General features: G+C 29.0%; 4 protein-coding genes across 5 annotated transcripts in view; 3 read left to right on the plus strand and 1 right to left on the minus strand.

Annotated features, from left to right (window-relative positions):
• Window positions 1-17,299: 17,299 nt before the first annotated feature.
• LOC126840395 (uncharacterized) lies at window positions 17,300-20,313 on the minus strand. Its single transcript, XM_050576088.1, has 5 exons — window positions 20,205-20,313; window positions 19,956-20,126; window positions 19,272-19,427; window positions 17,433-17,449; window positions 17,300-17,354 (listed from the first exon to the last, which is right to left on the minus strand). The coding sequence occupies exons 1-5, from the start codon at window positions 20,268-20,270 to the stop codon at window positions 17,300-17,302; spliced, it is 465 nt and encodes a 154-aa protein (XP_050432045.1). The 5' UTR covers window positions 20,271-20,313.
• An 820-nt stretch (window positions 20,314-21,133) lies between these two features.
• LOC126845575 (cytochrome c oxidase copper chaperone) lies at window positions 21,134-21,424 on the plus strand. Its single transcript, XM_050584296.1, has one exon. It carries the CDS (start codon window positions 21,136-21,138, stop codon window positions 21,334-21,336), a length of 201 nt encoding a protein of 66 aa, XP_050440253.1. The 5' UTR covers window positions 21,134-21,135; the 3' UTR covers window positions 21,337-21,424.
• A 5,903-nt stretch (window positions 21,425-27,327) lies between these two features.
• On the plus strand, window positions 27,328-41,849 carry LOC126845017 (fringe glycosyltransferase). Of its 2 annotated transcripts, XM_050583599.1 has the most exons (12): window positions 27,328-27,696; window positions 28,171-28,359; window positions 31,565-31,613; window positions 33,515-33,557; window positions 33,636-33,695; window positions 33,819-33,960; window positions 34,036-34,118; window positions 38,481-38,551; window positions 39,620-39,714; window positions 39,882-39,961; window positions 40,512-40,593; window positions 40,661-41,849. In XM_050583599.1, the coding sequence occupies exons 1-11, from the start codon at window positions 27,550-27,552 to the stop codon at window positions 40,567-40,569; spliced, it is 1,017 nt and encodes a 338-aa protein (XP_050439556.1). In that variant the 5' UTR covers window positions 27,328-27,549; the 3' UTR covers window positions 40,570-40,593; window positions 40,661-41,849. The 2 variants fall into 2 exon arrangements, with proteins under 2 accessions (XP_050439556.1, XP_050439548.1); XM_050583591.1 differs by having other exon boundaries at window positions 40,512-41,848.
• Window positions 41,850-68,096: 26,247 nt separating this feature from the next.
• Window positions 68,097-72,089, plus strand: part of LOC126840402 (uncharacterized) — an 11,981-nt gene continuing 7,988 nt past the window's right edge. Inside the window, exons 1-4 of the mRNA XM_050576102.1 lie at window positions 68,097-68,292; window positions 69,682-69,752; window positions 69,831-69,998; window positions 70,493-70,580. Coding sequence (XP_050432059.1) covers window positions 68,097-68,292; window positions 69,682-69,752; window positions 69,831-69,998; window positions 70,493-70,580 — 523 coding nt within the window. The remainder of the gene's footprint in view (window positions 68,293-69,681; window positions 69,753-69,830; window positions 69,999-70,492; window positions 70,581-72,089) is intronic.

Raw genomic sequence — 72,089 nt, forward strand, 5'->3', positions numbered from 1 at the left:
GAAAAAGAGTCGGATCGAGTTGAAATGTATAAGAAATAATTATTTGGTATGCCCGCACACGTCAGTTGTGTCAAACTTAAACTATACCCATTTCCCACCCCCTAGGGGGGGTACAAGTTTTTTTGTTTTTCGGGGTTTTTAGCGGTAATTTTAAAACTTTTGTGTTGAAAATTTGCCAGTAGTTGGAACTCATATGTACCCATAACATATTAAACGGGAAAAAAATTCGGCACTACAGTTTTTTTTTTAATTGCCGGGAAACTGTGTTTTCGCAGATTTCGTATATTTTAACAAAAACACCTAAAATCTTTAAAAAAAATTGATCAAATCATTAAAACAATTTTATGTATATCTATGCAGAATGATACTATTAGGTTTTGTGCTCAAGTACCACTTTTGACTTTAAGTTTACACAAATTCAATTTTTTTTTTTTTTTTTTAACTAAAAACCCGGTGTACCAGATGTGAGAAACGAACAGACACTAAAAACTATCAGTTGGTAACGTCTATCCGTGTTATGATAGGTTAGGGCCCAACGGTCGGTATCATTATATTGTGTTTATTACATGATATCACAGACGACTAAATCGTGTAACTGATTATAGTAGACACACGATTTATTGGGAAAAAAACCTATCCGTGAACTTATTAAGACACTTAATGATTCTGATACGACAAAACCGCTGTTGTTATCTCGTAATTTTATCGCCTGCGTTATATTACCGTACCGAAGGTCAACTATGAGTATAAAAGGTCACTACCTGCTAGTAATGAAGAGGACTGTTGTTTTTTGGATTCAGATTAAGTGTTGGTTTTTATGCAGTATACCGCCTCAAAATGTATTTTTTATTACACAACTTTTTTAAAGGAAAACTAATGTTCTGTATATTGTTATACTGTTATTCATTTAAAGAGATTCACGCTTGATTGTTTAAATTGTCTAATATTAGTTAATCTGCTTCGTGCTAATTTTAATTTTTTAGTTTATCAACTTGTAGCTCTAATTTTGTGTAAAATATTTCATTATTTTATTACTATGTACTATTACTATTAAGATAAATTTTAATAATAATTAAGTCATAAATGATAATACTTTATTTTATGACTAGATCAAATCTCGTGAACGTTTAACATCATGATACTGCTCTTATGATATTATTAAAAAAACACAATTTTTAAAATCTCCATAAAAGGTTATTGTTAAATAACAGGCAACAGCCGACCGCTAGTGGTTATACACGTTAGTAATATTTAACTAATAAGTAATATATGTAGGTAAAATTTATTGTTTTCTCCATCACAGTACCAGTATACGATTTATTTTAATTTAAATGTTAGAAACTCAATTTTTCTTTAGAAAATAACAAGAAATTAATATACAGGATGAGGCAGTAAAACGGCGATTTTCTAATGTATTTAAATGGTAAAACCCGTTTCACTATCCCACCCTTTACATTTTAAGGATCTATGAAAAGGTTTTTTTAGTTGCATTTTATTTTGTACATTGTCAATCTAGTAAAATAGAAGTATAATATAGCTTTGAAATAATATAATCTATGAAGTATAAATAGTTTGTGTGAGATTGCTTTAATGGAAGTATATAATACATAAATATTAATTTTATTGAGAATAAGCGATTATAATTTAAACTATGGAGTACAAACGATTGGAACATGAATCGTCGACCATTCCAACAAAATATAACAAGACATTGTATATGTGTTATTTGGTCCACTAAGTTTTTGCAAAAAAAAAAAAAACCAGTACAGTGGGGTCGGTGCATAGTGGGGACGGAACATAGTTGGGTCGGGGCATATTGGGGACGGGGAGGTCAATTTTATTCAATTTTATCACTTTTATTTATAATAATTCTTGTAGACCTGTGACCTCTCCGTTTCCTCATTGCTTTGATTACATTATGCCAATACTCTACTGTACTAGTCCTCTTGGATAAAATCGCTTTCAAATAAACGCTTTGATGCTCATTTGTAAATACAGAACCTTCATTTAAGACTTTCTAACTTTGCTGGTTTATACTGTGCTTGGTTTGGACTGTACTGGCTTGAAAATACTAACTACCGATTTGCATCGAAGCGTTTTTTCGAAAGTGATTTTATCACTTTCAGATTTAAAAATTCCTGTAAACCTGTGACCTCCCCGTCCCCAATATGCCCCGACCCAACTGTGTTCCGTCCCCACTATGCACCGACCCCACTGTACTGGTTTTTTTTAATTTCTTACAGACTACATTATACTGTTTCTGTTTATTTTCTATTATCTGATTTACTCTACTTATGACAAAATAAAATAAGGAAATCCAAATAAATCATTAAGTTAACACTAAAATCAACTGTGAAATTTGCTTAGTACTTAAATAAATTGTGAAAATTCCTTATAGTTCAACACGTAATATCCAAGTTGAAAAAAGCAAAGAAAGTGTTTATATTTAGCTGCCTTTATATTAGAAATCGAACAACAGCTTGCCATTTGGTTCATTACTAGGAATCATGTCAATGTTTTCATTTCTATATAAATGAACTGTTCCAACTTCTGACAATTCCAATGATTTTTGTTATGTTGCATACACTACTCTTTTATACATATATACTAAGCTTTTTTCTCAATATTACAAATGTCCATATTGTTAGGTTGCGTTGATGAAACAATACATCAATGTCGGAAATTATTCAAATGATTTCATTGGTATAGCTCTTTTATTCGCATTTTAAAGATACTAAAATATTGAATTATTTTTTTTTTCGAAAAAAATATCCCAATACTGGTTAGCAGTCGATACATGATAATACTGAGTATTGAATAGCATGTTTGTCAAATGAAAGAATCCCTAGTAACCCTAGTAACTCAATCAATATCAACATAATATTATACTAAAAAAAAAAATAAGAAATCCAAACAAATAACTTAGTTAAGTTTAAAATCAACTGTGAAAATCATTGTTAGTTCATCAGGTAATGCTCAAGTTGAAAAATACAATGAATATAATACCATTTAGACCACGTTAATGTTTTTAATTCTATATAAATTAACAGATCCAAATTCCAATGATTTATTTTATGTTGTATACAACAATCTATTCTATATTTAACATTTAGATTTATTTTTAATAACTTAAATGTTCATTAGGATGCGTTATTGGAACAATACATCAATGTCGGAAATTATTCAAACGATTTCATTGAACTGCTGAACACTTACAACACGTTCAAGGACCCTCCCATCATCTTTACTGAAGATGAAAAAAGAATATTAACTACCAGCAACACAGAAGATTCACTAAACGATAAAGTACTCGCTCAATTGAAATACTATCGCAAGATTCAAGAAATTCAGTGCGCCGACTATTTGATACTGCAGTACATCTTATATAGTACTGAACCGAATATAGAAGAAATTGCTAAGTATGTATACAATATGATAGCGATGGCTTACAAAGGTAAAGTCGTTGCATTCAAATGGCTTTGGGAATTGTATATCAACCTTTTGTCACCGACCACGGACGACGGCGAACAACCATTAAATATGATGATGCAAGATTTTGAAAACTTTCAAAAACCTTTAGCCGATTTGGTAGAAATGTGTGTGGGACATAAATATATAACAGTCAAATATAATGATCAACAAAACCCTGATCGTAGAAAAAGTAGGCCACATTTAGTAAATAAGTGTATGGGATGTTTTTTTTTCAGAAGTAAGAAATATAGAAATAATAAACATAATAAACTTGTGTGGAAGGAATTAAGTAGGCCATATTTCTGCAATAAAATTGAGGAATTTTATAAATTGAACTACGAAAAACATGAACTCTTTAAAAAAAATCACCTGCATTGCCTCTCAGTTTCGATCATTTATCCTTAAAATGTGTATGGTGGTATACGCCGTTTTTGATTAAACCAATACCGAACGTAGCTATTGACTGGACTGCGATAGAGAAGGCGTACGCATTTGATCGTCAAACGGTTCAAACGTGTGGTTTCACTAACTGGAAAAAGTATCCGTTTGAATATATTCGTTTTCAAAAATCGTTTAGAGATATCATAATGATAAAACTATATTGTTATATTTATGTGCTTATATCTGTATACGACCCGTCTGATTATATATTTAATGGTTATCTTAAGTCCCTGATTATGAACGTGCTTAAGTTCAGTTACATCGAAGACAAAACATTAAACAATGTCATAACGTTGTATGATAAATTCGGTAAATTAGCTGATTCTAATGAATCTGATGAATCTAAAGAAATCAATGAATCTAATAAAAAAGAGATTAGAGTCAAAATAATTAACGAAGAGCAGATTGATGAAGTTTTGAAAATAATAACTGATGAAGTAAATAAGATTTTGTCAAATTTAATTATAGGGTATACTAATAAAACTAAATTGGCCGACCTTTCAGACATTGAAACACCATCAAGTTCTCATTTTGAAGTCCTACTTAATAGACAATCTGATGATTCAAAATATTTTCTAATGAAAATTGATACTCACCTAACAGAATTTTATCGACGGTTCGAAAGAGGTTTAGACGGATTAACATTGGATGTTTTATCGTTCTTTATTGACGCAAGTAAAAATACATACCTTAGTGTATTCCCTGAAAATTGATTCAAATGCATCTAATACGAATATAAAAAATAATAGTTATACAAACGATTGTTACTAATATTATAATAATTACTATAAAAAAACCCGTTTGTCCTTTATATTATGATAAATAAATAAACACATATTTCCTTTAACCGTGTCCAAAAACATTTAATTTTTACTATGGTATTTAAACTTAAGGTTAAACTATGGAAAAAAGGATTAATCGAATACAACAGAATTATAGCATTGTCTATAGACTATATAATAACTTGTTATTACAGAAAAAATTAAACAATGTTTTCCTCGTTTTAGGGAAAAAAATAAGGGAATAAAATCATTATAAAAAAGTTGGGGAAGGTTTAGCTGGCTTGTTTTTTATTATTAATGTATAAATAAAGTTGTTCCTCTCTAACGACAAAAAGACGTTGAGACAATATTAGTTTAAAATATATCTGGAGCAAGAAAGGTTTCTTGTTCTTTTGGCGGTTGCTACAATTATAGTTACTACTACTACGATGTTTGTTTTTCAGTCACCAGTGTGACTCAAAATAAATTACACTTTAATATATATTATATAGGTACAACGAGAGTCACCAGGGCTTCTTAATAAAAAAAAATTACATAATCGTTACCTACATTTTATTATAAGGATAATTTATATCTGGAAATCGGTTTTGTAAACATTATTTTAAAGATTTTAATTAGGTACACAGATAAAGTTATTTGAAGTTGCTCTTCGTACGCTAACAATGTTCATGTAAGAGACACTCGTGTCTATCATGGTATATAAAATGAGTTTTTTAAAATGAGTTAGGTAGCTAACGTATTATAGGTTGTTTTTTGTTCCCCTTGAGTGGTAACTGGATGAAATTGGTTGAGAATCGAGCATGTAGTTTTGCAATTTCTTTATAAATTAATTGTTCTAACTTCTAAACACTCTACTGATTTAATTTATGTTACATAATAATCCATTCTAAATTACACATTTAGCATTATTTTTAATATTATGAATGTCTATTAGGATGCGTTATTGGAACAATACATCAATGTCGGAAGTTATTCAAACGATTTCATTGAACTGCTGAACACTTACAACACGTTCAAGGACCCTCCCATCATCTTTACTGAAGATGAAAAAAGAATATTGACTACCAGCAACACAGAAGATTCACTAAACGATAAAGTACTCGCTCAATTGAAATACTATCGCAAGATTCAAGAAATTCAGTGCGCCGACTATTTGATACTGCAGTACATCTTATATGGTACTAAACCGAATACAGACGATATTGCTAAGCATGTATACAATATGATAGCGATGGCATACAAAGGGAAATCCGTTGTATTTAAATGGCTTTGGGAATTACATATCAACATTTGGTCACCGACCATGGACGACGCGGTACAACCGTTGAATTGGATCGTGCGTGATCCCGATGAGTTAAATTTGATTGTGCACGACTTAGAAAACTTTCAAAAACCTTTAGCCGATTTGGTAGAAATGTGTGTCGGACATAAATATATAACTGTCATAGATAAAGATGAACAAAACCCTGATCATACAGTAAGTAGGCCAAGTTTGTTAAATAAATGTTTGGAATGTTTTTATTTAAAACATAAACACAATAAACCTGTGTTGGAGGAATCAAGTAGTAGGCCAAATTGGATCGTTAATATTAAAGAATTGTATAAGTTGAACCACGAAAAATATGAGCTATATAACAAAAATACACCTGCATTGCCCCTTACTGTCAATCATTTATCTTTGAGATATGTATGGGACGAAACATCGTTTTTGATTAAACCAACACCGAACGTTACTATTGACTGGATTGGGATAGAGTATCTGTACACATCAAATCGTCAAAAGGTCTATGATCAGTTTATAGTCACACACAAATGGAAGTTGAATCCGTTTGAACATATTCGTTTTCAGCAATCGTTTTTTGATATCATGAAGGTAAAACTATATTGTTATATTGGTTTGCATTTATCTGATTATCCAATGTTTTTATACTTTATGATGAAGTCCAGCATTATCGACATGCTTAAGTTCAGTTACGTCGAAGATAAAACATTAAACAAAGTAATATCGTTGTATGATAAATTAAATAAAAAACCTAATCAAGAGCAGGTTGAAGAAGTTTTGAAAATAGTTATACATGAGGTAAATACGATTTTGACAAATTTAATTGGGCGTACTAACAAAACCGAATTGGCCGACTTCTCCAAAATTAAGACGTCATTAGCACGTTCTAATTTTCGAATCAAAGTTGAAAATCAATTTGAAGAATTCGTACGACAGTTTAACAGAAGATTAAATGGATTATCAATGGATGTTTTATCATTCTTTATCGACGGAAGTAAAAATACACATCTTGCGGTTTTCCCTGAAAATTGATTTAAATACATCATACCTAATACTAATATAATAATTCTAAATTCAGTTGTTACAATAAGTTATAATAATTTATACAAAAAATGCCGTTTTTCGTTTGTATTATGATGATGAATAAATAAACACATAAATATTTTAACCGTGTCCTAGGAGAACATTTTCTTTTTGTTTAAGGTAGATGTTGAAGTTAAACTAAGTAAAGAATTTTGGTCACAGACTATGTGATATCGCAATAGCTATGATCTACAAAATCCTAATCATATAACAAGTAGGCTATTTTTCGTCCCATAGAGTTGAGAAGTCTAATAATTTTAACGTCAAAAAACATGAAAACTATAAAATCAATAAACCTGCGTTACATATCTCCATCACACATTTAAATTTGATTAACTTATGACATCAAGAAACCTCTGTGATTGAAACAATACCTAATGTTTCTTTTGACTGGACTGTGATAGTGCGTGTATTCCAATAGCATTCTTGAAAATTTCTCTGATCTATTTAAAATTAGTTTAAACTGATCAAAGATATTCTTCAGGCCAGGGTTGGCCGGTTGATAAGCAAATAGTATCTCACTATCATCCAAATGAAACAATACAGTTCTACCCTGAAATTGAATATGTTTAAACGGATCCTTCGTCCAGTTTTGCTTAAATATAAATTGACCATAGACCTTGTTAAAATCATAATTGTACGCCCCCCCTATCACATTCCAGTCAATAGCAACAAAAGGCATTAGTTGAATAAAAAACTCTTCTTCACTCCGTGGGTCTGTCAAGAATAAATGAGTCGGAGATAGGCAACGCAGGTTCATTGTTTTTATAATTTGTATGTTCTCGGTTCTATTGTCTACCTACTGTTTATTGTTCAGGGTAACTTTAGTCCTTGATGAAACAAAGACATGGCTGTGCAAATATTAACATACAAAATATTAACACTAACAAACTATTTTATACGATTTTATCACTGATTTAAGTATTAATTTAATACCGTTCTTTGAATAATAATTTTGGTTACATTATAATAGCAGTCGGTCCACTGTTCTATGTACTACATACATACTTTGTTGCACATTGTGATTAGGATAGGAGATGGAATCAGTGATAAGGGGAAATCGATAATCTCTGGTCAAGCAATACCACAAAATGAATAATATTTAAGTTTAATAGTTTTGTAAATGTGATACTACAATTTACTTCATTTTGATGTGATAAATATTATGAAAACAAATAATATGCGTGTGTGGACGCAAGTAGATTTTTAATATCTCGATTTTCTATTTCTAAATGTCAAAAAATAAAAATGAACGTGAGCATCCGATACTTCTACGTTAAAATTATCGCAATAAATGACGTTCAACTTAAAAGTGTATTCCCACCATTTCTCCGTCGGTCCAAAAAACATTGGAATAGTTTTATCCGGCTGAACTGTTACATTCTTGAAAATGTATTCTCCCTGTGGAAATATTACAAATACAGATTACAGAGCAATCAACGTTTTATTTTACAGACATTTTTTCTCTGGTATTATTATTATATTAGCTAAAAAAGTGTCATATGAAATCGTCATTATGTATTTATTTGTCTTTAATTGTTATGGTTAATATCCACAGCAAACCTCACCTTCGATATATGGTACCAATATCCAGGATATATCAGGTGATCCATTTAAATTAAGAATATTTTACTAAAATAATTGACTAGTCGATAACCAGTTTTGATTAAATATTTACAAAGTTATTTGAGTTTAAAATTTAGGATGGGAGAAAGGGTGGAGAGTAGAGTTATTTTTATTTGCGCGCATTCCTCAACCGCACTCCAACCACCCGAATTTAAACCTAAACAACTTTAAAAATAACCATTCAAATCTGGCCGTCGACTAGTCAATTTTTTTCTGTAAATTATTTTTAATTTGAAAGTTAATAAAAGTTATATTTTACAGTAGCTTAAACATTATGAACTAATAATGGTAATGTAATATAAATAATAAAGATATTACTTGAAACTCTTTTAGTTTATAAATAATGTTTTCATTAAATAATATACTGTTAATGATAACATTGATTAACCTGAATTTAAAATAAAAATTTTAAAAATCTTTAAATATATTATGTAAATATTTATGCGACTAACTTGAAGTGGACATGACGTAACTTCACGATTCTTATATCCTATAGATAAAAAGTAACTGGCCACCGGAAAGTTTTCACAGATATTCGTGAGATCAAACGTTCTAAGATTAGAGCAATCAATAAAATATTCTTTGCACATTATTATTTCAACATTAATCTAAAACGATAAACACAACAAACATGTTAAGACTTTCATGGATTGAACTAGGATTTTGCTTGATCACTTTCTGATCTATCCAAATGGTTGTCATTAGTTAACATTTCTTCCTACTGTAGAGCCAATCTTCTAAGACATACGTGTTGTGTGTGTAGACAAGGTCAATGTCTCTGAAGATGTTGTGTGTAAATCCTGCAATTGGTAGAAACATAAGGTAACTAATGGCAACACGGATACGGATAGATCCGAAAATGATCAAGCTAAACGATTATAGAGCGATGAGAACCAAAATGATTAGTTTTTCGTTTGACAATAATATTAATTGTCAATATAACCCATTGATATTTAGTGTTGAATAAAATCAATAAATATCACTCGCAAGCACACATAAAAGATATTCACCAGATTTTTTATTTTGCTCTTTTGTTAAATTGTATAAAAGCCACTTATCCCCTTTGGGTACTCGCAATTTCATTTATTATTCATTAGGATTTAACACTATAAAGTATTGCAAATTAAACTCAACTTACTCGACCTAAATACAAATAATCATTTATTATATAATGGAAGTTTGTGTACTGGACGTCGTTATATTGATTATAACTGATTTTTGCGTCTCCAAAAGAACGGTTAGTATTCGCTTCTACGTGGCTAAAACGATGTTCGTGCCTTATAGGCTGAAGTAATGACGTAAGGATACCCTGTATACAATTAATTATTATTACCTACATTTCAATATTAATTACTTATACTAAATAATAAACGTGATGCGATAAATGTAGTTGGACGTACCTTTGATTTGGCAAGTGCTAAAAACATAGTTATTAGACAAATTAACATTACTGTCTTGTAGTACATGACGACTGTGAAACAAAACGTATTACTCTATACAATGTTGAAAGTTACAATAAAACCATTTTTTAATAGCGCCAATGTAAATAAAAAATAATTTCAAAAAAGCAACATGGTCTAACTTAAATAGTGAGGTAAATAATAACAATAACAATTTTCATCCGTTGATAAAAATCGTTCGTCTAGTTTAATTGTCGTTCAATTGTGTTTTTTTTTTATTTGACTTCCATTGTTTGCATCATAAAATGTATTATTAATATTTAACTATACATTCATATATTAGGTACAAAAAAAAAAATAAAGCCTTAAGCCAGGATTTATATTTTTTTATCTATTTTAAAAACCACCATAATATATAGAGTGGTTAAATCTATCCCTAATCAAAATTTGATTAAAAATCCCAAAAAAATTACACAATCGAATCTAAAAATTTAGATTGCCTTACACTTATTTATTTTTTTTATTTGTTTATTTTAACAAAAATGGTTTGATGATCGACAACCATTAGTTTAATTATTAGGTATCTACATACATATCTCTTCGTATGTATGTATATATGCAATGCTTAGACAGACCTACGACAAGTAAAAAGATGAACATATTTTGAGCCTGCCGAAGATTTGGGTAACTGTACTGCACCAAGGGATTATTACATAACGCTTTTTTAAAATGCCATTGTGATAAGGAGGTAAAAGGGAGGGGTAGGAGATGAGAATAGTCATAAGGAAAAATCGATAATTTCTGGTAGAGTAAAACAAAACAAATTTTATTTTATTTAGGTTTTATAATCTTGCAAATGTGCTACTACTATTTACTTCATTTTAATGTGTTAAATATCATGGAATCAAATACTACATGCGTATGTGGACGCAAGTAGATTTTTAATATCTCGATTTTCTATTTCTAAATGTCAAAAAATAAAAATGAACGTGAGCATCCGATACTTTGACGTTAAAATTATTGTAATAAATGACGTTCAACTTAAAAGTGTACTCCCACCATTTTTCTGTCGGTCCGAGAAACATTGGAACTGTTTTATCCGGGCGAACTGTTACATTCTTGAAAATGTATTCTCCCTGTTGAAATAATACAAATACAGAGCGGTCAACGTTTTACTTTACAGACATTTTTTCTTTGGTATTATTATTTTAGCTAAAAAAAAATTTCTAATGAAATCGTTACTGTTATGTATTTATTTTTCTTTAATTGTTATAATAATATCCACAACAAACCTCACCTTCAATATATACCGATATCCAGAATATACCGGGTGATTCTTTTAAATTAAGAATAATTTACCGAACAAATTGACTGGTCGATAACCAGTTTTGAGTAATCAATTATTAAGTTATTTAAGTTTAAAATTTTAGGACGGGAGGAAGGGTTGAAAGTAGAGTTATTTCTCAACCGCATTCCAACCACCCTACCTGAATTTTTAACTTAAGCAACTTTGAGAATAATTATTTAAATCTGGCTATCGACCAGTCATTTATTTCAGTAAATTATTTTTCATTTAAAAAGGTATTTAAATGTACACGTTGGCATTTAAGTTTGATAAGTTGATTGGGCTCTAGCTCCTTAACTGTAACTTAAACATTATGAACTAATAATGATCATATAAGATATTATAATGAAGTTATTACTTGAAACTTTAATTAAACTAGATATTTGATTACCTCTAATTAAAAATAATAATTTTAAAATCTTTAAATATATTATATAAATATGTATACAATAACATTTTAACAAAAATCGGTAAAATAATATTCATAAGCCATTTAATATCTGGCCAAGATATGGCTCTCAATAAACTATTTTTACAACATTTAAATTACTGTGCTGTCTACTTTATGAACACTGTAAAAGCGGACGTAAAATTCTAGAAGGTAGGAGAGAGACTTGTTTTATTTTTGAATAATTGTCAAGATTGTTTTTAATTTAATACGGTTCTCTAAGTTAACGGGTTGCATGTAAGTTGAGTTTTGAAAACGAATGAGTAACAACATTTAATTTATTTTGTCGGAAAAAGGCGAGTTAGAATTCAGAGTTGGTCATTATTTAGACAATTTTTTATCTAGATAATTATCTAAATAATTTTGTTTGTTCGAATGACCGTCGAATAATATTTTTTATTCGAATGACCATCATAAATTTTGTTCATTTGATTACAAGAAACTGAAAATTTTAAATGAAAATCGTTTTCCTACATAACATAATTAAGTAGCCAAAAAACTCGAATCTCTTTACAGAATTTAAATTGGGCTATCCTAAGTAATTGATATTTTGTCTTTCTTTTTGGCCTAAAATAAGCCGAAATTACTTTGACTCATAGGAAAAATTATATAAATTAAAAACAGTACCTTGAAGCTTATACAAATTAACCGGAAAATTAATAAACATGGCGACATGTTTTAACCTTTTGTTGCCCGAACAAAGAAAATACCAAATGTCACCACATTTTTTTCATAAATTCGTTTAAGTACATATTTTAAACCATAATAAATTTGAAAAATAAAAGAATTAACATTAGTTTTTTAAATATAGTGATGGAACTAGAGAGTACCGTCGGTTACAGCAGTATTTTTTATGGGGTACTTATTTGTACCGACGGTCTCATACGTACAATTTTTTTAACATAAAGGTATAAGAAATACTTTTTTTAAAAAATTATCATATTATCTTGAAATAAATCATCTTGGATTTGATCGAATAATAAAAATTATTCGAATTAATCATCTTAGATTTAGTCGAATAACAAAATAATTCCCATAAATTATTTGTTATTCGTTATTCGAATAAAAATTTCCCAATTCTGGTTATAATATATCATAAAAAAAAATGTATATTTTTAGAAGCATTAAACATACTAAATACATATGAACAAGTTTAAAATAACGGTTTAAGTAAAATAATGACAAAAAAAATGCATATAGTTACCTACTATGTGTGTGTTACACAATAATATATTAAAGAGTTCAACTTACATGGAGTGGACATGACGTATCTTCACGATTCTTATATCCTACTGATAAAAAGTAATTGAACGCCGGGAAGTTCTCACAGATGTTCGTGAGATCAAAGGTTCTAAGATTAGAGCAATCAATAAAATATTCTTTGCACATTATTATTTCGATATTAATCTAAAACAATAAACACAACAAACATGTTAAAACTTCATGGATTGAACTAGGTATTTGCTTGATCATTTTCTGATCTATCCAAACTGTTGTCATTAGCTAGCTAACTTTTCAATCCCACTGTAGAGTCCATCCTCAAAGACATACTGTTTAGAGTTTATAGTCAAGAACAATGTCTCTGTAGGTGTTGTGTGTACACCCTGCAATAGGTAGAAACATTAGCTAACTAATGGCAACCCAGATAGATCCGAAAATGATCAAGCTAAACGATTATAGAGCGATGAGAACCAAAATGATTAGTTTTTCATTTGACAATAATATTAATTGTCAATATAACCCATTGATATTTAGTGTTGAAAAAAATCAATGAATATCACTCGCAAGCACACATAAAAGATATTCACCAGATTTTTTTATTTTGCTCTTTTGTTAAATTGTATAAAAGCCACTTATCCCCTCCAGGTGCTCGCAATTTCATTTATTATTTATTAGGATTTTAACACTTAAAAGTATTGCAAATCAACTTCAACTTACTCGACCTAAATACAACGTATCATTAATTATATAATGGAAGTCTGTGTACTGCACGTCGTTATATTGATTATAGCTGATTTTTGCTTCTCCAAATGAACGGTTAATATTTACTTCTACGTAGCTAAAACGATGTTCATGCCGTATAGGCTGAAGTAATGTAAGGATACCCTGTATACAATAAATTGTTATTACCTATATTTTAATATTAGTTACTTACACTACAGTGATAAATGTAGTTGGACTTACCTTTGATTTAGCAAGTGCTAAAAATATAGCTATTAGACAAATTAACATTACTGTCTTGTAATACATGACGATTGTGAAACAAAACGTATTACTCAATACTCTGATGAAAGTTACAATAAATCTAATGTTGAGTAGCGCCAATGATTATGAAAAATATTTTTAAAAAAAGTAACATAGTCAACTTAAATAGTAAGGTAAATAATAACAATAACAATTTTCATCCGTTGATGACAATCAGTCACCTGGTTTTATTGTAGTTCAATTGCATTGTTTTTTATTTGACTACCGTTGTTTACATCATAAAATGTATTATTAAAATTTAACTATACAATTATAATTTAGTTACAATAAAATATCATTATTTTTTTTTTACACAACAAAGACTTACGGCAGAATGTATATTTTTTGATCGATTTTAATTTTAAAAACCACCATACTATAAAAAGTGGCTAAATCTATCTTTGATCAAAATTTGATTAAAAATCCCAAACGAATTACACAATCGAATCTAAGAATAGATTTCCTTACATTTATTTATTTATTTTCTTTATCTTACAAAATTGTTTGATGATTGACAATGATTAGTTTAATTATTATTTACATACATATCTCTTCGTATGTATGTTTATATGCGATGCCTAAACGTCTTTATAACACATTGTGATAAGAAGGGATAGGAGAAGAGATTAGTGATAAGGGAAAATCGATAATCTCTGGTAAAGCAAAACAAAAAAATTAATTTTATTTAGGTTTTATAGATTTGTAAATGTGCTACTACTATTTATTTCATTTTTATGTGATAAATATTATGAAAACAAATAATATGCGTGTGTGGACGCAAGTAGATTTTTAATATCTCGATTTTCTATTTCTAAATGTCAAAAAATAAAAATGAAAGTGAGTATCCGATACTTTGACGTTAAAATTATTGTAATAAATGACGTTCAACTTAAAAGTGTACTCCCACCATTTTTCTGTCGGTCCGAGAAACATTGGAACTGTTTTATCCGGGTGAACTGTTACATTCTTGAAAATGTATTCTCCCTGTGGAAATATTACAAATACAGAGCGATCAGAGTTTTATTTTAAAGACATTTTTTCTTTGGTATTATTATTATTATCTAAGGCACAAAAGTGTCATATGAAATCGTCATTATGTATTTATTTTTCTTCAATTGTTATAATTAATATCCACAACAAACCTCTTCATCGATATATACCAATTTCTAGGATATACCGGGTGATTCATTTTAATTAAGAATATTTTACTGAAAAATTGACTGGTCGATAACCAGTTTCGAATAAGTTTTTACAAAGTTATTTAAGTTTTAAATTTAGGACGTGAGAAAGGGTGGAGAGTAGAGTTATTTATATTTCCGTGCATTTCACAACCCAACTCCAACCCCCCGAATTTTAAATCTGAACAACTTTAAAAATAACCATGCAAAACTGGCTATCGACCAGTCAAGTTTTAGTAAATTATTTTTAATTTAAAAAGCTTGTAAAATTTATATTTTACAGTAACTTGTGTACGTGTTATTGCATGTTATGCAATAATATTTTAACAAAAATCAATAAAATAATATTCATAAATCATAAGACATTGCATATCTGTCTAGAAAATGACTACCAATAAAGTATTTTTAAATCATTTAAATTACTGTGCTGTCTGCTTTATCAACACTATGCACGCTGACGTTAATTACTAGAAGGAAACAGATAGACTTGTTTGATTTTTAAATAATTTTATCTACTGTCACTATTTATCTACCTATCTAATATTAAAAAACAACATGAGCAATTATGTTTTTCACACAATGGTGAGACCAATAAAGAAAAAAATACATGATTTAAATGTTTAGTATTAATCTCTTAAAAACATATACCCTCCTAATTTAAAATGTTGAACTATTTCATGACACAATATTAGCGACATGTATACCTACAATGTCAAATTTTAAGTTATATTTTATCCTATAAAAATGTGTTTAAAAAAGCATTAAAAATACTTAATACACACAAACAAGTGCAAAATAATGACTTAAGTAATGTGATGACAAAAAAAATGTCATATACTCGTAGTTACTTACTATGTGTGTATTATACAATAATATAGTAAAGAGTTCAACTAACTTGGAGTGGACATGACAAAACTTCACGATTCTTATATCCTATAGTTAAAAAGTAACTGACCACCGGGAAGTTTTCACAGATATTCGTGAGATCAAACGTTCTAAGGTTAGAGCAATCAATAAAATATTCTTTGCACATTATTATTTCGATATTAATCTAAAACGATAAACACAACAAACATGTTAAAACTTTATGGATTGAACATATTCGCTTAATCACATTCTGATCTTTAATATTATTTTTGTCATTAGTTAGCTAACTTTTCAATCACACTATAGAGCCCATCTTCAAAGATATATTGTATAATATAGTCAATGACAATATCCGTTTCGGCGATAAATAAAAAAAACAAATTAATATATACTTTGATATAAAGTCAATGTATCAAATATTCTAGTTGAGTCGGTCAAGTGTTACCAGTTTAAATTAAGGAAATTAATGTTCCTACTCGTCGTGCCTTTATCGGTTGAAACATTTTTGTTGGCCGATAGTGGGCCTAATTATGATAGGTTTATTATATTTGATCGTCTTCTCGGCCTTAGTTTTTAAAAGATTCGACAGTATGGTATACGGATGAGACATTCAAAGTTGCACCTTCTCTATTTTGTCAAGCTTATGTAATATTATCCGAATTTTTAGAGGAATGCATTCTGCAATTTATGCATTGCTACCCAAAAAAAAAACGTACGAAAAATTATTTAGTATTATTAATGTATTACAACCTAATTTCCAGCCAACATCAGATGTTTGTGATTGGAACTTAGAGTAATAACAGCATTAAAAAATTCATTTAAATATGTAAATATATTCGTATGGAATTTTCATTTATGGCAAAATTTTCTTTAAAAAGAATATATTCATCAGATTTTTATTTTTGCTCTTTTGTTAAATTGTATAAAAGCCATTTATTCCCCTTCTGGTGCACGCAATTCCATTTATTAAGCATTAGGATTTTATCACTGTTAAGTATTGCAAATCAAACTCAACTTACTCGACCTAAATACAACGAATCATTAATTATATAATGGAAGTCTGTGTACTGCACGTCGTTATATTGTTTATAACTGACTTTTGCTTCTCCAAAAGAATGGTTAGTGTTCACTTCTATGTAGCTAAAACGATGTTCATGCCGTATAGGCTGAAGTAATGTAAGGATATCCTGTATACAATAAATTGTTATTACCTATATTTTAATATTAGTTACTTACACTACAGTGATAAATGTAGTTGGACTTACCTTTGATTTAGCAAGTGCTAAAAACATTAGACAAATTAACATTACTGTCTTGTAGTACATGACGATTGTGAAACGAAACGTATTACTCAATACAATGTTGTAAGTTACAATTAAACTATTTTTGAGTAGCACCAATGTTAATGGAAAATATTTTCAAAAAAGCAACACGGTCTAACTTAAATAGTAAGGTAAATAATAACATAAACAATTTTCATCCGTTGATAATAATCAGTCGTCTAGTTTAATTACCATCCAATTGTGTTTTCTTTTATTTGAGTACCGTTGATTGCACCATAAAATATATTATTACTATTTTACTATATATTCATATATAAGGTACAAAAACAATTCATTATTTTTTTTATACACAATCAAGCCTTACGCCAGGATGTAAAATTTTTTATCGTTTTTAAATTTAAATACCACCATTATATAAAAAGTGACTCAATCTATCCCTGATCAAAATTTTATTGAAAATTCCAGACAAATAGCATGTTCAAATCTAAAATCTAGATTGCCTTACATTTATTTATTTGTTTTCATTTGTTTATTTTAACATAATTGGTTGATAACTGACAACCATTAGGTTAATTATTATCTACATACATATCTCTTCGTATGTAGGGTAAAGGAAGGTATTTTCGTGGCATAAGCAATTTCGTGATATATGTAGTTTGTTGATCGTATCGCGTAATTCCATATTAGAAAATCGCTTGAAAATTACACTGATTGTTAAAATAACTGTGTTTTAACAATCAGTGTGATTTTCAAGACAATTTTCTAATAGGGAATTACGCGATACGATCAACAAACTATATCACGAAATTGCTTATGCCACGAAAATACCTTCCTTCACCCTATGTTTATACGCGATGCTTAGACCACCTACCACAAGTGAAAACATGAACAAATTTCGGGTAAACCGAAGATTTGGGTAAGGTAAGTATAAAGGGGAAAGGGGGGGTAAGAAATGAGATTAGTGATAAGGTGAAATCGATAATCTCTGTTTAGGCGGAACCACAAAATTAATTGTATTTATGTCGATAGTTTTGTAAATGTGCTACTACTATTTACTTAATTTTAATGTGTTAAATATTATGAAAACAAATAACATGCGTATGTGGACGCAAGTCGATTTTTAATATCTTGATTTTCTATTTCTAAATGTCAAAAAATAAAAATGAACGTGAGTATCCGATACTTTCAAGTTAAAATTATTGTAATAAACGATGTTCAACTTAAAAGTGTATTCCCACCATTTCTCTGTCGGTCCGAGAAACATTGGAACTGTTTTATCCGGGTGAACTGTTACATTCTTGAAAATGTATTCTCCCTGTTGAAATAATACCAATACAGAGCGATCAACGTTTTATTTTACAGACATTTTTTCTTTTGTATTATTATTTTAGCTAAAAAAATGTCATATGAAATTGTCATTATCTATTTATTTTTCTTTAATTGTTTTTATTAAACACACAAACCTCACCTTTGATATATACCGATATCGATGATATACCAGGTGATTCGTTTAAATTAAGAATATTTTACTAAAATAATTATTGACTGGTCGATAACCAATTTTAAATAATTATCTACAAAGTTATTTAAGTTTTAAAATTAGAACGGGAGAAAGGGTGGATAGTAGAGTTATTTTTATTTTCTCGCATTTCTCAACCGCGCTCTAAATACCTAATTTTAATCCCGAACACTTTAAAAATAACTATTTAAAACTGGCCATCGACCAGTCAATTTTTTTAGTAAAATGAAGACAAAAAAAATGTCATATAGTTACTTGGTATGTGTGTATTATACAATAATATATTAAAGAGTTCAACTTACATGGAGTGGACATGACGTAATTTCACGATTCTGATATCCTATCGATAAAAAGTAATTTATCGCCGGTAAGTTTTCACAGATATTCATGAGATCGAACGTTCTAAGATTAGAGCAATCAATAAAATATTCTTTGCACATTATTATTTCGATATTAACCTAAAACGATAAACACAACAAACATGTAAAAACTTTCATGGATTGAACTAGGTTTTTGCTTGATCACTTTCTGATCTATCCAAACTGTTGTCATTAGCTAGCTAACTTTTCAATCCCACTGCAGAGTCCATCTTCAAAGACATTCTGTGTAGAGTTTATAGTCAAGAACAATGTCTCTGTAGGTGTTGTGTGTACACCCTGCAATAGGTAGAAACATTAGCTAACTAATGGCAACCCAGGTAGATTCGAAAATAATCAAGCTAAACGATAAATTGATGAGAACCAAAATGATTAGTTTTTCATTTGACAATAATATTAATTGTCAATATAACCTATTGATATTTATTGTTGAATAAAACCGATGAACATCACTCGCAAGCACACATAGAAGATATTCACCAGGTTTTTTATTTTGCTCGTTTGTTAAATTGTATAAAAGCCACTTATCCCCTCCTGGTGCTCGCAATTTCATTTATTATTTATTAGGATTTTAACACTTAAAAGTATTGCAAATTAAAGTTAACTTACTCGACCTAAGTACAACGAATCATTTATTATATAATGGTAGTTTGTGTACTGGACGTCGTTATATTGGTTATAGCTGATTTTTGCTTCTCCAAAAGAACGGTTAATATTCACTTCTACGTAGCTAAAACGGTGTTCATGCCTTATAGGCTGAAGTAATGACGTAAGGATACTCTGTATACAATGAATTGTTATTACTTATATTTTAATATCAGTTACTTATACTACAGTGAAAAAAGTAGTTGGACTTACCTTTGAATTGGCAAATGCTAAAAGCATAGTTATTAGACAAATAAACATTACTGTCTTGTAGTGCATGACGACTGTGAAACGAAATGTATTACACTTAATACACTGTTGAAAAATACAATAAATCTAATTTTGAGTAGCGCTAATGAATATGAATAATATTTTTGAAAAAAGCAACACGGCCAAAATATCAGTCCGTTGATAAAAATCAGTAGTCATTCAATTGTGTTGTTTTTTATTTGACTACCGTTGTTTGCATCATAAAATGTATTATTAAAATTTAACTATACATCCATAATTCAGCTACAAAAAAAATGATTAATTTTTTTTATACACAATATAGCCTTACGCCAGGATGTATATTTTTTTAACGATTTTAATTTAAAAAACCACCATACTATAAAAATTGGCTCAATTTGTCTGTGACCAAAATTTGATTAAAAATCCCAAACAAATTACCCAATCGAATCTAATAATATAGATTGCCTCACATTTATTTAATAAAACATTAAAAAATGTTATAAAAAATTTGTACCAATTTATTATAATAAAATATGAATTGAAAATAGTAAGAAAAAAAATGAAGAGCTACAAATACTCAATACATTGATCTGAGAGATTATATTTTATACTTTCAATTTTTTTACAGTGTCTTTTGTCGAATGATGGAACATATTTTTCAATCAAAATTTTTAATTTCGCATTACATTGTTACAATGCCTGAATTGATTTAAAAAAAATTATAAACATAACAATAAATTGTCTATATTACTTATAGAATGGCTTAAAAATTGTTGTTAATTAACCGACTCGACAGCTCTTTAATATAGTTTTCAACGTGGCTATGTGTTGATTTGAACGATTACTACTAAATTTCCATAACATTACAATAGTTGCATTCCTCAAGTACGTTCAATGTTGTTGTATTACTAACATGGCAAAAGAGGTTGTTGTTAAGGCAGAAGAACGACCGACGACTACCGAGGAACCGCCTAAGAAACTGAAACCATGTTGTGCCTGTCCGGAAACGAAAAAGATTAGAGATTCGTGTATTATGGAAAACGGAGAAGAAAACTGCCAGCATTTAATCGAAGCACATAAGGAATGTATGAGAAAAATGGGCTTTAATGTATGAATCCTTCCTTATGATGTAATTACTATACTTCTAGTCTGTTTGATATACATTTACAATATGTATAATATATTATTTATTTTTACATAATATAAGTATGTAAACCTATTAACGGGAACTTCGTAAATAGAAAAATGAGCTAACTTTTTACCCAAAAATGTTTGCTAAGTTAATTCTTAAATGTCATATAATTAATTTAGATGCACTGTTCAATATTGTTTATTATTGGACTGAAAAAACAAAATATTCCAATCATAAACCCATTTTGAATCAATATCATTTTTAATAGTCTTATTGTAAAATGTAAAATTTTTACTTCTGGCCAATATTTGTTGATATTCGACGGGAACTTTGGACAATTAATGATATTATTTAAGAAGATGCCTCCTTTTTAATTTTATTACTTGTCAATTATATCGTACATCGTATTTTTTTTTTTGTATAATAATAATATATTAAATAAGAAAATTAAAAAAAATAGAGCCGGTGACGTTCTGATTTCTATCTTCGTAAACATGTGGCCGCTATCAAAAATGTGTACAACCATGGCCTTGGAAGATCTTTGTTGTGCAAGTCTTAGATTTTATCATTCAAACTGCTTCATATATTTTCTAAGTTTGTTATTTTTTCTCCTAGAGAGCAGCACCTTATATTAATTTAGTGTACTTTCATTTTTAGATGCAGTTGTCAGTCAACGGATATCAAAAGTATATATTTTCATAATTCATTATACTCATTATTTATAAGTTATAACGGCAACTGATTGTAACAGCCAATTGATTAATGTAGCCAAACGATCAATCCCAATACTTAGAATACAATTTTAAGCGCGTTATTGTCTTAATAATGAGTTGGCTTCTATTTAAATAAAAACTAAAATAATACATACAATATCGTTTAGATTTAAATAATAGACATGTATAATATGTAAAGAAAAAAGAAACAAACAGACATTCATTTAGTATTTATATATTTTTTTCTTGATTCAAAATAAACTTGACAAATAATACAATTTTAAAAAACCGTTAGGTATATTGAAAATATGTATTTTTAGTATAACAATTTTTTATTATTATTTTTGTTTGGGTGTTTAAAAATGGTATACGGATTAATACCTATTTACACATTATAAAAAATAATATTATGAGTACTTAATATTTAAATTACCTAATATAAATAAAAGATCACAACGTATTTCCTTTTTGACATTGTCACTAACAAATTATTTAAATACATCTTCAATTTTATTTCTAAATAATGTTTAGTGCGAATAAAGTTGGATTTAATAGTTAAAATAATATAATTTAATTAAAATACCTACTATAGAATAACGTCATTGCTGTCACACTATCTCAGAACTCCCAATATCTAACTCTCTGTCTTTAATTTTCAACAAAGAACACAAGTTTAGTTTTAATAATTTAGAAGTTTCAATAAATGGATTTACAACTGGTTTAGAATTATTAACATTTTCCTTGGTCAATTCAACTTTCAACTTTGCCAGAATTATATCTTCTTTTTCCAAGTCTTTGTATCATCTTCGTTGTTGTAATATTTTATAGGTAGGTGGTAAAGCAAACGGAAGTGTACTTAAAGTTGCTCGCCAAAATCAAACATGCCTATCTAATAACTTTATTTGTATTATAAGACTGCATAATGATCAGTTGGTAAATTTGTTTTTGGATTTCTCCTAAGTTCCTTTAAGAACAAAAATTAATTTGAAAAAAGTAAGAGTTCATAAATAAAAACATCTCATTGTAAAAAGCTAAAATTATATTTGTTTAAAATTAGTACTTTTATTATAAAATAACACAGGTAATTTCTGAAACAGTAAAATAAAAATGAATTTTGCGATTGCTAATTACTCATTAGGTTTAAATTATTATTTGCCGTTTGTTAATAATAATTTAGAAATTGTATCTTTTAAGATAAGTTGTTGATAAAATCTCTGTCGGGCTACGAATAGTATGTTAGTAGATAAATAAAATGCTGTTTATTTTTTCTTTAATAATTAAGTACATTATTTGTCGAGTTATTCATTGTTTATTAAGTTACTCAAATTTTGCCAAACATTTTTATACACAAGAAAAATAATATTTTAAAAAAAATCAACATGGAATTACTTAAATAAGGTAAATAATAACAGTAACGATTTTCATCCGTTGATAAAAATCAGTCGTCTGGTTTAATGTAGTTTAATTGTGTTGTTTTTTATTTTACTACCGTTGTTTGCATCATAAAATGTATATTATTAAAATTTAACTATACATTCATAATTGAGCTACAAAAAAAAAAAAAAAAAATTATACATTTTTTTTTGTATACAATATGGCCTTACGCCAGGATGTATATTTTTTTTAATTTTAAAAACCACCATAATATAAAAAGCGGCTCAATCTGTCTCTGATCAAAATTTGATAAAAAAATTCCATATAAATGACATAATCCAGTCTAATAATATAGAATTTTTTGTGCCTATTTATATATACTATATATCATGGCTAGACATTTTTTAGTACTAATCATCGACCCGCTGAGCCGTACGATAGTTAAACAAACAGCGGGTGAAATTGCTTCTGTTTTTGTGCATATTTCAGTCACGACCTTAATATTAATTTTCTACTACAATAATAATTAGACACTATCTTCCATACTTGTTACTGAACTGAGCTACCGCATTTAAGATATATTTTTTATAGGTGTGGCACGTACAGAAAATATAAATAGTTGTAATTAATCACGTACAATGTTTTAATTAAATTATCTACTATATATAGATACCTTTTTAATAGTATATATACATAATGATTTTTAAAGTCTTAGGCAAAATATTTTTTTTTCTAAGTCGGACAATCATTTTACATTTGTTTTGTTAAAAGTATATACAAATAAAAATATTTTCAGTTCATGTGATTTTAACACGTATGGGAATTGGGATTATAATGTTTTAAAATTTGAGCTAACTAATAACTAACATTTCTTTTTTATAAATCTAATAACTTTTAAGTTACTGACTGTCTCATATAGCGTTAACCAAACGCTTTGTATTTCTAATTCTTACTGTTAATTGATTTATGATACTTTCTGTTAATTCTTTACTACAATGTCTTGTATTGTTTTTAATTTTTTAATTTCAAAAGGGTTGTATGTAGTCCCCAGCTGTGGCCTGTTTCATCACAGTATTAGTTACTAAAAACGTGATCCACGGGTCTTTGTAATAACAATCAAAAACAAGTGCTAACACAACAATACAATTTTGTTGGATGGAACTCCATTGATTTCTAAAACCATTTCTCCAATAAGAGTTGATGTAGTTTTTTTCCTTCATATTTTCTCATATGTGCCATTTAAATACATCATCGTGAGAAAATAGTCTGAAGGCAACACATTTTTTAAATAGACAACTAAAAAAATTCATAATTTTTTACTAGTTACTTATTACTAATTAACATTAATAATATCTGTATAGTTATTTCTAGGCCACTTTGCATTTAGCTCGTTGTATGATATCCAATTAAAAGTATAAACAAATATTTTTAATAGTATTGTAAGTAGGTAAATGAGTAGGTTTAAATAAATGGTGTAATTTATATTTTATAACGAGTTTAAATTTAAATTTAACATTCGACATCAGGTTCTACTAAATAAAAATATAGTATCGCAGCCATTATGCTTTAAGTTATGCCAATTAAAACAAGTATTTACTAGTTATTTAATAGACCACCTACTAGTTAAAATGTTTTAAAGCAACATATTCTTATAATACGCTTTATCACTTTTTTTTTTTAGATAAATAAAATTACTAGAATAATACCTAATTCTGGTTATAACATACCTGCTTCGTTTGTTATTTAGGTTAACATTTGAATTGAGGGGTTAAGTTCCAGTAAAGTGACCCATAAACCATAAGCAGTTAAATCAGAATATTTAATTAAGTTTTCACTAAAATTATAATTATAAATTTTTAATTAAAAAAAAAAAATCCATACTAGGTAATTATTAATTAGCAATTTAAATATTTATTTTTAGACAGATTACAGATAGATACCTAAATGTTGGTAATTAGCGTGGTCGTTTTTACTTGTGTAGGTTTTTGGAGAATATTTGTAATATGATATTTTCCAAATCAGTTCTAAATGTGTAAAAAAATTTTTTTTTTATTTGAAATATTTATTTAAAGTAGTTTATTGGTTTTAACTGTACTGGCCAGAGGTATCCATTTGTTTTAAAACACACTCGTTTATTATTCTTTCAGATAAATATCTCGGTGAGAGAATTTTGCAGCCAATAGCTAAAAAAGTAAAATAGTTAAGTGCAATAAATACGTGGTGCTTATAGCGCAAATGAGTATAAATTAATTTAAAAAAATAAAATCTTAAAAATATTCACTAGAACAAAAATTAATTCATTTGTCGAATCATTGTGGAACACCCTGTAATAATAACAGACTAAATATACTTTAATCTATGATAATAATAATATTTATTTATAATAATAGGTTTATTTAGTCATGATTGATTTCAGAACTTTTAATACGATATTTATATTAATTTTATTTTTCTAACTTTTTTTACAGGTATAATAGACTACATACCCAACGGATATGTAATGAGAATAATCATTTTCGTTTTGACATGTCACACGAGTTTAAGTATGTAGCGGATCATACAGCTACATACATTTAAAAAAAAACCCACGTCGAAATGGGAAATATTTATTTCATATTTTATAAGTATTTAATAATTTTTTCAACTTACAACTTTGACAACCTAAACAATTATCGTAAACCATTTCTTCTAGAAGGGGTGGAATTCTTGAAGCTATGCTTCTTATGGGACGCCTGTGCGCTGGGGGTCAACGAAAAAAAACCGTAATGTAACTTTTTTTTCCTTTCTTTTGCTTTTTCATGCAAAGTTTTAGTGGTTTATGTATGAAAATTAGGCCCAAATGCAGATATGGAATGAGGCTATATCATATTACAATTTCCTCAAAAATCTGTAGTCAAACAATTTTTTTTAAGGAAAAACCAAAAATAGGGTAAAATTACAATTCGACCGTAGTCAATTTTTAAATTGCTATGTGTGGTTTATACATATTATCCACAGATTCGAAGCGTTTATTTTAAAGTAATTTTATCACTTTTAGTTATAATAATTTCTGTAAACCTGTAACATCTCCATCCCCACTATGCCCCGACCTCACTGTACTAGCTTTTATTAATATTATTGTAATTTTTATTTTTGTTTTGGCGACTGATAATCGACGCAATGCTAGTTTTGATCAAGTTTAATCAATTCTACTAAACCAAACGGGGGACGGGGGGGTTATATTCAACCAAATTTACTGTAGGTATACCTATAGATATTTTACTTTTTAGAGCTAGTCGCGCCAATGAACAACAGCTAAAGTCTAAAGTTCTTTAAAATAATTATGTATGGCCATAGGAGAACTCTAGTAAGCGCATCTATACATAAAATGCGCATACTGGTTTTCCATTTCACGAGTACACCAATATAGGCCGAAAAATTATTATTAAAGTGTATCATATAATAAATAATAGAATAAAACAATACGACGGCTTCGAGTGATCGTATTTCTACGATAGGATGCCAGTGTTGTAATTAAAAACAAAATCTCAGTACAATACGATTTCTTTTAATAATAATTGTACCCACGTTTGTTTGTTGTGTGATTGCGGGTGGTAATAATATAAGTAACACGCGAGATACAAAAAAGAAAAAAAACAGTATACACAACAAAAAAAAACCTACTAATTTAATATCGGAGTGTATAAAAACAATGTTTCCCAAAAAAAATCTACTTGATTTAATTTATTCCCCGGACGCGTATCCCGTGTAGGAAATAATAACAATAATAACGACGTTGTGAAAGGAGAGAAGGGGGGGGGGAGGACCTTAGACGGTCGGCGGCGAGGGTGAGGTTGATGGATCTGTTCCATAAAGTGATGTTGTATCGCAACGCCGTCGACAGTGTTCACACGGCGTTGGCGGTCGTCGTCCGGTGCCAGAGTTCTTGTCGTCCCCACCTGTCGTCCGCGCGCGCGCGTGTGTCCCGTCTTGGCGGTGCGATAACAGATCCGTGATAAGCGATAACAGCTGATAACAGCAAGGCGACAAGACGGCCGCCGTCAAGACGTACAACAACGACCGAGACGATTGCGGCTGGCCCTACGATGTGATCCGGCCGAGTGCGATTATGCCAAGGAACATCAAACGATGGCTGACGGCGTTCCAGATACTGCTGGCCCTGTTGGTACTCACGTCTCTGGTGTTCTATCAACAGGTCGGCGGACTGATCGGTGGCAACGTTACGGTCCCCAGCCAGCAGCAGCAACAGCAACAGGTAGGATTTTTGAAAAAAAAAAAAACATTACCAAAAACCGCAGGCCTCCATGGTGTGTTAAGAGCGTCTTCTACATCGTTTAAGTTTATAACGTCCATTCGAAAAATACACGGCAACAAAACGACCGACGTCGTCATTATCGTCGTGATTCTAACTCTTTCCGCGGTAGTAGTGGACGGTCAGCGGTCTTAGGCATCACTTAACCATAGTTATTGAATTACATTTGATTTATTATTATTAGCTAAGTACCTAAGTGGTTAATACTAATAATAAGCAAACAATGTTACGTTGCTATCGGATCGTTTGAACCGAGATACGCCATTTTTCTTTTGCATTTTTTTATCACATTCGACAAGATTTTGTCCCCATTTAAAACTGATATCAATATCATGTCGAAAGCAATTACAATTCAATAATGGGGATGCTGATTTTAACATAACTGATTATATTAATATAATATTTAAATTTCCGTAGACGTTCAAAGGATTATTGAATGAGTTGGACACGTCCGATTTGGAGAAACCGTCTGACGACACTTTGTTGCTGGACTTGGACGATAGCGTACTGCAAAATACATTTATTACAGTGAAAACGACCGGAAGAAATCATTTGACTCGCTTGCCAGTCATTATAAAAACATGGTTCCAGGTCGCCAAAGATCAGGTATTTACCAAATTATTGTTACAATCATACAAAAACAAGTACAAATTTTAACGGTACCAGAAGTATAAAGTAGATTAACAATTGTACAGTGTATACTGTACACAACCTTGATGTATCTATGAAAATAATAAAATAAAAAAATTATAAGTAGGTATTAACTAAATGATTAATGTATGAAAATTCATTAAATAACTAATACGTATATTAAAAATATAGTTTCCATAAATAAAGAAGACTATTTAAAAAAAAAAAATTATTTTTAACAAATAATAATGAATAATCATTGGTAAATAAATCAAATTTGTTTTGGAATATTTTAAGCAACTGATATTTTTTATGAAACAGAATACCTAAATAAAACAATTATTTCCTAAAGTAAAATGATATAATAAGTGGATGGTTAACAATATTAAATTAGATATGACCTATGCGTATATCATTTTTTTTTTTGTTAGAATAAGATATAGACCTGTTTAATTGAAAACAATATATAGAAATGTCAAAAGAACAAGTTTCAGTTACTAGTTTAGAATTTTAAATCACTTTAAATTAAAAAAAATTCTATGTAAACCTTCAGATTGTTTATATGAGTGCCATGAAAATTGTATTTAATTTTAATTTTATGTGAACTATAATGAGTAAACATACAAACTTAATGGAATGTTTTTGTTTTATAGATCCTATATAAACCAGTTATTTTTCACATCTATAATGACTAAAATATATGTGATACTTTAATAATTATAAATTAATGTAAAAATTAACGACCGCCATTAAACGTCGATTAAAATGTTGACTCATTATTTATTTAATGTAATGAAAAAACCAAAGAAGGTTTAAGATTTTGTATTTGAACGTTAAAGTTTTAAAAAATGGTGAAGTTAATTTAAATATATACCACTAATTACACAAAATTAGGGTAGGTTATCTAGTACAAATAAATTTCTCAAGCTCAGGTTTGCTCAATTTATCAAAACTTAGCGGTTTGAAGGATGATCACAATCATCATAGCAAACAATTTTTTTTTTTTGACAGTAAATCTTAAGCTACTATTTAATGTATTATTTTAAGAATTTTTAAATAATGTTCGATAAAGAATAAGGTATTAAATATAAAAAAATATTTAGCTTTGACTATTTAGTAGCTAACAAAACCATTTCTAGTTATAACATTTTTAAAAAAATACAGACTAAAAAACATTTTAAAATGTTTACTTTCTATAAAAAGGAAACAAGTAAAGTAATTTCATTGCATTTAAAAAGTAGTTTGCCCAAGAATGCTAATTAATGTTTAATTAAATCAATATATATTTTTTGGTTTATGAAAGAGGCTTTATAAAATTTGTTACAAATTGTTTTCTAATAATATATGTGTTATTAAGTATAGAATGGAGCTGTGTTTTTTTTTATAAAGATTAAAATATTTAAGGAAGTAGTTTGGACTGTTCAGTAAATATTTGATATTGTGAGGTTTTGACTTTTGCATAATTAAAGGTTAAATCTAAAATTTATTTTTGTATTTCTGTTGTTTACTTTTATGTAAATTTCGAGAGATTCAATATAATTGCTTTACATGTTTTGATTAAAGTAAACCAACGGTATTCGACTTAAAATCACGTTTGAAAAATTAATACCTTGGAAGCTAAAAATAGGTTTAATAATGTAAATACATATTTTAAGTCTTCATTTGATGAAGATTTGATCATAACATAAAACTGAAATGGCAAAACCGGTTACTACTACCTGTATAAAATAATTTCAAAAAAATCTCTTGGCCAGTATAATATTGAAAAAACGAGCTATTTCAATATTATACTTAGCTAATTGTATTTGACCTTAAAAAAATAGTGTAATGCAATGCATACTTGGAGTATACACTAGATAATTAAAAACTGGTAATTTGTCTACAAAAAAAAATATTTACTTTGTAATATATTATTATACTTAAAATAAAAATATTAAGCTATACTCGGAGCATGACATTTACAACTAACTTTACACGTAACTTAAATGTTTCTCAATTGTATTGGTATTTATTATTGTAGTAGGAGCGAGGAAAAATAGTATTATTATGAAACTAAGCAATATATCTAGGCCAAATGGAAAACGGTTAATATGTTTATACAGCGAAAATTATATTTATTTCTATTATTTAAAGCCACACTAATTGTGATGTCAGCAGGCACTCTCGTTTTGTGTACCTTTAACATTTGTTTGAATGCTTATTATAATTATTGTTGTGTGTAAATCCTTTTGAAGTTATTATTTACTTTTACTTTTAAAGAGTTACCTTTTTCTAATAACTTAATTATTACGAAAGTGTAAAATATAACAATAGTCACAATAGTTTTTCCATTGAAGGGAAAACATTCCATCATTAATATATCATATGATATCTATAAGAAGGTGTGTTCATCATGTTCAATTTCCTTTCCGTCTCATGTCCTCCCTCTATCCACAACCTTCTACCTTCCTCTGCGTTTGTCACAGATCTCTTATCAGGTGTCTTATTAAGTTGTCTTGTCCCTTATGCTTAGTCATCCGTTATCAGCTATTTCTTACCACTTCCGGAAAACGGTGTTGGGAAATTTAGGTCGCACATTTTTGACAGACACGGTCATGTCAACTACAATCATATTTTATATAGGGTTATTACTTATTACCCTGCAACACTATTTCAGATAGAAGTGATTTGTTTTTTTTTTTAAATAAAAATTTTTGTAGGAATAATTATAAAACTTAGTGTATTGCATAGTTTTTATAGACGCTCGAGTATATTACAATTATTTTTTATTTTATCAATTCTTGTTTAGAAAAAAAATCAACAAATCAACAGTTTACTTTTAAATATAAGCTGTTTGATAAAATATTGAGGCGTCACATAATTTATTCGTAAATAATTAAAAAACTTGTTTTTGTTTGAATTAATAATCAGTTTTTATTCATGTTTTAGACAAGACTAGTTTTTTTGTTCTTTTAGTGCACAAATGCAATGATAATTATTCAAAATTAAAATTACTTCATGTAATTGGAAAATAACAATACATTTCTAAAACAAATTGTAAAATTCAAAAATATAAATCAAATACATTAATTAAAATAGTGTCTATTTGTTTTACACTTAAACGCTTGTTATATTTCCATAAGATACGTTTTACTAGTTTTTATGCGCTTTAAATATAATTGTTTTATTTTTTTTTTTGCAGACTTGGTTTTTTACCGATACTGACGATCGTCACCTGAGCCAAATTACAAGTGAGTAATTTTTTTTTTTTACCATACGCCATTAATATTATAACTATCGTTTAAATGAAAACACATACAATCGAGGTCAATTAATGTATTGGGTGTTCAATTAGTTGGGTAACAGGTTTTCTAACGCCAAACGGATTTAGTTTCCAAACTGTTTGATCACCCTGTATTACGAAAATAAAGCAATCATAAACACACCGGTCAGAAAAGCTTTGGTAATAATATATCTGTGTTCGATGGGAGGTTTAACTTGTGGAAATTATCCAACCTATTAGGTTTTTATAAAGGTGTAATTTGATAAATTGCCCGTGTTCATAGCAGGTGTTATTGGTTATTTTTTTTTTAGACCGATGGGAAGTGGCGAAGGGGTGGTCCAGCGGTTTGTGCAAGCAGTTCTAACTTCAATTACTTTTAAACACATTATTATTATATGTTCAGATCTAGTCGGTGTGTAAAATATCTAAAAGCCAACAGTAAATATTCTTATATGCATTTCCTTAGTCTCCCATGGGCGATTTTTATTCACGGATAGCTACGTTATGTATAATACATATATTATTATTGTACGCCTATTTTTTTTTTAATAATAGGTATTGCATGTAACCCAGATTGTCTTTTCCAAAAGATTTTTTTGTTTTGATTAGAATGGCGTTATGCATGTAGGTCATATCGTATATCTGATCTCGTTTTGACGAATACCCACACACACATGTATGCCAAGTCCAATTACCACCAGTTATCCGCAAGTACATATTATACAACATGAACCTTATAATTTATTTAAGTAGAGTAGCGTTCCATGATTATATTTTGTTCGATGCATTTTGAAATCCACTGGCATTCGGCAAAATCACTAGGAAATCCTAAAGAACGATCGGTAAATCAATAAGCAGTACTTTTGGTTGTCTTAAGACATTAAAATACTGAAGTTGGACTAATGCTCCAGTTCGTTGTTCTGTGTGCACATTTTTGTATATTAAGGATGATCTTCTCTTTTGATAATGGTAGGCAGTGGAATACATTTAATTAAACTCATTTCTAAAAATAAAAAAACAAAATGTCTCGAAATTTTCAGAGTCTTATAAAACTTTGGCGAAAATCGATAACTTACCTATTAATAAAGTTTGTCAAAATCTAGATGTTGTCTCGATATTCGATTTGAGTAAAATTTGTTTTGGGGGTTTTTTGCCAATTCTGAGTTACTTTGTATTTTATTAACCCATCCTTGAATATTTTCTGCTGTTTTATATTGTTGATTGGTATGGTATACACCAGTCGGTCCTAAAGTTAATTAAATCTAAGAATTTCCACGAAGCTTTTATTTATTATTTTTTTTCATCACGGTTTAAGTCATTATTTTAAAAAATTGCAAAGAATATTTTTTCTCGAACAATGCTTTCCTTTGTTCTCGATACAATATACAAAACAAACAATGACCCGTTTTGTTTAAGTAGACTATAGTAGTAATGCACACACGGTAAACAATTAAGCAATGTTTATTATTGTCCGTGAAAATGGTTTTCTTAACGCCCATTCTTTACTTTTACAAAAATATTTTTTTATTAAATTAGACTCGCAGAACAAGCGGTGTTTATATTTCAACTTTTAAACAATTTTCAAAAAGGACGGCTATTTTAGATAATATATTATGTGGGTTAGGTTAAGAACTAGTAAGTAGTATATGGGCGATGTGTTTTATTCTATCAAATAGCATTTCAAAAAACCAAAAATGTGTAAAATGCACATAAGTTTAAAACAAAGTCTTATAGAAAACTATGTGTTTACATTATGCCGTGTAAACGAGCAGAGTTGGGTAAAATTTAAATAAGATAATACAAATAATCGATAACTTGACGAATTATGATTTAATAATAATAATAATGAGGTACAATTTTTTATTTCAGATGGTCATGTAATAAATACTAATTGTTCAGCTACTCATAGCAGGTAAGTCTTGTGCTAAAATGTCATACTGTTTTATTATAATATAAGTGACAACTGACTTTTTATTTTTTATTGTATTAGGCGTGCCTTGTGTTGTAAAATGTCTGTAGAATTGGATATGTTCCTCGAAACAAAAAAAAAGTAAGCGAATTACAAAAATTATGTTATACTAAAACACTTGTCAGTATTTTGTTTTTATTTTTTTACATTCGATTATTATTTATTAAGATACGTTTTTTATTAATTTTTTTTTTTTTTTATTAGGTGGTTTTGTCACGTCGACGATGACAACTATGTTAACGTACCCGCATTGAATGAACTGTTGAAAACTTTTGATCCAATTGGCGATTGGTATTTAGGACGAACTAGTACACCAAAGCCTTTGCAAATTCGGACCAAATCCCAAGTGAGTGTAGTCAACAGTGCCATGAATTATTAAAATTAAATACCTAATTACATATATATTTTGTTTTAAATTCAGAAAACTACATTTTGGTTTGCCACTGGTGGTGCAGGATTTTGTCTAAGCCGCGCGTTGGTGCTAAAAATGGCTCCGATTTCTGGGTAAGTTAATTCATATTTCTACTATTTATTTAAAAGCCTTATTTTTATAATTGATAATTACAATTTTGGACAATTGCTTTATAAAAACTCGATCCAGTCAAGTTGTTTTAGGTATGCCTCAACCCAATAAATTTTGTACGTTTTTCCAAACTTTTTTTGTCAAACAAATTTGGCTTAATAAGGTTGGCGTAAACAAACATGAAGCCCGCTGGAGTTTTCTTGCTTTGCTTTATGAAATTAAATAATTTATTTCAACGATTTAAATAATGATTAAAAATTGGATTTTGATAACAATATGGTAGCTGAACAACAATTTTTTTTTTACTGCCGTGGTGTCAGTGAAATTGGCGTTGAAAATAATTTCTAGAGTTTTGAATAATTTTCACGACCTCGCCCGTATCATAATTACTAGTCTCGTTTGTTTGTTTTTATTATTTTTTAATGGTTATTATTCAAACGGGAATAGATAGTTTGTTTACAAAAGAAACTATTAATATTCTAAAGCGGTGTACTTAATTTTTTTTTTTAGAATCGTACATAGAATGTTATATTTTAATAGGCTATAAGGTGTAAGGTTGGATTATTTACATTTAGTTAGTCGAATGTTAGTTTTTTTTAAGAAACTATTCTTTTGAATATATTTGTATGTAAAGCGAACGGCGTATAAACGGACATAATATCGCCTCTCGTCCGAGCATCTTATTTACTACTAAAATAATTGATAAGTATCTTTTTCTTCGGGTTTATTATTATTATTTTTACTCGATTGTTTTTTTTTTCTTATAAAATATTTAAAACCGATATAGTGCGATAAGATCTGGCCGGACAGCAGCACGCCTCGTCGAACGCGGTGACCGTCATCGATATTAACGTGTGAACAGTGTTTTCCAGTTTCGGCTTACGTCGTAGGGTCACTGGAGTTAACATCGAGTTTTTTGTTAAAGAATAATAATATATTAAATAAACATACCTATATGGTATATATATTTGTATGCAACTGGTTCTCGGCGTGAGGTGAATAACATTTAAATACGATAGGTAACGATTTTCAATAATATATTTTATACATTTTTATTATATATATTATATTCCGTTGCTCTCGACGAACTACAAGGTCGATTTTTTTTATTTTTATTATGCACCCATAAAAAGCGGTCTTAATTGTGGTCTATTAAACAAATTCCAGGTCCACATCCATAATAACAATAATAATGATATGCGGACAAGCCAAAAACTATATTATCAGCTCGTGTGTGGATATGCGCGCAACCCGTTTTTTTTTTTTTTTTAATTGAATAATAAATTGTGAGTTTCGATACAGCCGCCAGTCGAAGCTACCTCCCCTTCTCCTATCTCCACTACTCGTCGTTAATCAAGTCCCCTGAATTGACGAGTCAACCGGTTTAACGCATCACACAAGGCGGCGGCCCGACTTGGGATAAACGAACGACCCGTCTCCGTAATGTAGTATTTTTCGCACTAATAAGCTTAAATTCCAATTGTAACAACAATATAGTGGTGGTGTTACGCTTTTTTTTTATTTTGACTATAAAAAATATATATTCCTACCCAAAAAGGAAATGCCGCGGCCGGCCATTGTTGTTGTCGTAGAGCACCGAAACGCGCCGTTTTCGATTGGCGTTTGTCGGCGGGGAATGCAAGTCCGATATTTTAATTGGAACTTTTTAATTGGCCGAGAATTCCTTATGGAGGCTACTAATACCGATTTGGAGCCGATCCAAACGAGCAGGTGTAATACGGACGACGACAAAAATGTGGTTACGTGAAATAGTTGTTATATATATATATTTATAAAAAAGGTATAAAACTGTTGACGTATGGAAGCACGTGTCCTTACTTTCGGGTAATCCGTCTTGTTTATTATTACAGAATTTCTTAAAGACGTTAATAAACGTTCTGTGCTTTGAATTAATAGTGTCATGTAAATCCGAAACGTATAAACGTCTAAAATATGTTCCAACCCTCTATAAAATCCGAACTAGTTATAGTTAGTTGGTAGGCGGGTCCAAGAAGTGTGCCTTTTAGGTCCATTGTGCGCACCCTCTCGCCGAAGTCCTAATTCCAATGTCTTTGATTTCGTTCATTCCAGAAAAAGGTTTGCCAGAGGTCTCATCTGCCTCAGGGTAGCTAGACTAGTAAGGGATAGTAAGCTCATTTGGTTCCTGTTCATATTTTTAAGATCCTCTAATATTATACCAAAGTGCTTGATGAGCTTCTTCGATTGTCTAGGCACCAACAGGTACCTCCATAAATGTTTTTCTCTGCTCCAGTTTTTTGGTACAACATTATAGAGTTTGTTCTTATCATAGTCCTACCACTTGTTTCGGGCCAATATAGGGTAATTCAGCTCCTTTCTTTTCTAGGAAATCAGTTTGTTTGTTCCCTAATACTCCACAGTTTCCTGGTACCTAAGCTAGTTTAACTTTGTTATTCCTTGCCATGGATTCCAAAGTTGTTCGGCACTCAAAGACCGACTTTTAAGTTAATTGAATTTTGCTAATAATGGTGTAGGAAGTATCCTTTGTATACTTCCGACGTCGTTAAATTGATTTTTTTTTTAAATCCATTTTTCCCAGTTTGTTAATAATCAATACGGTGTATAATAAAAATTGTAACAAGAACCAAATTAGGTTGCATTTAAATTTTTCATTGCATCCGAATCTGGCCTTAGATTTCTACAAAGTTGTAAGTAACGAAAATCAGATATTTTTAATCTCATTTTTGTTCAATAAAACCACAAATTATACATTAATTCTGAGACCACTTCTGAATTCTATTTGAAATAATTATTAAAAAACTATGTGCACAAAACACGCTGAACTGATCACGAAACTGTGTTTTTTTTACATTTTAGAGGCAATTAAAAAATAATTAGACGTGCTAGAATAATCTCTGAATTATTAAATAATTATCATTTTGGGTCGAAAATTATTTATTTTTACCATTATGCAACTAGGCTAAAAATTATAATTTAAATCATAAAGAAAAACGTACCTACAGCAACTTTTGATAAATGAGTTCTTATTTTTTATTACGACCTCGAGAATTTTGATGGCTAATACTTAATTAACATAACTTTATTAGTTAAAAAAAAATGTACAACTATCTTGTTTGTAATTAACTACGAATGTTAATTATGCATACATTGTACGAACATAAGTAATAGAAATCCAAAAATCCAGTTTATCTCAAAGAAAAATTAAATTTAAGCTTCTTAAAAATCTTATAAATCATTATTTGTACAATATAAAGATGTGTACCTAAGCAAAATATTTTTAAAAAAAACAACGGCAAAAAGATAAATCGCTTTTGGTTTTCAGATTTGTTGAAATCCAAAAACAATAATTAACCGTTTTTTATTTTTATCAGAACTTGGGTACACAGCTTTATGTCGTAGTAATATTTAATATATATATATATATATTAGTAATTTTGTTATTTCATTGGTTTTGAACGGTACAGTTCAACAATACTAGAGTATAAAAAAAAAATGAAAAACAAGGAAATCGTTGAAGATTTTTTATTTGTATAAAAAAAAATAAAGTTAAGAGTATCCACACTTCATGCATATACATCAATACATTGATATGTCCTGACATATTATGATTATTTCCAAACTATAATCTTCTTGCGGTATATGATGATAGTATAGTCTTAATTATATGTTCTGGCCAAACGTTTTTTAGTAGTTTTATAATATCTGGCCTTAATCGATTTACTGGCAACATTTATCAATATTTAACATTTCTCATAAATCAATTTCCGTGGTTCGCCAGTAAGTAAGTGCCTACCTAAGAAATCCATTTGACTATCCTTATATATCCTAATAAAATCCTTAAAATCCTGCAACTTGATGTATCTGCATGAAGTGTGGTTACTCTTAACTTTATTTTCAGAATGACCCTCCATAATCCATATCTAATCTTATCTCATCATTGGTCTTCAAATAGCAGTGAAACAGTGCAGGTTTCGGTATCTGAAATAAATGTGTACAAGTGCGCTGCGAGCGAAATAAAAAACGCATTTACACATGACGTGTGAATCATCATCGTCCTCCGGTCGGTGTTGATTTAATTCTCCCATAGAAAGCCATGTGCTACACATTAAGTATTTTAGTTTTGTTGTCAAGTATCCAGGAAGTATATATATATATACATAACGGTGCCATGTTCTGAATAATAATTCACAAGTTACACGATAAATATTAATAATTGAAATTCTGCGGCGCACTGTTTTTCGGACGCGAACCGAATGTTTAACGCTACAACATTGTGTGTTTATTTATTTTAATATTCATTACGTTTTTGCATATTTTTTATTATTATTATTATTTTTTTTCAGCAATGGCAAGTTGATGGCGATCGGAGATCGGATAGGACTTCCAGACGACGTGAGCGTCGGTTACGTCATAGGTACGTTACTATTGTAAAAAACAAAAAACAACACAATATAATATAATATAATGTAAATCATATTATTAACTAAGTGATGAAATGAAAATTATTATTAATTATGAATAACATATTATCTCAAATAATTTCACATTTAATTGAAATAAACACAAATAATTAGCTATTAATATAATTAAAAAAACTTGTTTTAAATTATTTTTCTGTTAATCTGAAACACTTTTTGTTATCTTAAAAATTTTAAAAGTGTATCAATTGTTCTTTTTTATAAATTTAAAATAAAATTTATAAATAATAAATTAAAAACAATTTTCGCAAATTGTGTGGCAAATTAATTTGAAACAAATAATTTTGTCATAAATAACTGAATATGTTTTATTTAGTAACTACAAAGAAAATTAACGCTTTTCAGCAGTTCTGTACACCAATTTTTTTTTTTTGTATTTTATAAGGCCTGCTTTAAAAATTTTAATTTTATATTTCAGTTTAAAAATACTTCATTTTGTTCTTTAATTTAATTGTTTAATTTGCTACACATTAATTTGATAATAATAAATATCCGAATTCCGGATTCTGTCTTGTATTAGACAAGTGGCCATGTTTTAATTATTAAATAATCCATAAAATTGGTCTCGTTAAATAATTAAAAAATACTTTTATACAAAAAATCGTTTAAAAGGAAATCAAATAAGTATTTCTTATAAAAAAATTGTAGTACTATCAGCGTAGGAAAATGTGTTAATGTCTGTTTGATGATGTTGTTCCATTAATAAATGAGTCTTTCAGTATTATTTTGTTTTAATTAGTGGTAAAACAGTCGTATAATGTATATTAGTAAGGACAAAAGAGTTAAATGGTTTTTTTTTTTTAGTAGTTCTTGTTGGACAGTGTTCGACTTCTATAATAAAACACGGGCTTAACTTATTAACTCAAGTCTTATTTCATAAAGCATTATAGGTACAGGGTTTTTTGAGTTTTTTTAATGTCTGTAACAGTAACTCTTGTGTTCTATCCAGTCTATCTCATTAGCTGTATAATATTGTTTACACCATACCGTTTTTGTCTTTGCAGAACATTTACTGAAGATACCTCTGACCAGAGTTGAACAATTTCACTCGCACCTCGAACCCATGAGACTCATCAAAAAAGAAATGTTCGGCGAACAGGTAAATTTTAGTTTTTGGAAAGGTAAAAAATGCAAATCCGAGATTTTTTCATTTAAATATTTATTTTAGTGAACCTTTTTGGGGAATCAAAAATAATCGGTTGGAAACGTGTAACCAAAATTTAGCTTTAAGTAACTATTGACAATTTTTTTTTTTTTTAATTTTAGCTGACATTTAGTTATTCACTGGATAACGAGCCGAATACGGTGGACATCGAAGGATTCAGTGAAATATACGATCCAACGAGGTGAGAATTTTACATAATTTTTCAATACTTTTCCTTTTTTATTTTTTTAAAAACATTTACAATCTGTACATAAAATATTATACAATAAGCAAATATGTTAACAAAGTAAATATGTGACTTGGAGACTTTGGGTAGGGAACCTATCCAGTGATAGGACCCTATGACATGTTACGGCTAGAAATTAAACGGTAGCATTACAATTTAAGAGGTCTCGACACCAACGTCTTTTAAGACGACGAGGGGGGTTGTCCGGGATAGTAGCTGTGTGCTGGCTTGCTATTAAAGGAAATTTTTCAATACTTAACTATATATTTATACCTACCAAGGAAATCGAAGACACATAGTTAAAATTTGTTGGAAAATTTAGCGCAGAGTGCTAAATATTTGTAGTTTGATCGCCTAATCAAACCCGTTGGGAGTAATAACCTATCCAGGTTAGATGTAGACTTTCAGATGTATATTTGCCGGGCTTAAGAACAAAACGAAAACCCCATCTGGTGATTTTACTGAACTGTGTTGTACATTAATTGTGTGTGTTTTTTTTTTTCAGATTTATTTCGTTGCATTGTTTTTTGTTTCCCGAATTTTCCGGTTGCGACGACCAGTGAGCAACGACAGCGCTCACCGCAAAGGTATATAATAATATTATAATCTAAGGGCTGGTTGGACATTGAAATTATCATACTTGTCGGCCAAAAGTGTTTTCAGTCTATCTGTATGGGATTTTCGACTTGCACACATACACGGTAATCCAGAGTGCGATGAGAAAATCATTAATCATCAGATCATTTTTCTTGAATTAAAGTGCGCCATCATCGTCATAGAGGTACAAGGTTGGGAATCCGTCACAGCGGCCAGGGGTTAGGTTGACCGGGTACAATATAATATATTATACTTTTTTTTTTGTATGCGTTTCCTGTGTTTTGATTCCTGATTTTTCCATAATGCACCGACCGGCCGGCAGTCGCCTCGTTACCGGTGCTTGTTATGATTAAAAAATATAATAAAAATACAATAATATATCTCCTCTCTCTAAGTAGGTACACGACGGGCGTACTCGGGTTTCGTTTAAAAAAAAAATTGACATTTAAAATAATAATACAATTCTACTCGAGTAACAACGAGCACACGGTTAATGGCCAAACACGATTGAACGAATAAAAAAATAAATGTATGTATATTGTATACATATATATATTAATATGTAGCTCGTCAATCTTGACTAACGAGAGATTTATCATCGTTATAAAATATACTGCAAAATACTATAATAACATTTTTTTTTTTTTTGTAATCTGGTGTCAAATTTACACATATCTCTACACACACTCTTTTTATCATATATATATATTTTCATCTGAAATAATTAATTATTCAACATTCGATACGAGCCGCGTTCGGTATCAGGCTTCTATAATTGTGTTATTTTCCTATAAGTAGATTATAATATTATACTGATGGACGTGTATTATTATGTGATGTAACACACAACGGGTTCGGCTATCAAATAATCGAACACCGCTAAGGTTTCGCTTATCGTCGTTGATCGCCCCTTTCAATAATATAAAGTTGTTTAAATTTTTTTTTTATACATATATTGTAAAATGAATATGTATAAGGCATTGCACATGTACTGAACTATATACTTACGGCAGCTATGTATTTTTTGTTTTAAACACCTTAAATTACTTTTGTATTATTTGTTGTTACAATGATAATAATGTAATATTATATTATACATAACTAATCTGTGATATAGAAAAATAAGTTGTAGTTGTTAATTTCGTAGATCTTATGGTTAGACGTTGGTTGTTTGTTAAGACTAGTAAAAAAAAAAAAACAAAATGAACAGTTATTTATTTTTAATTTACACGTATAAATATATATATATATATATTTTTTTTTGTAAGCGAATTAATTTTAGTTACGTTTTTTTATTGTTAAATTAATTAATTTTTTTTTTTGTTTGTCTTATTGACAATAACATAATATGATATGTGTTTTTAATATAAAAACTTATTATAACTTTTTAAATACTTTTTTGTTTTCCTCAGTCCTATATAGGGTTGAAGTTCATTCAAAAGGATGAATAATTCATTTTGGTAAATTTAATTATACTTTGCTTAATGAAGTGAGACCCTAATACAACATATCAAAACCGATAAAAGTTATTTCACCCTCTTTGAAAATACATTTTTCAAGTTAAATTGTTTGCTTCTTCTTCGGGTACCGTGTAAAAATAACATTCTCGGTAGATTTACTAGCGGACCCCACTGGTTTCTAGTACAAGTACACCATACCTACGACTAAGTCATTTTTTATCCGTTACTCGATTTACCACAACGGTTTTTTTCAGCTAGAACTCGCCCTGTGTTTCATTTCCCCAGCGTATGTAATGGTTTGCTAAGAAAATAAAAATTGAAAATGGCACTCAATTTACTGAACCGCACGCTTTAATCGTACGCTTCATTAATCACACCGTTTTAACGTGTGAAGTCTTTTCAACGCGTTATACAAGATACCGACTTTTACTTAGTAAGCACAATCGTGTGTCGAAAGGGTTTCCAAAAGTGCTCCGCGTATTTAAATAACAAAACACGGTATTTAAGTGCTTTATGTCGTGTGGGTAAAATTCTGGGTAAAATGATTTTTTTAAACAATTACATTACATGTTTGTCGGATTAAATAAGAAGCAAAGTGGCACCCTTTAACTTTTTTTAAAAAATTCGTCGAATTAGTTGTAGGTGCAAACATTATTACATCTCTAATCAAACTTTATTCCTATCGAGATAATCTAGAAACAATAACTCCAATACAATATTTTATTAGATTATAATTTTTGTCAACTTAGCTGAAATAGCTCAACCAAGGAATTAATTGTAATTTTCTAGGCGTTTTACTTGCAATATATTTTTGTGGTATTAACAAATTAGAATTTTTTAATACACACACAATCAATGTGTGCCCGGACGACATGTAAAATAAATACATATAAACCTCCGTCGTCCGGTAAGGCTTATGTATTGTGTGTGTGGGAACAAAACAAAAAAATGTTTACCAAAAATAGTGTAGTGATCACGCACAACACTATATACACTGCACACGATACGGATCCAAATCCGATATAGGCGTTTTCCGTTTTGGACCACTTACATATGTATATTATTATATTAATAAGTTATAATTTTCTCTTTAACCATTGCGCAGCTCTAATAGTCGTCCGGTATTCGTGTTTCGGGTAAATTATACAGTCACCTTATATACTATAGTATTATTATTAATTGGTACTTGTACTCTGGTTGGCTTCGTGTACATAACAATTTTACTGGATCCAGTTAGATGGCTGGTATAGGTATGTACCACCTAAACGTTATGGCGTTTTCTCAGATTAGGTGGGCCGTTTTTTTTTTTTTGAGAAAACCTCATTTTTTAAATTATTTATGAAACCCTCCCAAGTGTGTGGGCAGATACCTACTAATATACACGCTATAAACACAATTAGAAGATCCAGAGAACCGTTAAGATATTAGGCACATAAGTTTGTTAAAACGGCCAAGCAAGACGAATCAGCTGACCAAAGCTAAAACGCACACTTACATTTGAACACTTTCAACCTACTTTACTTTGATTGGTATTTCTTGTTTTTTTTTTTGTCGAAAAACATAACTAAATACTACAATAATAATAGATATAGTGGTTTATACAATATAATTGACGTGCAATGTATAAAGAAGCGCAAAAATTAATGCCCTGATTTTCCAACGACTAAGATTCATTTCTCATTTACTATATTTTATACATATGTACATATTAAATGCCATTTGACTAACAAGTTGTGTCTTGTTTTCACTTTTCAATAGCAAAGGAAATTAAGTAAGTATTTTATTTGGTATTTTATGTACATTGTAATTTCGAATCTGGCCTTGGATGACTACGGGATTCGCTTCAGCGGTTATACATTATAAATTCTAGTATTTTTATTAACTTCAAAGTCTTCTTTGTTTTTTAATGCTAGTTAACTGTTCGTGTGTTTCCCGCTTATTCTAAAACGTGTACGGGTATTAAACTTAGAATGATTGATGAACGCTAATCGATTGATTGACATATAATACATAATGGATGAGTGTACCTTTGGACTAACTGTGGTATTAATGAGAATAGATGATGACAAAACGCTATCTAAACTCTTTTTTTTTAAATCGGAATGTTAACGGGTTTAAGCAACAGCTAACATGTTTTAACTAAAAGTAAGTCGAGAAACCTTAAATGTGTAATTTGCCGGAGCTGGGCAAAACGTATCAATTGACATAATAGTTTCAATAAATCTAAATTACATTCGATTGATCAATTATTGTCCTGATTATTAATTGTAATTCTCGCTATAAATGTAATTTTTAAATACTTAAAAAAATTGTATGAAGGTCTTGTATCAATTTATTTGGTACTAGATAGAAAATCACAAGGGTTAATTTTTTTTTTCAATGTAATAAAAATGGCCAACACTGTATATGCATTTTGAATGGTGTTAACTTGTATTGCAGTAGTTGACCCGATTCGAGAAGAACTTCTTACTTTTGGTTTTTATTATTTGCCGTGTTTGAAATACATTTGGAAAAGTTTTTCATGTTTTTGAATATTGAATGTGCCGAACAAATTGTCTTGCGAGCCGCTTGCACATAACTTATGTCTTGAACATAAGTTTAACATATTATATGCATGTATATAAGTTGAGTGCTGATAAAAAGAGAAAATAAAGAAACCTAGTTATAAAAGTTGAAGTGAATATAAAACCGATTTGTGCATACATTTGACGGTATCGGATCAAAAAAAACAAGAAGGGTAAAGTTTTTAAATGATGCATTTGTTGAGAAAATATAAATAAATTATTTTTAAACAATAAGTTTAGTTCGTTTTAATAATTAATCAACGCTAACCTTACCAATAATTTTCAGTCATGTAATTTGTTTGGGATACTTAAACAAATAATGATCAGGCCCAGGCTGTCATTTTTCCCAATTCTGATACGGTGATTTTAAAATTAAAATACAGCTTGCAATAAAGCTTTACTGAATAAAAAAATAATGATTTATTATTTATTTCTCTCACTACGGATAATCCTTTTGACCTTCACAATTACAGGTAATATAAATAAATTAACTGTATAAAAAATAATGAATACATAGTTAATTTTGCATAGCACAACACTTTACAATGCAGACAATAGGAGTCAAATTTTACATATAACTAGATACATAATTTATTTTTACCAACGAATAAAAAATTGTTATTGTTATTATTTACCTTACTAAGTTAAGTTAGGTCATGCTGCATATTATTCAAAATTATTATCATTTTAATTCTTGCTACTCAATTAAACTAGACGACTGATTTTTTATCAACGGATGAAAATAATTATCATTATTGTTTACATTATTATTTAAGTTAGGCCATGACGCTTTTTTCAAAAATATTCATTTTCATTGTTGCTACTCAAAAAAAGTAGTATTGTAACTTTCAACAGTGTATTGAATAATACATTTTGTTTCCCAGTCGTCATGACCTACAAGACAGTAATGATATTTTGTCTAATAACTATGTTTTTAGCACTTGCCAAATCAAAGGTAAGTCCAACTAAATATTTTACTGCTGTAGTATAGGTAACTGATATTACAATAAAGGTAATAATAATACATTTTGTACAGAATCGCCTAGCGTTACTTCAGCCTATACGACATGAACATCGTATTAGTTGCTTAGAAGTCACTGATTACCCTTCTATAGGACAGGCCAATGCCAGCTTTAAACAATATAACGGCATTCAGTATACAGATTACCAATATAAAATATATGATCCGTTGTACATAGGTCGAGTAAGTTGAATTACATTTTCAGTCTTAAAACCCTAATGAATATGATAAATGAACTCGTGAGAACCAAAAGGTGAAGTGGTTTTTTTTTTAATTAACAAACTAGCATAAATGAAAATAGTTGTCTTCTGTGTATGTTTGGGAGTGATGTTCATTAGTTTTTTCAACAATAATATCAATGAATATTGGGTTTTATTGACAATTAATATTTTTAAACGGAAAACTTATCGTTCTCATCGCTTTATAATGTTTAACTTGATCATTTTCGGATATATCCGTGTTACCATTAGTTATCTGATGTTTCACCCATTGCAAGGTGTACATCTTCAGAGATAATGTTATTGACTATACTCAGTGTATCATTGAAGATGGGCTTAGCAGTGGGATTTAAACGTTAGCTTACTAATGACAATAATTTAGAAAGATCCGAAAATGATGAAGCTCATTTGTTGTGTTTATCGTTTTAGATCAATACCGAAATAATAATGTGCAAAGAATATTTTATTGATTGTTCAAATCTCAGATCGTTTGATGTCACGAATGTCTGTATGAACGGGGCGGCGATCTATTACTTTTTGTCCATAGGATATGCAAACCGTGTAATTACGTCATGCCCACTCCAAGTTAGTTCAATTCTTTACTATATTATATAATATACATATAGTATTTATTTCACATTTTATTTGTCTTCCTAAAACCGTTATTTTTTTATCGATTATATGTATTTTTATTGTTTCAAAAAATATATATATATGTATAGAGAGAAAGATTTGCTTAGGCTATAATACAATTTGATTTGGAATTTTTGTAGCTTACATAATTATATTACTAAAAAAATGTGTGTAAAACAACATTTTAATCAATCGGTTTTGTAATATTTTCACAGGGAGAATACATTTTCAAGAATGTAACCTTAGACCCGGAAAAAGTAGTTCCTATGTTTTTTGGACCGACAGAAAAATGGTGGGAATACACTTTTAAGTTAAACGTCGGTGTTTACAATACTCTTAACATGAAGGTATTGGATATTCACGCTGAGTTTTATTTTTTAACACTTAGAAATAAACAAATAACGTTTAAAATTATATAAATATATTTAAACAATTTATACTTACTCCTACACAAAAATATTATTAAAATAATTATCACATTAAATAAAAGCATTCCATATAGTATATTTTGGTTATTACTATTTTACTATAAATTCCACTTTATCACTCCTAGCATTTGAACTATCCGACAAATAATTTTAGGTAGACAAACCGTATTTATTGAATAATTAAGTGAACACCTCATGATTTATATTATCATTAGAGTGTGTGACAATTAGTTTACATGGTCATTAAGTAAACCTCGGTTAACTTAGCCGAGTTATTATGAGTTGAAAAGGTTGGAAATGAAAAAAATATAAATATAAATGTACACTTTCTTGAAATATGGAGTTGTTTGTCATATAATAATTATACATATTTTTTTTTTCAAACTGCGTGTGATTTTTTTTTTTTTATATTAATGAGAAAGAGATTTCGATTTGTCTTGGGAAAAATTAATTATATTTTACTTAATTATTTGCTATAGTATATTGTCTAGCCAATCACAGCACAGGTAAGGTTTTCTCCGGCAGACATAATGCGATTAAACCGGATTGCCGATTTCATGTCAAACACTTGCCGACGACACAACTGTAAGTATGGGCTCATCTGAATTCCTTACTAGCAGTTTAACTCTTGAAGGTTCGGTTTTTTTTATACACAACAATAGATTAACCAGTGTCATGTTCGAAAGTGGGAGATATCGAAAAATGTATTGACGACCAATGGTAAAACTGTAGAAATACGGTGAACAAATAATTGAGGCGCTTAGCATTAGCAAATCTAAATCCACAAATCCATTTTTCCGAGAAAAAAAAATACAATAATAATTAAAACTTAAAAAAAGTTTTTAAATAGGCATGGAAGTTGATATTTTTAAATATTTCTTTATTGATAATAATCTGAAATGATTATTATATACACCATCATATACATACTATAACATATTATTTCTGTCAACACGGATAATACTTTTGATTATCTGTAGAATAACTATGAACAAATAATTAGTTTTAGTTAAAAGTTCGGTCATGCTGTGTTTTCAATATTTTTATTCATTTCAATTCTTAGTACTCAATTAAACTAGTCGTCTGATTTTAATCAACGGATGAAAATTGTTATTGTTTACCTTACTATATAAGTTAGTCTATGTTGCTTTTTTAAAAACATTATTCAATTACATTGGCGCTACTCAAATATAGTTTTATTGTAACTTTAACAGTGTATTGAGTAATACATTTCGTCCACAGTCGTCATGACCTACAAGACAATAATGTTATCTTGTCTAATAACTATGTTCTTAGCACTTGCCAAATCAAAGGTAGGTCCAACTATATTTATTGCTTTAGTATATGTAACCAATGGTATAAAAAAATGAATAATAATACATTTTATACAGAGACGCGTTGCGTTACTTCAGCCCATACGACATGTCTATCGTATAAGTGTCTTAGAAGTAACTGATTACCCTTCTATAGGAAAGGCCAATGCCAGCTTTAAACAATATAACGGCATTCAGTATACAGATTACCAATATAAAATATATGATCCGTTGTATATAGGTCGAGTAAGTTGAATTACATTTTCAGTCTTAAAACCCTAATGAATATGATAAATGAACTCGTGAGAACCAAAAAATGAAAAATGGCTTTCAAAAAATTTAAACAAACTAACAAAATTAAAATGGTTTCTTTTTTGTATGCTTGGGAGTGATGTTCATTAGTTTTATTCAACACTGATATCAATGGGTATTAGTTTTTATTGACAATTAATATTGTTAAACATAAAACTCAACATTTTGGTTCTCATCGTTTTACAATGTTTAGCTTGATCATTTTTGGATCTATCCGTGTTGCCATTAGTTAGCTTATGTTTCTACCCATTGCAGAGGCAATTTTATTGACTATACTCAGTATATCATTGAATATGGGTTTTTGCTGTGAGATCGAAACGTCAGCTTACTATAATGGCATCAATTTGGATAGATCCGAAAACAACCTAGCGAATAGTTCAATCCATAAAAGTTTTAACACGTTTGTTTAGATTAATACCGAAATAATAATGTGCAAAGAATATTTTATTGATTGTTCAAATCTCAGATCGTATGATATCACGAATGTCTGTATGAACGGGGCGGCGATCTATTACTTTTTGTCCATAGGATATGCAAACCGTGTAATTACGTCATGCCCACTCCAAGTTAGTTCAACTCTTTACTATATTATATAATATACATATAGTATTTATTTCACATTTCATTTGTCTTCCTTAAACTTAAGCCGTTATTTTTTTATCGATTATACATATTTTTATTGTTTCAAAAAAAAATTATATATATATGTATAGAGAGAGAGATTTGCTTAGGCTATAATACAATTTGATTTGGAATTTTTGTAGCTTACATAGTTATATTACTAAAAAAATGTGTGTAAAACAACATTTTAATCAATCGGTTTTGTAATATTTTCACAGGGAGAATACATTTTTAAGAATGTAACTGTGGATCCCGAAAAAGCCGTTCCAATGTTTTTCGGACCGACAGAAAAATGGTGGGAATACACTTTTAAGTTAAACGTCGGTGTTTACAATACTCTTAACATGAAGGTATTGGATATTCACGTTGAGTTTTATTTTTTAACATTTAGAAATAAACAAATACAATTTAAAATTTAAAATTATATAAATATGTTTAAAAATGCTATACTTACTCCTACACAAAAATATTATTAAAAGAATTATCACATTAAATAAAAGCATTCCATATAGTATATTATGGTTATTACTATTTTACTATAAATTCCACTTTATCACTCCTAGCATTTGAACTATCCGACAAATAATTTTAGGTAGACAAACCGTATTTATTGAATAATTAAGTGAAAATCTCATGATTTATATTATCATTAGAGTGTGTGACAATTAGTTTACAAGGTCATTAAGTAAACCTCGGTTAACTTAGCCGAGTTATTATGAGTTGAAAAGGTTGGAAATGAAAAAAATATAAATATAAATGTACACTTTCTAGAAATATGGAGTTGTTTGTCATATAATAATTATACATATTTTTTTTTTCAAACTGCGTGTGATTTTTTTTTTTTATATTAATGAGAAAGAGATTTCGATTTGTCTTGGGAAAAATTAATTATATTTTACTTAATTATTTGCTATAGTATATTGTCTAGCCAATCACAGCACAGGTAAGGTTTTCTCCGGCAGACATAATTCGATTAAACCGGATTGCCGATTTCATGTCAAACACTTGCCAACGACACAACTGTAAGTATGGGCTCATCTGAATTCCTTACTAGCAGTTTAACTCTTGAAGGTTCGGTTTTTTTTATACACAACAATAGATTAACCAGTGTCATGTTCGAAAGTGGGAGATATCGAAAAATGTATTGACGACCAATGGTAAAACTCTAGAAATACGGTGAACAAATAATTGAGGCGCTTAACATTAGCAAATCTTAATCCACAAATCCATTTTTCCGAGAAAAAAAAATACAATAATAATTAAAACTTAAAAAAAGTTTTTAAATAGGCACGGAAGTTGATTTTTTTAAATATTTCTTTATTGATAATAATAAAAAAAAATATATATATATATATGTATAGAGAGAGAGATTTGCTTAGGCTATAATACAATTTTATTTGGAATTTTCGTAGCTTACATAATTATATTACTAAAAAAATGTGTGTAAAACAACATTTGAATCAATCGGTTTTGTAATATTTTCACAGGGAGAATACATTTTCAAGAATGTAACCTTAGACCCGGAAAAAGTAGTTCCTATGTTTTTTGGGCCGGCAGAAAAATGGTGGGAATACACTTTTAAGTTAAACCTCGGTGTTTACAATACTCTTAACATGAAGGTATTGGATATTCACGTTGAGTTTTATTTTTTAACACTTAGAAATAAACAAATAACGTTTAAAATTATATAAATATATTTAAACAATTTATACTTACTCCTACACAAAAAAAAATTGTTTTTTATTGATTGTCACATTAAATAAAAACAGTATATGTGTGTGTTCATTACTATTTTAATATGAATGCCACTTTACCGTAATTGTAATAATGTCGTAATTGGTGGATTGCACATTCACAAAAACTATTAAACCTTAAAACAATTAAGTTTATCGTTTAACACTCTTAGCATTTAAGGATAATTATTGAAGCCCATCCTAACACGTATACATAATAAATAAGCCCAAATCCTTAAGATTTTACCGATTGCACACCTGTCTAAAAGCACACAATTATGAACTATCCGACAGATATTTAGGTATGAAAACAGTTTTTATTTAATAATTAAGTGAACATCTCATGATTTATATTATCAATAGGTTTTGAGATACTTACTCGGCAGGGTCATTAAGTAAAACTCGGTTAACTTAATGTTATTATGCGTTTAAAAGGTTGGGAAATGAAACAAATATAAATATAAATGTACACTTTGTTGTAATATAGAGTTACTTGTAATGTAATTATTATCATTTTTTTTTTCAAACTGCATGTGGTTTTTTCTTCCATATTAATGAGAAAGATATTTCGGTCTGTCTTTGGAAAAATTATTTATATTTAAAGTGTAGACAGTTATTTAGAATCAAGTGTTTATAGCAAGTGCATTTGGCTTTTTCAATACACTCAAAAATCACTTTATCGTCACAGAGGTCATATTGGAGGTTTATTATCCTCGTTTATTGTTCATAAGTACATAATTATTTGCTACATTGTCTAGCCAATAACAGCACAGGTAAGATTTCCTCCAGCAGGCATAATGCGATTAAAACAGATATGGTTGTTTTAATATTAAAATCGTAAAAAAACATTACAGCTTGTTTAGGTTACAGCAGGTTTACCATGTAAAAAATAATCATTTTGACCTTCACAAATAATGTTAACTGTAGATAAATTATGAACATACAATTAATTTTAGTTAAAGTTAGGTCATGCTGCATTTTCAATATACTAGTACTCAATTAAACTACAATTAAACTGGACGACAGATTTTTATCAACGGATGCAAACTGTAGTTGTTATTGTTTACCTTACTATTTAAGTGAGTCTATGTTGCTTTTTTGAAAAATATTATTCATTTACTTTATCGCTACTCAAAAATAGTTTTATTGTAACTTTCAACGGTGTATTAAGTTTACACATTTTCGTTTCATAGTCGTCATGACCTACAAGACAGTAATGTTATTTTGTCTAATAACTATGTTTTTAGCACTTGCCAATTCAATGGTGAGTCCAAATACATTTATGGCTGTAGTATAAATAACTAATATTATAATATTGGTAATAATAATACATTGTATACAGGGTATGCTTACATTACTTCAGCCTATACGGCATGAACATCGTTTTAGATATGTAGATATAACTGGTAATCATTCTTTAATGGAAGGCAAAGCCAGCTATAATCAATATAACGGCGTCCAGTTTGCAGAATTCCAATATACATTTTATAATGAGGTGAATATTACTCGAGTAAGTTTAATTTAATTTGCATTCTTAAAATTCTAATGAATATGATCTATGAAACTGTGAGAACCAAAAGGTGAAGTGTTTTTTTTTTTAATTTAACAAACTAGCAAAATGAAAATAGTTTTCTTCTTTGTCTGCTTGGGAGTGATGTTCATTAGTTTTTATCATCACTATTATCAACGAATATTGAGTTTTTTTGACAGTTAATAATGTTATAATGATTTGCTTGATAATTTATGGATCTATCCGTGTTGCCACTATAGTTATCTGATATTTCGACCCGTTGTACCCGTGGTGTACATATTCAGAGATATTGTTATTGACAATACTCAGTATGTCTTTGAAGAAAGACTGTAGTGAGATCGTAACTTCAGCTTACTAATGACAACAATTTGGATAGATCCGAAAATGATCAAGCGAAAAGTTCAATCAATTAAAGTTTTAACACGTTTGTTGTGTTTATCGCTTTAGGTTAATGTCGAAATAATGATGTGCAAAGAATATTTTATTGATTGCTCTAATCTCAGAACGTTTGATATCACAAATGTATGTAAGAACAGCGAGACGATCTATTACTTTATATCAATAGGATATGCAAACCGTGCATTTTCATGTCAACTCCAAGTTAGTTCAACTCTTTACTATATTATATAATATAAGTAGTAATTATTTAACATTTTATTTGTCTTCATATTACATAAACCGTTATTTTTAATATATATTTAAATGTATTTTTATTGTTTCAACAAGAAAAAAATTTGTATATATAGATTATGTGGATAATTTTATAGAGACAAATACTAAATATTTGTATCTTGTCATTTTTTTTTTATTAGGCTAGCAACTTTGTGATATAAAATAACTATGTAGTTGTTATTTTTAATATTTTATAGATAAATAATGCCAATAGTAACGGTATACCGAGTACACTGTACACGGGCGTCACCTTTTTCCTATTACAATTTGATTCGCAATTTTTATAGTTAAATTACTAAAAAAATATGTGATTAACAACATTTTAATCACTCTTTTTTTGTAATACTTTCAAAGGGAAAATACATTTTCAAGAATGTAACCGTGAACCTGGAAAAAGCATCAGTAATGTTTTTCGGACCGACAGAAAAATGGTGGGAATACACTTTTAAGGTAAACGCCGGTTTTTACAATAACCTTAACATGAAGGTATTGAATACGCACGTTGAATTTTATTTTTTGACATTTAGAAATAAACAAATGACATTTTAAAATGTATAAATATAATTTAAAATGTTATACTTACGCGTACACACAACTATTGTTTTTGTTTTTTATTAATCGTCACATTAAATAAAAACAGTATATATTTATGTTTGTTACTACTTTACTATAAATGCCATTTTTTCTGTAATTGTAATAATGTCGTACTTGGTGGATTACGGCTAATAATAATAATTAAAATTTGTATAATATAGCACATTCACAAAACTGTTAAAAGTTAAAAACAATTAGGATTGTCGTTTGACACTGTGATACCCTTAGCAGACGTTTCGGCGAAGTAACTATTAAAAAAAAAGAAATTTGTGTAGATGAATAAATTGTTCAATTTAAAGGTACCCATGGAGCTAAGTAATACATGAGGGAAAGTCTAATCCACGGGGATTTAAATTCTTTGTATCGGTGGCGAGAGTGGACTAGTTTACAGAATGTTACTTTATCAAGGAGAAACCCTAGTTATTTTCTCTACTTCACGGAAAAACATGGAATCGTGGATATGTTTTAGCATTACCGGTCCGTAATAACGATTTTATTCGTATGCAGTACAATTAATAAACATTGCAAATTGGCGACCGCCATTGTCGCACTTCAAAAGTACCAGGGTCCTATGTCAAGTAAAACCAATACTAATAATTGGTGCATGTAGTTATTTCAATAACTGTTTATTTGTATACTTAGATCATAATATTGTTACCTACCTGTTTTGCTAAAAATGTATTTTATTTGAATTTGATACAACATTTAAATGTCTATTTATGCACTTTTACCTTTTAGCGACTAAATCCAAAAAAACCTTGTTATCTTGTTATTTCAAATCTATGTGATCCAATTTCTAACACATTTGTTGTGCTGGAAAACTGACAATTTGTTATGCCAAACATATTTGAATACTTTATTTTTTAATTGATTGCATTTGTGATTACACATTATAGCACACTATAAGATACACACTATATTGGAATCCAAAGGAACTTTAAACATTTTCTTTCAAGACTGAGTTGATAGACAATAGATTTGATTAGGAGGACAAGAAGAGATAATGAAGAAATTAAACGGATTGGAAGAAATAGCTAGAAGACAAGATTGCGAATCAGAGCAACAGAGAAACAACTAGAGAATGGGGAAAACGGGAAAGTTTCTCAGAAGTATAATTAAGAATGTTGGAAGAAATGGTAACCTCAGGCATGTAAGTAAGTGCAGACAATGGTGTGTCATAAATCTGCAGACGAAGACTAGGATGGTAGGTTATTGGAGAGAAGGAAGCAAAAGAAGAGGCGACAGAAGCGAGTATAGAAAGGATCAATTTAGGATCGAATTTTAGGCCTAGAAAGGTGACTGATGGGGATGGCTGAACAGTTTGATTGTCAAGAAGGATAAATGGACATGTTTTGCACTGTTTACGTGTAAAAATCATAAAATGATTTTAATACTTAAATAACTAAACTTGCCGTTGACAATAATTACAGTTGACTAAAATGAATGATAAATCTATCAAAAATATATTCAAATATTTTATACAGGTTTGTGCATGTACATAATTAAATACATTGAATTTTTAATATTAAAAATATACAGCTTGGAATAGAGATTTACTTAATTAAACCACAATTAAACTAGAAAACTGATTTTTATCAACGGATGGAAATTGTTGTTGTTCTTGTTTACCTTACTATTTAAGTTATATAAGTCTATGTTACTTTTTAAAAAAAATTATTCATTTACATTGGAGCCTTCAAAAGTAGTTTTAATAAAACTTTCAACAATGTATTAAATACATTTCGTATCACTAATCTCTTCTCTCATCCCTACTCTTTACCTCTTTATCACAATGTGTTATAAAGGCGTTTTAAAAAAGCGTTACCCAAATCTTCGGCAGGCCCGAAATTTGTTCATGTTTACTTGTTACACTTGTGGTAGGTTGTCTAAGCATCGCATACATACATGCGAAGAGATATGTATGTAGATAATAATTAAACTAACGGTTGTCAATCATCAAACAATTTTGTGAAACTAAAGAAAATAAATAAATAAATGTAAGGCAATCTAAATTTTTAGATTCGATTGTGTAATTTGTTTGGGATTTTTAATCAAAAGTTTTATCAGCGACAGATTGAGCCACTTTTTATGGTATGGTGGTTTTTAAGATTAAAATCGGTAAAAAATATACATTCTGACTTAAGTCTTTGTAGTGTATAAAAAAAAAAAATGATTTTTGTTGTAGCTAAATTATAATTGTATAGTTAAATTTTAATAATACATTTTATGATGTAAACAACGGTAGTCAAATAAAAAACAATGCAATGAACTACAATAAAACCAGGTGACTGATTGTCATCAACGGATGAAAATTGTTATTGTTATTATTTACCTTACTATTTAAGTTGACTATGTTGATTTTTTTAAAAATATTTTTCATATTCATTGGCGCTACTCAACATTAGATTTATTGTAACTTTCAACAGGGTATTGAGTAATACATTTCGTTTCAAAGTCGCCATGACCTGCAAGACAGTAATGTTACTTTGTCTAATAACTATGTTCTTAGCACTTGCCAAATCAAAGGTAAGTCCAACTACATTTATTGCTGTAGTATAAGTTTCTGATATTATAATATAGATTATAATAATACATTTTATACAGAGTCACCTTGCGTTACTTCAGCCTATACGACATGAACAACGTATAAGGAACTTAGAAATAACTGGTAACCATTCTATAGGACAGGCCAACGCCAGCTATACTCAATATAACGGCATCCAGTATACAAATTTCCAATTTAAAGTTTATGGTGTGTTGTACATAGGTCGAGTAAGTTGAATTTAATTTGCAGTCTTAAAACCCTAATGAATATGTTAAATGAAATCGTGAGAATTAACATATGAAAAGTGGCTTTTATAAGATTTATCAAACTAGCATAATGAAAATAGTTTCTTCTGTGTATGCTTGGGAGTGATGTTCAATAGTTTTTTTCAACACTAATATCAATGGGTATAAGGTTTTATTGACAAATTATATTGTTAAACAGAAAACTTATCGTTTTAGTTCTCATCACTTTATAATATTTAGCTTGATGATTTTTGGATCTATCGGTGGTGCCATTAGTTAGCTTATGTTTCTACCCATTGCAGAGGCAATTTTATTGACTATACTCAGTATATCATTGAATATGGGTTTTATATATGATATTTTAACCCATTGCACGGTGTACATTTTCAGATACATTGTTATTGACTATGATAAGTGTGTCTTTGAAGATCGAAACGTCAGCTTACTAATGACAACATTTGGATAGATCCCAAAATGATCAAGCATGTTCAATCAATTGAAGTTTTAACACGTTTGTTGTATTTATCGTTTTAGATGAATATCGAAATAATTATGTGCAAAGAATATTTTATTGATTGCTCTAATCTCAGAACGTTTGATATCACGAATCTCTGTGTAAACAGCGCGGCGATATATTACTTTGTATCTGTAGGATATGCAAACCATGCACTTTCGTGTCAACTTCAAGTTAGTTTAACTCTTTACTATATTATACTATAATATAGGTAGTCAATATTTGACATTTTATTTGTTTTCATAATATAACTTAACCCGTATTTTTTTTTTTTTTTTTAATGTATTTTTATCGTTTCAAAAAATTATTTATATATATACACACAGGGTGATTTTTTGTCATGGGAGTAACTTTACTAACTTTCTAAACAGAGGAGAAAACGCTCTCTGCAAGTGATTTTGTTAAATATAATACAGACCGATAAACTAATAATACTGCGACAACGGTACAGAAATGATGCAGCCACTCCATCAGGTCCAGAACCACGGGTACCGGCCAAAGAATCAAGAGCTGAATATAACTCATCAGAAGATAATGAAAAAGCAGAGGGAAGAAATGAAAATTGGGCTGTAGTAAACTCATCTTATTGAGTTCGAGGAAATACTCATGGTTCTCTATAAATGGATGAAAAGTAGAAGGCAAATAGTTTAGAGATGGATACTAAATATTTTTATTGTATCGTTTTTTTTTTTTTATTAGGCCAGCAATTTTTTGAAATAAAATTATTGTTTTTTTTTTTTTAAATATTCGATAGAAAAATAGAGCCAATAGTAACGGTATACAGAGTACACTGTACACGGGCGTTACCTTTTTCAATTACAATTTGATTAGGAATTTTTTTACCTAAAATAATTATATTATTAAAAACAATGTGTTTATGCAATATTTTCACAGGGAGAATACATTTTTAAGAATGTAACTGTGGATCCCGAAAAAGCCGTTCCAATGTTTTTCGGACCGACAGAAAAATGGTGGGAATACACTTTTAAGATAAACGTCGGTTTTTACAACAATCTTAACATAAAGGTATCGAATGTTCACATTGAATTTTATATTTTGACATTTAGAAATAAACAAATGACATTTTAAATTGTATAAATATAATTAACAATGTTATATTTACGCCTACACACAAATATTATTTTTGTTCTTTAATATTATTGTTACATTAAATAAAAACAGTACATATTTATGTCTATTACTACTTTACTATAAATGTCACTTTTCCTGCAATTGTAGTAACGTCGTACTTGGTGGATTACGGCTAATAAAATAATTAAAACATGTATAATATAGCACATTCTTAAAGCTATTAAAAGTTAATAACAATTAAGATTGTCGTTTGACACTGTGATATCCTTAATAGACGTTTCGGTGAAGTAATTATTAAGAAAAATATTCGTGTAGATGCATAAATTGTTCCATTTAAAGGTACCCATGGAACTAAGTAATACCTGAGGGAAAGTCTAATCCACGGGGATTTAAATTCTTTGTATCGGTGGCGAGAGTAGACTAGTTTACAGAATGTTACTTTATCAAGGAGAAACCCTAGTTATTTTCTCTGCTCCACGGAGAAACATTGAATCATAGATATGTTTTAGCATTACGGATATGCAGTACAATTACAATATACATTGCAAATTGGCGGCTGCCATTGTCACACTTACAAAGTACAAGGGTCCTATGTTAACTTTGCTATGCATTGCTCAGCAGCTGTAGCGGATGATTATGTATATGAGATGCATGCCGTCAGATCAGCTAAACCTATTAAAAACAAATTTGTTTAGAATGTTATTATGTTAAGAAAAAGTACTAGGGTCCTATGCGTGAAATGGGTATACATATATTATTTAAAACAAACCAACAACACAACAAAATGTTTGTACCAGGGTCCTAGCAACCGCGAGAGTGTCAGCTCGTTATATGGTGGCGGCTAAAATTAACACATGCGTTTTCTAGGACCCTAATATTTAATTCATTTTAGTTAAAGTGAGGTCATGCTGTATTTTCAATATTATTGTTCATTTCAATTCTTAGTACTCAATTAAACTATTCGTCTGATTTTAATCAACGGATGAAAATTGTTATTGTTTACCTTACTATATAAGTTAGTCTATGTAGCTTTTTTAAAAACATTATTCATTTACTTTGTCGCTACTCAAAAATCGTTTTGTTGTAACTTGCAATAGTGTATTAAGTAATACTTTTCATTTCACAGTCATCATGACCTACAAGATAGTAATGTTATTTTGTCTAATAACTATATTTTTAGGACTGGCCAAATCAAAGGTAATTCCAACTACATTAATTGCTGTAGTATAAGTAACCAATAATACAATATAGGTAATTATAATACATTGTACACAGAGTCGCTCTGCATTACTTCAGCCTATACGACATGAACAACTCATTACTTACTTAGAAGTAATCATTCTTTTGGAGAAGGCAAAAGCAGCTATTATCAATATAACGGCGTCCAGTATGCAGAATTCCAATATACATTTTATGATGAGGTGAATATAGCTCGAGTAAGTTTAGTTTAATTTGCAATCTTAAAATTCTAATGAATATGATGATCTATGAAACTGTGAAAACCAAAAGGTGAAGTGTTTTTTTTTTTAATTTAACAAACTAGCAAAATGAAAATAGTTTTCTTCTGTGTCTGCTTAGGAATGATGTTCATTAGTTTTTATCATCACTTATATCAACGAATATTGAGTTCTTTTGACAACTAATAATGTTATAATGATTTGCTTGATAATTTATGGATCTATCCGTGTTGCCACTATAGTTATCTGATATTTCGACCCGTTGTACCCGTGGTGTACATATCCAGAGACATTGTTATTGACTATAATCAGTATGTCTTTGAAGAAAGACTTTGCAGTGGGATCCTAACGTCAGCTTACTAATGACAACAATTTGGACAGATCTGAAAATAACCAAGCGAAAAGTTCAATCAATTAAAGTTTTAACACGTTTGTTGTGTTTATCGTTTTAGATGAATATCGAAATAATTATGCGCAAAGAATATTTTATTGATTGCTCTAATCTCAGAACGTTTGATATCACGAATCTCTGTATAAACGGCGCGGCGATCTATCACTTTGTATCTGTGGGATATGCAAACCGTCTCTTGTCGTGTCAAGGCCAAGTTAGTTAAGTTCTTGACTATTTTATATAATAAAACAATTAAACATTTTCATTAGGTGGATATTTTTTTGTGAGATGGATACTAAAAATTTTTTATCTTGTATTATATTTTCTTTGCTAGGCCAGCATTTTTGTTTAATAAATAAATTATTTAGTTGTTTTTTTTAAATATTAGGTAAATAAATAGTGCCAATAGTAACGGATACCGAGTACACTGTACACAGGCGTCACCTTATCCCAATTACAGTTTAATTCAGAATTTGTATAACTTACATAATTATGTAACTAAAAAAATGTATGTAATATAAAATTTTAATCAATTTCTTTTTGTAATATTTTCACAGGGAGAATACATTTAAAAGTGTAACCGTGAACACTGAAAAAGCAGCTACAATGTTTTTCGGACTGAAAGAAAAATAGTGGGAAAACACTTTTAAGTTAAACGTCGATTTTTACACTAATTTTAACTTAAAGGTATTGCAATATCGAGTTTATTTTCGAGAAAATTTATTTTATTTAAGGTGCAGACATTTATTCAGAATCAAGTGTTATTAGCAAGGGCATTTGACTTTTTCAATACAGGCAAAACTCGCCTTATCATCACAGAGGTCATATTCGAGGTTTATTATCCTGCTACATTTTTTATAAGTACCTTAAGTATTTGCTATTTTATCTAGCCAATCATAGCGCAGGTAAGATTTCCTCCGGCAGACAATGCGATTAAACTGGAATGCCGATGTCATTATAAACACTTGCCGACGACACCGGACAAAACTGTATGGGCCCATGTGAATTCCATTCAATTCTATTCAAGCAAATTTTAATCAGAGCCAGGTGATCAGTTTGCCAAATTACAGCATTAAATAGAGCTTTACTCAATACAAAAATAATGATTTATTTTTATTTCTGTCAACACGGATAATGTTTTTAACCTTCACAAATTATCAGTGGTATATATAAATAATCTGTAGAAAAATTATGGACAAATAATTAGTTTTTGTAAAGTTAGGTCATGCATTTTTTTTATAATTATTGACTGATTTTTATCCACAGATGAAAAATGTTATTATTTACCTTACTATATAAGTTAGTCTATGTTGCTTTTTTTAAAAATATTTTTTATTAGTCACTACTCAAAAATAGTTGCATTGTCACTTTCAATAGAGTATTAAGTAATACTATTCATTTCGCAGTCGTCATGACCTACAAAAAAGTAATGTTATTTTGTCTAATAACTATGTTTTTAGCACTTGCCATATCAAAGGTAAGTTCAACTACATTTATTGCTCTAGTACAAATAACTAATATTATAATAATACATTTTATACAGAGTCAATTTGCGTTACTTCAGCCTATACGACATGAACCACGTTTTAGTAAGTTAGAAGTAACTGGTAACCATTCTTTAGGAGAAGGCAATTCTAGCTATAATCAATATAACGGCGTCCAGTATGCAGACTACCATTATATATTTTATGATTCTTTTTACATAGGTCGAGTAAGTTGAATTTATTTAGCAGTCCTAAAACCCTAATGAATAAAATAAAAGAAATCATCAGAATCAAAAGGTGGCTATAAGTGTCAATAAGTGGCCTTTATAAAATTTAATAAACTAGCAAAATGAATACGATTTCTCCCTTGTATGCTTAGGAGTGATGTTTATTAGTCTTTTTTCAACAATATTAACAATAAGTATTGTGTTGTATTAACAGTTGATATTGTTAAACGGGAAACTTATTATTTTGGTTCGCATCGCTTTAAAATGTTTTGCTTGATGGTTTTTGGTTCCATTCGTGTTGCCACTAGTTAGGTGGTATTTCGACCCGTTGCAGGGTGTAAATCTTCAGAGACATTGTTATTGACTATAATTAATATGTCTTTGATGATGGACTTTGCTGTGAGATAGAAACATCAGTTCACTAATGACAACAATTTGGATAGATTCGAAAATGATCAAGTGAATATTTCAGTCCATGAAAGTTTTAATACGTTTGTTGTGTTTATTGTTTTAGGTTAATATCGAAATAATAATGTGCAAAGAATATTTTATTGATTGTTCTAATCTCAGAACGTTTGATATTACGGATATCTGTTTAAAAGGCGCGGCAATCTATTACTTTATATCTGTAGGATATGCAAACCGTGAAATTACGTCATGTCCACACCAAGTTAGCTTAACTCTTTACTATATTATATAATATACATACAGTATTAATTTCACATTTTATTTGTCTTCCTAAAACCTAAGTCGTTATTTTTTTATTGATTATATGTATTTTTACTGTTTCAAAAAAATATATAAATACATAGTGATCTACTTATTGTGAACCACACAATATCTCACTGGGTTTAAAAGTGTTTTTATGCAATGTTATTTCAATGTTTAACCATCTCTTTGTTTTGACTCTCAACTTAGTTTTTTTAATAGCAGCTTTTAAAACTTCAATAGTATTGCATCAATTTCATTACCTTTTTAACTCATATAACTCTTGAAATAGTTATCTAAAACAGGTTATGGACCAGTCAATATTCCTAGTACATTATTTTTAATTAAAAAGTTAATGAAATTTATGCATTAGGTACCATTAAAGTTTCAAAACGTATACCGAGCACACTGTACATGGGCGTCACCTTTTCCAATTACAATAAGATATGGAATTTTTTTATCGAAAATAATTATGTTGTATAAAAATCACTCTGTTTTTGTAATATATTAACAGGGGGAATACATTGTCAAGAATATAACCTTCAACATGGAAAAAACAGCACCATTGTTATTCGGACCGACAGAAAAATGGTGGGATTACACTTTTAAGCTAAACGTCGGTATTTACAATAATTACAACTTGAAAGTAGTAAATTTTCGCACTGATTATTATTTTTTGACATTTAGAAATAAACAAACAAGATTTCTATAAATATATTTTAAAATTTAATACTTACGCCTACACACAAATATTGTTTTTTTTTTTAAATAATTATCACATTAAATAAAAGAAGTACATATATATGTTTATTACTATTTTACTGTAAATTCCACTTTCTGTAATTGTAATAATGTCTTGTTTGGTGGATTTCGACTAATAATAATTAAAATATGTAAAAAGCGCATTCACGTTTAATACTCCCAGTGTTTTAGGATTATCATTGAACACCACCCACATATGTATCATTTGGATTTCACCGGATGCACACCTATCTATAAGCACACAATTATGATTTTTCCGGCAAAGAATTAAAGTAGGAGTTGTCGTTCTTTTCTTTTATATTAATGAGAAAAGACTCCAGTTTGTTTTGGAGAAAATTTGTTATATTTATTAAGAATCAAGTGTTTTAGCAAGTGCATTTGGCTTGTTCAATACAGGCAAATCTCGCATTATCATCACAGAGGTCATATTCGAGGTTTATTATCTTCGTTCATTGTTTATAAGTACAGGATGGGCCACGGGAATAGGGACAAAATTGATGGGTTTTTCTCAACACTGAATGGGAGAAAGAAGGTCTAGATAAGCTCATTCGATCCGTCAGATAATGCCATTTAGTTATCACTATGGCGCAGTGGAGTGTTGTTCACCGTGTGTTGAAAAACAATGATTCGATAGATAAGGTGCAGCGTGCATTCAGACATCACTTCAAAGTCGGACGTCGCGGTGCTGTTCCTAATCGGAAAACGATTATGAGGTGGGTCGATAGTTTGATCGATCACCAATTGGAAAATGCGAATATAAGTATGAATTTAATGTGCTACCGGTATTGGATAACCGAAGAAATATGATAACTATTAAGAGGAAATGTAGTGTCTTTACAAAATCATAACAAATGAACAGATGGATAAAAATGTAAAAGTCAAACGCTAACAAATTTTTAAAATGTTTGCACACAAATTTATGTAATCAAAAACGCATGTTACCATATAAAAAACTAAAAACGCGACTAATAAGGGTTGGTGATAAAAATTTTCAAAATATTGAAAAATATAGTACAACGGTACCTAAAAATATTGGAAAATAATATTGTTCTAGATATATTTAATATATTCCGAGAAAATGGCTGGATATATATGTATATATATATATATATATATATATATATATATGTGTGTATATTTATCACGTTATTGTATTACTGTTTAATTTTTAGCACTTGTAAAAACTGATTGGCGTTTAAATTAATAAATAAAATAGTTAAAAAGTTACAGCTTGGAGGACATATTTACTGTACAAAAAATATATTTTTTTTTATTTCCTTTAACACGGATAATCATTTTGACCTTCACAAATTGCCAGTAGTATAAATAAATCAACTATAAACAAATTATGAATATATATATATATAAGATAGATACTAAATATTTTTATTGTGCCATTTTTTTCTTTATTAGACCAGAAAAATTTGTGCAATAAAATAATTTTTTTGGTTTTTTTTAATGTGCCAATAGTAACGGTATACCGAGTACACTATACACGGGCATCACCTTTTTCTAATTACACAACAGACCAACAGAAAATGGTGGGAATACACTTTTAAGTTAAATGTCGGTTTTTACACTAATTTTAACTTAAAGGTATCGCGTTTATTTTTATTTTTTGACATTTAGAAATAAACAAATTAAATATTAAACATATACTTAACGATATTATAATATTATACATACCCCTACACACTAATATTTTTATTTTTTATTGTTAATTGTCACATTATATATAATCGGTACATTTATATGTTTATTACTATTTTACTAAAAATGCCGACGACACAACTGGGTCCATGTGAATTCCATTCAATTCAATTCAAGCAAATTTTGATCAGGGCCAGTTGATTATTTTGACTAATTACAGCATGAAATAAAGTTGTATTCTATACAAATATACTGATTTATTTTTTATTTCTGTCAACAAGGATATTTATTTTAACCTTTACAAGTTACCAGTAGTATAAATGAATTATCTGTAGACAAATTATGCACAAATTATTAGTTATTGTTAAAGTTAGGTCATGCATTATTTTCATAATTATTGACTGATTTTTATCAACAAATGAAAATTGTTGTTGTTATTGTTTACCTTCTATATAAGTTAGTCTATGTTGCTTTTTTTAAAATATTATTCATTCACATAGTCGCTATTCAAAAATAATTGCTTTGTTACTTTCAACAGAGTATTAAGTAATACTATTCATTTCGCAGTCGTCATGACCTACAAAAAAGTAATGTTATTTTGTCTAATAACTATGTTCTTAGCACTTGCCAACTCAAAGGTAAGTTCAACTAGATTTATTGCTGTAGTACAAGTAACTAATATTATAACATAGATTATAAAAATACATTTATTACAGAGTCAATTTCCGTTACTTCAGCCTATACGACATGAACCACGTTTCAGTAACTTAGAAATAACGAATAAATATTCTTTAGTACAAGGCAATGCCAGCTTTAATCAATATAACGCCATCCATTATGCAGACTTCCATTATATATTTTATGATTCTGTTTACATAGGTCGAGTAAGTTGAATTTATTTAGCAGCCCTAAAACCCTAATGAATATAATAAAAGAAATCGTGAGAATCAAAAGGTAATAAGTGGCTTTTATAAAATTTAATAAACTAGCAAAATGAATATGGTTTCTCCCTTGTATGCTTAGAAGTGTTGTTCATTAGTCTTTTTTCAACAATATTAACAATAAGTATTGTGTTGTATTAACAGTTGATATTGTTAAACGGAAAACATATTATTTTGGTTCTCATCGATTTAAAATGTTTGCTTGATGGTTTTTGGTTCCATTCGTGTTGCCACTAGTTAGCTGGTATTTCGACCCGTTGCAGGGTGTAAATCTTGAGAGACATTGTTATTGACTATAATCAATATTTCTTTGAAGATGGACTTTGCTGTGAGATAGAAACATCAGTTCACTAATGACAACAATTTGAATAGATTCGAAAATGATCAAGCGAATATTTGAGCCCATGAAAGTTTTAATACGTTTGTTGTGTTTATTGTTTTAGGCTAATATCGAAATAACAATGTGCAAAGAATATTTTATTGATTGTTCTAATCTCAGAACGTTTGATATTACGGATATCTGTTTAAAAGGCGCGGCAATCTATTACTTTATATCTGTAGGATATGCAAACCGTGTATTTACGTCATGCCCACTCCAAGTTAGTTAAACTCTTTACTATATCATAAAATACATATCGGTAGTATTATTTGACATTATATTTATCTTCCTGGAACTTAAGTTGTTATTGTTAATTTGTTTAAATGTATTTTTATTGTTTCAAAAAAAAATATATATACATAGTGATCTACTTGTCGTGAACCACTAGGTTAAATAATAAGTGCAATTTTTTACCATAGTATATTTATTTAATGTATAATTATATTACTGTAAAAATCACTCTGTTTTTGTATTATATTAATAGGGGGAATACATTCTCAAGAATGTAACCTTCAACATGGAAAAAGCAGCTCCATTGTTATTCGGACCGACAGAAAAATGGTGGGATTACACTTTTAAGCTAAACGTCGATATTTACAATAATCATAACTTGAAAGTTACACATGTTCACGTTGATTATTATTTTTTGACATTTAGAAATAAACAAGTAAGATTTCTATAAATATATTTTAAAATTTAATACTTACGCCTACACACAAATATTATTGTTTTTAAAAATAATTATCACATTAAATAAAAGAAGTACTATATATGTTTAATACTATTTTATTATAAATTCCACTTTCTGTAATTGTAATAATGTCTTGTTTGGTGGATTTCGACTAATAATAATTAAAATATGTAAAAAGCGCATTCACGTTTAATACTTCCAGTGTTTTAGGATTATCATTGAACACCACCCTTATATAAATTATGTTAATCTTTAGGATTTCACCGGATGCACACTTATCTATAATGATACAATTATGAACTAGCCTGCAAAAAATTAAAGTAAGTGTTATTGTTCTTTTCTTCTATATTAATGAGAAAAAGATTCCAGTTTGTTTTGGGGATCATTTATTATATTTAAGGTGCAGACATTTATTCAGAATCGAGCGTTATTAGCATTTGTCTTTTTCAATACACCCAAAAATAGCTTTATCATCAGAGAGGTCATATTCAAGGTTTATTAGATCTGATATTGTTTTCATACACATTGGTAACTTGACCGTTGAAATACGTAATAATAATAAACATTATTAGTGGTATTATTATTATTATAATTGAGGCATTAGCAAATCTTAATCCGCAAATTCATTTTTGTGAGAAAAAAATTATAATAATAATTACAACATTAAAATAATAAAGGTTTTAAAAAGGCATGTCAATTTTGATCAGGGCCAGGTAATCATTTTGACTAATTCTTACTGCTTACTGCTTTACTCTATACAAATATAATGATTTATTTCTTATTTCTGTCAACAAGGATATTTATTTTAATCTTTACAAGTTACCAGTAGTATAAATGAATTATCTGTAGAAAAATTATTAGTTATTGTTAAAGTTAGGTCATGCATTATTTTCATAATTATTGACTGATTTTTATCAACAAATGAAAATTGTTGTTGTTATTGTTCACCATACTATATATTAAGTTAGTCTATGTTACTATTTTTAAAAATATTATTCATTTACTTTGTCGCTACTCAAAAATAGTTGTATTATTAATTTGAACATTGTATTAAATAATACTTTTCATTTCACAGTCGTCATGACCTAAAAGATAGTAATGTTATTTTGTCTTATAACAATGTTTTTAGCACTTGCCATATCAAAGGTAAGTTCAACTACACTTATTATCTTCGTTCATTGTTTATAAGTACAGGATGGGCTACGGAATAGGGACAAAATTGATGGGTTTTTCTCAACACTGAATGGGAGAAAGAAGGTCTAGATAAGCTCATTCGATCCGTCAGATAATGCCATTTAGTTATCACTATGGCGCAGTGGAGTGTTGTTCACCGTGTGTTTGCGTACGACGCGTTTGTGAAAAACAATGATTCGATAGATAAGGTGCAGCGTGCATTCAGACATCACTTCAAAGTCGGACGTCGCGATGCTGTTCCTAATCGGAAAACGATTATGAGGTGTGTCGATAGTTTGATCGATCACCAATTGGAAAATGCGAATATAAGTATGAATTTAATGTGCTACCGGTATTGGATAACCGAAGAAATATGATAACTATTAAGAGGAAATGTAGTGTCTTTACAAAATCATAACAAATGAACAGATGGATAAAAATGTAAAAGTCAAACGCTAACAAATTTTTAAAATGTTTGCACACAAATTTATGTAATCAAAAACGTATGTTACCATATAAAAACTGATTGGCGTTTAAATTAATAAATAAAATAGTTAAAAAGTTACAGCTTGGAGGACATATTTACTGTACAAAAAATATTTTTTTTTTTTATTTCCTTTAACACGGATAATCATTTTGACCTTCACAAATTGCCAGTAGTATAAATAAATCAACTATAGATAAATTATGTATATATATATATATATATATATATATATATATAATTAATTTTAGTTAAAGTTAGGCGATGCTGCATTTTCAATATTATTATTCATTTCAATTCTTGGTACACAATTAAACTATAATTTAACTGGACGACTGATTTTTATCAACGGATGAAAATTGTTATTGTTATTATTTACCTTACTATTGAAGTTAAACCTTGTTGCTTTTTTAAATATATTATTCATTTACATTAGCGTTACTCAATCTGTTTTTGTAATATTTACACAGGGGGAATACATTTTCAGGAATTTAACCGTGAACACGGAAAAAGCAGCTCCGATGTTTTTCAGACCAACAAAAAATGGTGGGAATACACTTTTAAGTTAAATGTCGGTTTTTACACTAATTTTAACTTAAAGGTATTGCAGTATCGCGTTTATTTTTATTTTTTGACATTTAGAAATACACAAATTAAATATTAAACATATATTTAACGGTATTATAATATTATACTTACCCCTACACACTAATATTTTTATTTTTTATTGTTAATTTTCACATTTTATAAAATCAGTACATTTATATGTTTATTACTATTTTACTAAAAATGCCGACGACACAACTGTATGGGTCCATGTGAATTCCATTCAATTCAATTCAAGCAAATTTTGATCAGGGCCAGTTGATTATTTTGACTAATTACAGCATGAAATAAAGTTGTATTCTATACAAATATAATGATTTATTTTTTATTTCTGTCAACAAGGATATTTATTTTAACCTCTACAAGTTACCAGTAGTATAAATGAATTATCTGTAGAAAAATTATGGACAAATTATTAGCTATTGTTAAAGTTAGGTCATGCATTATTTTCATAATTATTGACTGATTTTTATCAACAAATGAAAATTGTTGTTGTTATTGTTTACCTTACTATATAAGTTAATCTATGTTGCTTTTTATAAAATATTATTCATTTACATAGTCGCTACTCAAAAATAATTGCTTTGTTACTTTCAACAGTGTATCAAGTAATACTTTTTGTTTTCCAGTCGTCATGACCTACAAGACAGTAATGTTACTTTGTCTAATAACTATGTTCTTAGCACTTGCCAAATCAAAGGTAAGTTCAACTAGATTTATTGCTGTAGTACAAGTAACTAATATTATAACATAGATTATAAAAATACATTTATTACAGAGTCAATTTCCGTTACTTCAGCCTATACGACATGAACCACGTTTCAGTAACTTAGAAGTAACGAATAAATATTCTTTAGTACAAGGCAATGCCAGCTTTAATCAATATAACGCCATCCAGTATGCAGACTTCCATTATATATATTATGATTCTGTTTACATAGGTCGAGTAAGTTGAATTTATTTAGCAGCCTTAAAACCCTAATGAATATAATAAAAGAAAACGTGAGAAACAAAACATGAAAAGTGGAATTTTTATAAAATTTAACAAACTAGCAAAATGAAAATTGTTTCTTCTGTGTATGCTGGGGAGTGATATTTATACGTTTTTTTTAAACACCTATATCAATGGTTATAAGGTTTTAATAACATATTGTTAAACGAAAAACTTATTGTTTTGGTTCTCATCGCTTTATAATATTTGCTTGATCATTTTTGGATCAGTCCGCGTTGCCACTAGTTTGGTATTTCCACCCACTGCAGGGTGTAAATCTTCAGAGACATTGTTATTGACTATAATCAGTTTGTCTTTGAAGATGGGCTTTGCAGTGGGATCGAAACGTCAGCTTACTAATGACAACAATTTGAATAGATCCGAAAATGATCAAGCGAATATTTCAATCCATAAATGTTGTAACACGTTTGTTGTGTTTATCGTTTTAGATTAATATCGAAATAATGATGTGCAAAGAATATTTTATTGATTGTTCTAATCTCAGAACGTTTGATATTACGGATATCTGTTTAAAAGGTGCGGCAATCTATTACTTTATATCTGTAGGATATGCAAACCGTGTAATTACGTCATGCCCACTCCAAGTTAGTTTAACTCTTTACTATATCATAAAATACATATCGGTAGTATTATTTGACATTATATTTATCTTCCTGGAACTTAAGTTGTTATTGTTAATTTGTTTAAATGTATTTTTATTGTTTCAAAAAAATATATATATACATAGTGGTCTACCTATCGTAAACCACTAGGTTAAATAATAAGTGCAATTTTTTTCCATAGTATATTTATTTAATGTGATCTCAATTTTTCACAATTTTTTTTAGTTTTTACCCCCTATAACTTAGTTTTTTTGATAGCAAATTTTTAAACTGAAATGGTAACGTTCATATTTTATTAATTTTTTAAATCGAAAATAATGTACTTAAAATTTTGATTGGTCGATAGCCAGTTTCGGATAACTATTTTTATAGTTATCAGAGTTATAAAGTTATGATGGCAGGGGAAGTGCGACTGAGAAATGTGCGCAGATAAAAATAATACCACACTTCACCTTTCCTCTTGCCCTAAACTTAAATCTTCATCAACTTTACATTATTCTCAATTTAAAAAGTTAATTAAATTTATACGTTATCATTTAAGTTTCAATAGTCGCTATCAAAAATTCAATTTCTTATTATAGCAGAAGATTGTGAGGTTATAACGATAAGAGAATTGCCCAGTATATATAGATTATAAATAGATTTGCTTGGGCTATAATACAAGGTGGTCAACTTATCAAGGTGAACCACACATGATCTCACTGGGTTTAACAAGAAATTTAAGTTTTTCTTTATGTAGTGTTTTTATGCAATGTTATTTCAAATTTTTACCATCTCTTTGTTTTGACTCTCAACTTAGTTTTTTTTGATAGCAACTATTAAAACTTAAATAATATTGCATCAATGTCATTAACATTTTAACTCTCATAACTCTTGAAATAGTTATTTAAAACAGGTTATTGGCCAGTCAATATTGTTAGTACATTACTCTAGATTTAAAAAGTTAAAGAAATGTATGCATTAGGTATCATTAAAGTTTTAAAAGTTGCTAAAAAAAAACCTATTAATATTTTTTTTTAATATTAGGTAGATAAATAGTGCCAGTAGTAACGGTATACCGAGCACACTGTACACAGGCGTCACCTTTTCCAATTACAATTTTATATGGTATTTTTTTTATTGAATATAATTATATTACTGTAAAAATCACTCTGTTTTTGTATTATATTAATAGGGGGAATACATTCTCAAGAATGTAACCTTCAACATGGAAAAAGCAGCTCCATTGTTATTCGGACCGACAGAAAAATGGTGGGATTACACTTTTAAGCTAAACGTCGATATTTACAATAATCATAACTTGAAAGTTACACATGTTCACGTTGATTATTATTTTTTGACATTTAGAAATAAACAAGTAAGAATTCTATAAATATATTTTAAAATTTAATACTTACGCCTACACACAAATATTATTGTTTAT

The sequence above is a fragment of the Adelges cooleyi genome, unplaced genomic scaffold (genome assembly GCF_023614345.1).
Source record: "Adelges cooleyi isolate 19-005CV unplaced genomic scaffold, UGA_ACOO_1.1 ACOO_flye_CR_arks_rails_tigmint_CR_PRNA_108, whole genome shotgun sequence".
In the NCBI taxonomy this organism is placed as follows: domain Eukaryota; kingdom Metazoa; phylum Arthropoda; class Insecta; order Hemiptera; family Adelgidae; genus Adelges; species Adelges cooleyi.

Bases quoted from the DNA above. Each gene is read 5' to 3' on its own strand.
- LOC126845575 (XM_050584296.1), top strand. From the start codon at position 21,136: ATGGCAAAAGAGGTTGTTGTTAAGGCAGAAGAACGACCGACGACTACC.
- LOC126840395 (XM_050576088.1), bottom strand. From the start codon at position 20,270: ATGCACTACAAGACAGTAATGTTTATTTGTCTAATAACTATGCTTTTA. The intron at 20,127-20,204 runs GTAAGTCCAACT...CATTGTATACAG, and splicing joins TAGCATTTGCCAATTCAAAG to AGTATCCTTACGTCATTACT. The intron at 19,428-19,955 runs GTAAGTTAACTT...TTATCGTTTTAG, and splicing joins ATTCGTTGTACTTAGGTCGA to GTTAATATCGAAATAATAAT.
- LOC126845017 (XM_050583599.1), top strand. From the start codon at position 27,550: ATGCCAAGGAACATCAAACGATGGCTGACGGCGTTCCAGATACTGCTG. The intron at 28,360-31,564 runs GTATTTACCAAA...TTTTTTTTGCAG, and splicing joins TCCAGGTCGCCAAAGATCAG to ACTTGGTTTTTTACCGATAC. The intron at 34,119-38,480 runs GTAAGTTAATTC...ATTTTTTTTCAG, and splicing joins AAAATGGCTCCGATTTCTGG to CAATGGCAAGTTGATGGCGA.